We start from the raw sequence: 53,138 nt of genomic DNA on the forward strand, positions 1-53,138 counted from the left end.
AAACCCCAAAACACATGGCCAAATAAGCATTTTCTTTTTTGAATGGTCATACGCAGCATACAACAATGGCACATGGAATAAATCTCCAACTGATATATATTTATGAATATATATGAATATGTTTATATAAGGCTTGTATCTTATATAAGGCTTATATCTTATATAAGGGTAATGTATATTAAGGCTTACATGTTTACAATTTGACCGTGCACTCCCAGCCGATTACAGCTGTTTCGTCCTACTTGGGACTCGTCAGTCCGGCGTAGGTCAGTGACACGATCTTGGGTCTAATATCACGCTTATATCAGGCTTAAAGGAATATCAGGGAATATCGGCCTGATATATGGTGAAGTTATGTCTTAAGAGTTGCCCCTTTGGGCTCAAGCATTAGCCCGCTGTTGGGAAAGGAAAGTGCAACATGCATGAAGAGACAAAAAGTTGCTAATACGTTACTGTATTGATCTTATTGATCTTATGTATTGATCTTACAGGTAATAATGCGCCGATTGAGAGCTATATGGGAAGCTGGGCACAATCTGTGTGTAGTCCCTTCAGGATCCGCTTCACAAAATGTACGGGATAGTAGCTTTCACTTTTCTCAACCATGATGTCACACGGCGGGATTTTTTCCATAAATTCGATGTCGTAGAGCATCCAACCACCGCGGAAGCCATAGTCGGCGAAGACGCTGCACATCTAGAGAAAAATGCCGAAGATGTTATTAGGACGATCTCGTCTGCTCTTTACCTGACCCCGACCCAATCTGGTAGACTAAGTCACGGTTTTTATTCGCGTTACCACTTGGACTTCACGTCACAGGGCACCGAAATACCCCACGGACCCTTCGACAGGGCCGGTGAGAGTGGGCTGCAGCCGGGGATGGCGCCCGAGGGTCCGGGCAACTTCAGGGACCCGCACAACCCAAGGTCCGTCGTATTAATATAAAGATAAATACTTCTTATCCAGTTATTTATCTTAATCTTTAACTTCTTATCGAGTTATCTAGGCGTGAGGGGCAGGCCCGAGCATACCCATCTCCGGGGCCATAACTTCTCTCGCCGGCCGTGCCTCCAGATAGCAATACGTCTTGCAGCGTGCGTGAACCCAATGCATACACCACAAACCGCCATTTTTTTTTACTTCTAGATCCATCTGAAAAATGCCCCAGAACTCAAATAAGTGACCAATGAAACTCCTTCTCGGTGACTGAGTCTGCATTGCGCGCGCAGTGTTGCTCTTCTTGATTCCTATGGACGATAAAGCTGTTGACTATACGGAGGAGGAGTCGTTCATTTCCATTCTGGAGCATTTAGAACCTCTAATAGCGTCCTCGATAAACTTGCTCCAGAATTGCCCCGAAACCACAGTGGTGCGTGGCGCTCTACACTGGCGGTGCCCTGGGCGGAGGCATTATCGAACATGAAACTGCACTGCACTGGTGGATCTGATGGATACTAGCATGCGCCACCTAGAGATCTGTGCTCGTTGGGGCTCGTAGGCTGCGCGACCCGTAGCGAGAGGCACCTGGCGAGCGGCACCCATCGAATGCCATGCTGTCTGCTGCTACTTGCCCGGCTACACCTGGCTGCTTGCCGCTTCCGCCTTCCTCCGTGCTTCCAGCAATCGCGATGCTTCTTGGGATTGCACTCTGGCGCTCGGCCGATTTTCTTGGTGTGGGTTCGGGGCAACTCAGTGCTGCACTGAACGGGTGCACTCCTTTAGTCGAGGACGTTCAGTGCGCACCAGTGCAGTTTGTCGAGGATGGCAAGCCGCACCAGGTCGCACCGGGGCGCACCGGTGCAGTTTATCGAGGACGCTATAATATAACGCCTCTACAACGCAGCTGTGTTATATTAAGGGCATATGTGAGCACGGGTAAGTAGACCCGTTCCCACAGCCGCGCCATCCAAACGGACGTGCCAACCACAGCCGCGAATGCGCGGCGGCTGCACCCGCACCTCACTTTAGCCTGAACCCGCACTAACACTGAATTTCAGCCCACAAATAACAAAACTCGTACCAACTCAGAAGCATCGTCCTACGAGAATCGAACGGGAATCGAATCCACACGTCCTCTCTGCTTGCCTGTCGGGTGTGCTACAACTTTATTGGTTACCACGTTATTTGGTTTTTGTATCAGTATAGGGTTGTTCACAGGCAACACGCTTCACTATTTCATCCAATATCTGACATTTATGTACGCTTTGCTAACCAATTGCGATAATTTGTCAACTGTTCCTAAAATTGACGCGAATGAATGGCTCGATTCTTGTGCACTTTCACTATAGAATATCAGCTATTACAGGCTATATACTAGTTGGTTGAATAATTTCGCAAGTTGTTGGAATGGCCGCTTCTGCGTCGAACAATGACAGTGTGAAAGTGAAAATGTGGGAGGATAATAGAAACGACGAACAGCTAGTCTAGTCTTACCACGATACTGCGAGATAAGCAGAAGCAGCTTGCGTGCCGCTGAATGAGCTGATCTGATAGGAACGCGTCGCGTGCTAAGGTTGGTCCTCACTGATGCGTTTTGACGCACAGGCGTCCGTTCCGTTGGCCTGTATCTGTCAGTTACCATGACAACGAGCTAAAGGAGAGCTCCCACGCACGGACGTACAAGAGTTTGCAACGGCTCAACTTTTCAGCACAGTAGTGCGTTCGACGCAGCAAGAAGACCAATCAGAGCGGCGAACCTGACGCATGCGCAGTTTGTACTGGGTAGGCAAACTGCAGTGGCGGCCAACGGAGCAACGTTGTGTGTTTGTGTGTATGTGGTGCTGCCATGGGAATTGCAGTGCAATAAATGCAGCGAAATGGAGGTAATAAGACGATGCTAGATTATAAAAGGGCAGTGCAGCGTGAAAACGTGTGTTCTTGTCTCCTTCAATTTCTGCTGAAAGAGTAGCGCCGCCGATGAATACCCGCCACAAGAAATCCAGCGAAAGCATCGCTGAGCGTCACCGTTTCCGTATCTTCCGAGGCACCACAGCACGCAAACAAAACGCTTTTAAAATACGATGTTCAATCGTAGTGCCTTCGTCTGTACTGTAATGCACTGAACGCAGGTTGGTGCACTTCATTGACCACATGTGTCAACCACCGTCAACCGACGGACGTAGGTCCGTGTCAGTGAGAACATGTCAACGCATTGCGCTGCGTTGAGCACTGAGGATGCGTGCCAACGGAACGGATGCCTGCGCGTCACAACGCACCAGTGAGGACCAACCTCTACTCTTGACTTATGTTTGCTTGTCGAGTTTGCAAGCTATTTACGCGAAAATTGCAGGAGCTGCGTACAGTGGTATGTGAAATGAAACCTGTGGGTTAAAAAAGAGGACATAAAATCACTTTTAGCTATGTTTCGTGACGGAATTAACGAGCACGTTAACAAGAAGGTCGCTAAAGGTGAGTTTAGCCAGTGCGAGTATACATGGCACTATCGGGTAAACATAAACGAAGCCTCTGCCACAACTTCGGCTCCTTCCGCGACTAAGGACGCTCGGAACCAGCCGCCATACAGAATTGTATCTTTCGCTTTCCTGATTTGTTGAAAACGGGAGGCGTACGCGTTTTTGGTGGCAATTTGAATTGCCACAAAAAGGCGTATACGACCCTCTCTCTCCTCAAATCAGAAGCGATAACTGTATGAATCTTCACAGTGGTTTGTCGCAGAGCGTGTTTGCTGTGAAACCGCACACTCTTAAAAATGAACTTCACCGCATAGCACGCTCTTAGCTAACCATTATCTCGAATGATATCGCTATGTCAGGTCCCCCAAGGTCGCCATTTTCCCATGTATTTGTTCCTATCCCGATGCGTGCAATGCCGGAGGCCGCCCTTAGATACCCCATTGTTACCAGACGTTGACTTGCGTTTCATTGTAGCGCGCTAAAGATCCAGTTGAAGCACAAGCCAGGCCAGCCCAAGTCACCGGAGCAGAAATGGACGACTGCGCCTGCGGCGCCTGGTACGACAGGTACGCTATGTGATACACGCAGCCGTGCACTAGATCCTTCCGATCGCTCAACACGTTTAAAAACGGGACCAGAAAGTGAAACACGACACAGAAAATTGTTATACGCGTTTTATTTGGACATATAAAGACTAGATTCATTCGCAGGAACAACAAAAACATTTTGCCGCTAAACTTAGCGCGCTGAAGTGATCCGGAACGGCAACAGTGGGGTATGTAGTGGCGGCCTTCTTCGTTGCACGCTTTTCCGAGGTGAGTTTGGGGGACCTGCGCTATGTGCCCTGATTTGTTCAAAGTGGTAGACGTACGCCTTTTCTGTGACACTTATGCGGTTTATAATTGTCACAAAAATGGCGTACGCCTCCCGTTTTCAACAAATCACGGCAGATAACGATATCATTTGAGATGATGGTTGGCTAGGAGCGTGCTATGCGGTGAAGTTCATTTTTAAGAGTGCATGTCGTTTTGGTACCAAACCGGAAGCGGTGAAAACGGCATGTATATCCGCGCCACCCGCAAAGTGCGCGAGTGTGCACTTGAAACGAAACTTCGCCGCATAACACGCTCCTGCCCACCACATAATCCCGAAGGACATCGTTCCCTTCTCTTGTTCATTTTGTGTTTATTCCGTGTTAGCGCGGCGAAGCAACTGTGGCTATGAGCGGCGTACAGATATGGACAGATGGAGAGAGGACAGTAGGAAGGAGTGGGGGACGGGGGGGGGCAGGGGGCGTTCCCCTCTCTGTTCGGCTGAAAACGGAAAGCATACTGGAAAGCATACGCCTTTCTGCGACACTTATGTAATTACGTTAATTGTCACAAACAGGACTACGCCAAGAGCTTTCCACAAATGAGGTGAGATAACTAGAGAGCAGATTTTTCGGCACTAACAGGTAGCACTGTTCATCGCATAAATCGTTCTAGGCCAATCAACCTTCAGAATCATATCGTTACAGAGCGATATCATCCGCGATGATGATTGGCATACGGCGTGCTACGCGGTCAATGGCGGTTAGTGCCTAAAGTTCGACGCTCTCTAGAGTGATAACGATATCATTCGGTGCAACGGCTGGACTTCAGCGTGCTATTTGGTGAAGCCGTTTCGAAAGTGCATTTCCCCGTGCGATACAGTTATGTTATTGCATCCGTTTGACGGGGAGCGTTGAGCGTACACCTGTTTGTGACGGCTAACTTATATCGCCACTCAACCCATAATTCCTAAATTGCAACAAAAACTTTTACGGCTTCCCTTTCCACAAATCAGAAAAGTTAACGACATCACTGTGGATTGCGGTTGGTGCTGAGCCTGTTATGCAGTGAAGTTCTATTTTTGGAGGGTAGAAGTGATGAACGTATAGCACCGTGCTCAGGAAGCCATTAGTGAGTTTTAGTATATCGTACGCTATCGCGTTTGCGGACGTAAGGGACAGCGTTAGTGGTTCTGCGCACGCGCAGAACATAAAGAGAGCTTTGCGCATTACGCAGAACCACCACGCTATCCCTTACGTACGCAAAGGCGACAGCGTACGATATACTAAAACTCACTATTTTCTTTCGTGTTATTTGCAAGGGTACTCGTGTGCAACGTATTGGGGATGCTAATTAAGCTATCATGTCGTATATGCTTATGGAATTGTTCATTATCCGTTCGTGTTCCTTTAAAGAGCACCACTCTCGAAGGGCAGCGTACCTTCTTTTTCATGGTTATGTTGCTGTCGTAGCCAATAAGGGTCCCAGCTGCATGGTTCCATAAAGACTCTTGCACATTGTATCCGTCCAACGTTCCACTGTGTATATTGCTATTTTCACATATCTGCTGAAAGGAAACATACGGCATAGTCATCATAAATAGTCACCTTCAACACCTGCTACGGTAACTGGGATATCGTTTTAGCTATACTGGGATATCGTTTTGTGCACTTGGTGCTGGAGAAAGCATGTCGGGTACATGCGTTCGCGCTCTGTTGAGTGGTTGAGAATGGTGCGGCGCTTAATGCTGAACGTCAATAGCGGAACACAACGCATTTCGTGGACACGGCATCGAGTGCATCACAACTGCACTTGATCTTTCCTGTGCACATTTTTTTTTGCCCCACAGTCTGTCCAATGGCAACTGTCGCCGTTTGATCTCGTACAAATCCACTTAATACAAGCCCATGAGAAAAAAGCAGCAGCTGGCACATGAGTCACCTGTCGCAGTAAATTACAATATGGTTCACCTATCTGAAATCCTCATCAAGCATATCTCTCGCAGGCATGCGAGAACATTGAGAACTGTGCTTGATACTACTTCGTATTAAGGCTCAGACAGTGGTAACAGGCCTCACCCTCAAGTGCTCTTCACCTTCACGGTGGACTGGTGCTCGCATTGCAGTTTGGTGGACCGCCCCCAAATAGTCACACACAAAAGTTTAGGGAACATGCTCGGGCGCATTCCTTCCTCAGAGTGACAGGCTAGCAGGAAATGGGACCTTACGGACTTACACGCATGGGTCTAGGTAACACAGTCACATGTTTGCAAGTTCGTACGGTACCATTCGCTGCTATAGCCGTATCTGTCTGAGGAAGGAATGCTCCGGAGCGTATTCCGTAAACTTTTCTCCAGCACTGTACGTCTCTCACTAACCGAATGGAATAATCTACCAGAGCTGCTCGGATCCTTTACTGACATCCTCATTTTTCTCTCACGATTAACAGCGTGCTTACTTTCATTATGTAGTATGCTATGTACGAAGGATTATTGTTTGTCATTACAGTGCTCGGCTTGTCCGATCTTCTGTAGGATATATTTTATCTGTAAGTTTCATATTTGTACACTTCTTTGTCTCGAGCTTTTTTTTTTACTGATTACCACCCCCTTATGTAACGCCCTCATGGGGCATTTAAGGTAAATACATAAATGAAATCCAAGATTTGACCGACATGCCTGTGACGGATGGGTCAACATTCTGCCGGCCTTCCCAACCGCGGTACGCAAAACACAAAACAAAAGTCCGATGAACTTTGCTGAAATAGATGGCCGTGAAGTCTGTGACTCGAGAGCTGTATGGTTTAGTCTGGACTGGACCATCTTAGTGCGAGATCGTGCAATGGGCGGAGAATCGTAAGGGAGAAATGACTGGTGTTCGGAAAAGCGACGGTTGTGCGCAATGCGGGAACGTTCTACATCCACTCAGCAGAGCTTTATCCCACATCCTGTGCCATTAATGGTGAGAAGACTGAACAGCCCGGGACTGCCTCAGCAAAGCGTACACACTTAAAAATGAACTTCACCGCATAGCACGCTCCTAGCCAACCATCATCTCGAATGATATCGTTATCGGCCCTGATTTGTTGAAAACGGGAGGCGTACGCCTTTTTTGTGACAATTATTAACAGAATAAGTGTCACAAAAAAGGCGTACGCCTCCCGTTTTTAACAAATCAGGGCAGATAACGATATCATTCGAGATGATGGTTGGTTGGGAGCGTGCTATGCAGTGAGGTTCATTTCTAAGAGTGTAACGCAGGGTAGGCGTAATAAGTTAGAAAGGACCCTAGTAGAAACGCGAGCAAAGTGCACGATCGCTTCGTGCCCAGCGACTAAAATAACGGTATGGGCGAGTGGGAACCTTCAAACATGACAGCTCCAGAGCATTGGTTGTACGATGCTCACTGCGACGGTTACTGTAACTCACGTAGTCCGTAATGAAGCCCGGAGACGTCGTTGTGCAGAGTCCTGTAACGTTATTTCCCGTCCACAGTTTCTGAACGTTCAGAGGTCTGCAGACGCGCCCGGCGACGCTGAAGGAAAACATCACTGGTACTCCTGGGACGTTATCGAGAGCAGACCAGAACGCCAGTGTGTCCACCTGAAACAGAATGACCTTAGGCGGTGCTGCATCACTCGCCTACTATAAACTATGAACTCTACACAATATACTAGGGAACGCAATAGAGAGCATGATTTGAAGTGGTGTAGGTACAGCTCCCCCCAACTTCAACTTGAACGCCGTTTCGCTTGGCGGAGAAGGAGGAGAGACACCCTAGTGGATTCAGCTGAACTATTGGGAGAGCGCGTTTCGGGCTGTTCCACTCGCGTGTAGGGCTTGTTGCTCGAAGGCAGGCGTGCGTTGGTTTCTCAAGACGCCGTTATCGGGATGGCGATTGTTTGTGTTGCTTATGGGAGATGATATGCTGGATGATATCGGTAATATCGGCGATATTCGAGGCATGGCCGTGTTTACAACTAAGAATGATTGTATGCACCCGAATGGACTAGCAATGATGCTCATCAACTGGAGACGAAATAAACGAGGAAAAAACAACTTTTTTTGTGACTGTGATTGGAAAGTTTCATCTCCTTGTGTGGCGATGCTCTACACCATTGCTGATGGTAACATGGTGAAATAAGGATAGAAGTGCATCATATGTTTTATCCTCGTTTATTTCCTCTCGAGTTGATACATCATCATTCTGGTGCACACAATCATTCTTAGCTGTCAACGCGGCCATGCCTCGAATATCGCCGATATTACTGATATCATCCAGCGTACATCTCACATAAGCAAGAGAAACAATCGCCATCCCGATAACGGCGTCTTCAGAAAGCAAAGCCCGCCTGCCTCTGAGGCATTTGAGCAACAACCAAACACCCCTACACGCGAGTGGAACAGCCCGAAACGCGCTGTCCCAATAGTTCAGCTGAATCCCACTAGGGTGTCTCTCGTCCTTCTCCGCCACGCGAAGCGGCGTTCAAGTTAAGATTGCGGGGAACTGTACAAAAGCGTAGAGGTCTGCTTTTAAAGTCAGAAGATACATGTTTAGGTTGCAGCGGAAGGCCCTTAGAGGCTGAACAAGCACAGGGGTAGAACAGGACGCGCTCATTCACAATTCGTTATTGGCAACACAAATGCTACTTGGTGAGAGTGGTCCGAGTTCAGGAGAGCTCATTTTAGGTGCTCGGGGTGCTTAGGTGCTCGCCTTGAGGGCGAGCTCATAAGGTTTGTAGCGCTGTCATGTGTGCGCGTTGCATGTTCGAAGTCGTCGTACTGTCCAGGTTGCTCAAAAGTGCACTAAAATGCAAAAGCAACTTGCTCTCATATCGGAGTCCGTGTTGCAATTAGTATAATTAGTTGAGACAACGCTACCGTTTAGAAGAAAAACGCAATGAAAACAGCAACGAATGGGATCCCCAGGAAGCAAAGATTGGCGGCATCGAATGAGACAGCAGGACAAGCGCCCGCATGCATACCTATCGAGGGCTTGTGGATTTGGAACGGGTCCGACTGAGGGTTCCGTACGCACGGCGTGATGCGCACTGCTGCATTTTTCAATAGCGATTCACTGAATTGTAGCCCATCAACAGTCCTCGCGAACGTTTCACTGACATTTATCTTCACGTCCTTCGCACAGCGGCGCCAATCCGCTTCGCAACGCCCACTATTGTTGAATTCCAATGGCAGAGTCGGAGCAAGTGGCAGACTCGGCAATGGAGCGGCTTGATCTGGCCTAGAGCAAGTGATCCGAATATGCGACTGGAACACTTGCGCCCAACTTGGAGTTTAGCCCTGGCCAATCTCCCTTGGTCGATGGCGGCCAGAGACGGAGGAAGAAGGTGGTACTCATGTTCCATTATAACGCCATGTTTTGCAACATCAAGGTCCTTCTAATCTCCTAACGTTGCCATTGTAATGTCTCACTTATCGCTTCCTTCATGAAACAAAATCGCCAACGTACGACGCGAAAGACCAGTCACGGCGAAGACGCGTTGCGAAGCCGCCATGTTGGCAAAGAAGAGGCGGGAAATAGGAAGCACAAGCGAAAAGTGACACGTCACATACAGTTCCGGTTGAATCTGCCTATTTTGGCGGAGCAGTCTGGGTTGCTTCCTGGAGCGACCTTGGCTCGAATGCCGCTCCGAAGCTCCCATTGGAAGACTCCAGAACTGTTCCCAATCTGTCAATCGAACAGACTTGCTCTCGGCGGAGCGACAAAACTTGCTCCGGAGGCGCTCCGAATCTTCCATCGGAATTCAACATATGTCTTTCACCGGGACAGCTCCACGGCGTGGCACGCGCAGCATGGACTAAAAACACCGATGCACAGGTTGAAGCGCCGTTCACTGCTTAGCGCCGAAGCAAGAAAGAGTCCGGTATAATTTGGATTGTGGCTTCGTAACGAAATCAAAGTCTTCAATTATGATAGCAAGTGCGAAATTAACATAGCATGTAACATAACTTGAAGTGAACTTATTTTTGCATTTTAGTGCACTTTTAATAGCTTACACACCTGGTGAATGAACAGGGCGCGTGGCACTCGTGAAGATGGGAAGTTGACGTACGGCGCGAGCTTCACGTATTTTCGTACCACGTGCCCTTCTTAATGAGTGCCCCGCCCTTCGTTTTGTTCTTTAGGCGTGTAAGCGATTAAGCTCGCAGGATGTCTTACCAACCCAACACATAATTGGTGGCTTCAACAGGAGCAAGAGGTTAATCAATTGACACACAATGGACACCTTATCCCACGAAAGACAGAATTCTGACTTTAGCGGTTCAGTGAACTTACGAATGTCGGCTGCTCGCTGACTGCCGATGTATTCCAAACAGATGGTGTTGTGAAGGGGAGGACACTGCCGTACCTGCTGATTGAATCTTCTGCCCCGGCGTAGTACTTTCGATATGTGGTCACGAACACTACTGCATGGGGCTCTACTTCCCTGAGCAGGAAACACATTGGTATATCTCTGTACTTCGATGTGTCCTTGCCTACGCGGTGTCGTGAACAGTGCTGCGCCAGCTGCACTCCACACCATACATCACCACACGCTGCCAAAACAGAACTTCACCACATAGCACGCTCATAGCCAACCATAATTGGGAATGATATCATTCTGTGTACTAATTTGTTGAAAATGGGAGGAGGCGCCTATCTGGAACACATTATGCTTGTCCCAGATAGGCGCCTCCCCCATGTTTTGAACAAATCAGGACACAGAATGATATCATTCGGAATGATGGTTGGCTAGGAGCGTGCTATGTGGTGAAGTTCTGTTTTAACAGTGTACTTCACCATAGCACGCTGAAGGCCAACCATATGCGTTTTTGCGACAATGAAAATGGGAGGAGGCGCCTATCTGGGACACATTATGCTTGTCCCAGATAGGCGCCTCCCCCATGTTTTGAACAAATCAGGACACAGAATGATATCATTCGGAGTGATGGTTGGCTAGGAGCGTGCTATGTGGAGAAGTTCTGTTTTAACAGTGTACTTCTCCATAGCACGCTGAAGGCCAACCATATGCCTTTTTGCGACAATCGGGTTTAACGGTATAATTCCGCACAATGCACTCTCAGAATAGAACTTCACCGCATAGCAAGTTGTGTGCCAACCTCTGGTACGAATGATAGGGTTATAGCTTTTGATCTGAAGAGAGAGAGAGGGGCGTACGCCTTTTTGTAGCAATTATCATGTACCCAAATTGCGACATAGAAGCATACGCCACCCTAGCTCTACGAATCAGAAGCGGTAACCCTATCATTCGTGGCAATGGTTGCCGGACAACATGCTATGCAGCGAAGTTATGTTCCGAGAGTGTGGTTGACTTTCATCGTGTTACGCGGTGAAGTTCTGTTTTTGGAGTGTGCGGTGACAAGCAGCCACGCTAAGCGCTCGGTCACGCCGTCGTTGCGTTGACCGAGTAAACAAGGTGCTCATATGAGCAAATACCTCAGTATCTTGTTGAAGAAATGGTGCCTTTCATCTTCGTTCGATTCATTCCGCTGGAATCGCTGCTGCGATGATAGTGCATCTCGAGCAGATCCGTTCATGCTCTCAATGATGACGCCTAGAAAGATATAGCCAATGTCCGCGTCTTTTGTAAGAACGGCCTGCATGGCCTTTAGTTTCTGAAAAGAAAACGTGGCTTCTGATATGAAGTGAATTCGTGGCGTCTCACTTTCCTCAGTTACTGTCTACTGTGCTATGAATATGTAGCAGGTATTTTTCAGGACGAACCTCGGTATCCCGGGTCGGGATTTCGGGACTGGGATAAAACTGAGACGGCGCCGGCGCGCAGCCTTTGAGTAGTTACTCTGACTATTCCCGCGCGTGTTTCGTCTACACCTCGTCGGCGCTCTGTCACTAATCAAAACGTTCCTCCCTCTTAATCTGAGGCGCGTTTCAACTGTTTTTTGTTCTCCTCAAATAAATTGCATAATTTTATTCGCAGTCTCTTCACATGGCGCTCACCGATTTATTTCAATCTGGCACCAAAGATGAAAACAAACTCTGACATAAAAAAAACTAAAGGACTGAAGTATCAAGACCAAGGTGAGCCAGAAGAGGAGAATGCACCTGGGTTGTCAATGTTGAAGACAAACAGGCTTTGGAAACTTCAGATGGTTTATTTGTCAAGGGAGTGGTCCAGGTTGTTTTCAATGAGAGCTTTGTGGCCACATCTGGTATACCTAGCAGTTTTCAGCAATTAGCCACGCCCCCTCAACTTAACGTCCAAGTCCATCTTTGGCGCGCAAGACGTAAAACCGTACGCTGATTGAATCGCCTGTCTTCTGCGGCAAGTCGGCAAGCACACTTCGTTTGTCTGCTCATCGTAAAAACTAACACCATGCAGGGAGACATTTTTGGACTTCATGATTCAATGCTCACCTTCAAAAACTTGATAACGATGTGAGTGTTGGACTCTTCCTCGCGACTCACTCTCACATCAAGGGCTGCGTAGCTGCGAACTTTGGACTTCCAGTTTCCTTCCACGACATGTTTTCCCTCTGGGGTTTGAAGGTCGTTCAACGACTGTTGTCGAAACCTAAATTTGATATGATAGATATGGTCAGGAGGCAAATATCTTACAATATCTATTCTCCTCCTGTGTGCACTCTATGAACAGAACTTCGCCGCACAGAACCCTCAGAACCAACCTCATTTTATAAGGGTATCGGCCTCTTTCATGATTTCTTGAAGACGGGAAGCGTACGCTCGCCTGTGACACTCATGCAGTTATGTTAAGTGGGACTCGACGACACAATCACCACAAAGGTTGTGGCATATCCGTAATCTTTGGGATGTCAGGAACATGTGTACGAAATATCTAGGTCCAAAACTGCGCAGATTTTACTCAAACGAATTTATTACGAAGCGAGCGCTTCGCCTCTGTGAAGCGAGAGGGCGCTGAAAGCAACACACTGCTGACATCATCCGGCACCCGGCAAGGGAGAGGGAATGCAGGCTTGGAAGCAGACGACAATGCTGGGTGACGTCACGGTATCCTCCTGCCTCCTCCGGACGAACCGCCGTAGTATGGAGCTCTGTTTTCTGCTCTTCGCATTTCGGTTTCGGTTTCCTATTGTAATCATTTACGAATTAATTACTCGCGCAAAATGAATGTGAATGTTGTAGTCGGTATCGAGGGGGCTTTTCGCGTTCGATATGATGCTCACCTAATTTTTTTGAATCCTTACGAAGTCTCCCTTTAAAGTGCACAAATTTTTCAGATGTATAGATGAGCCAATATGAATAGTTAATAGTTAATAGGTGATCGAAGGGTGAAGCGTGCTCTAACACTCTAAAAATAGAACTTCACCACACGACACGTTTCTCGTGAAACATAGGAAGTTCTCTCTCTCCCCATCTCCTGATCTTTTGAATTTAGGAGGCGTTCGCCTTTTTCTGATGTTTTGCATACGCGTCAGTCACAAGAAAGCGTACGCCGTGTTATCGGTTTGAGGTTTTCTGAATTGGTGAACTGATTTTATCTTGAATGATTTCCTCAGCCAGTGGAGAGCTATCCAGTGCCAGTGGAAGCTCCCGTTGCGAGACGCCTTATACGTGCAGGTAGCATGTTCAGACAACGCCGCGCGTTCCTCCGTTTTCATCAAATCAGGAAACAAGGCGATAACATTCTGAATTACCGTTGACCCCGGGGGTGTTGTGCGGGGAAGTTCTGCGTATAGACGGATTACGACGTCTGGGCTGACACTCACTCAGCTGTCACATCAATGCCAAATGCTGTAGAGGTCGAGGAAGCTGCTTTTATGCGTAGATGATGCACTAAGAAATCGTCTTCGCGAAACGGTAGGCCGGGCCTCGTGTTCACGTAGCTCTTCTCAGTCGTGTAGAAGATGAAGTCGCACAATCCATCGGTGAAGTCGTGTATCTTTGAAGGATCATTTGTAGAACACGCCAGTACGTTCGCCTTCAACTGAGCTGCTGAAAGAAACTGGTCGATGTGAACTCGCGAAATGCCCTAAAAAATGACGAACATTATGAAGTACAGTTAACTCTCGATTGATGAACCCCCGACTTGCGAATGCTCTCAGCTAATGAATGAGGCCTCCTGGGACCATGCACCTCCCCTCGTTTTTGCCCGGTCGGTTTATAATTCTGGGGGGGGGGGGGGACCTTAATGACCCCAACCCCTTTTACTTGGATTTGTGAACGGGATAAGCACAGTCACAGTCATTGAGGTCTATAACAGGTCAACAAAGCACAAACTGGGGGAACCCGGGTGTCTCACTGTCAAAGGGCAAAACAGGAGGAGGTGAATAGTTTATCAGACGAGCACACTTGATGTATAGTAAGACACACGTCACTGTACTTCAAAACGAACGTGTTTCAGATTTAAAAAGTGCCAAGCGGCGATGTAATCACGCACTTTCTTATGCTCGCCTCATTTTTTGTACAGCCAAGGTAAGTTCCGCGCGTGGTCACAGCTCTTGCAGCCTTTGGCCAAGCCATTCCAATGCGTCCGCGAACGGTTCGAAGCTTCCTAACCCCTTTCGCACACGTTTGTTTATCGTTAGAAGACAAGCACCAGCGTTCCCCCAAAAGGGGGACTAAACCCCCCGAGGCGCACAGGTCCACAGATGCGTATGCGTAGATTCCGAATCGTTCACGAACGGGCCGTTCCTTAAAGGGACAGTCGCATTCTCCGAGGTCAATTTCGAAACTAATGCGAATTCTAATTCCTTGCCGACCACTGAAGTGGGCGCGAAAATACCATTTCGATCCGCGGCGTACTTTTCGCGCAATCCGATGAAAAAGAAACGGGAATCCTTGCGCCCTCGCTCTCTAAGGGTGCGTTCCAAAACAAACCCTCGAGTCGAGTAGGTCACATGACCGAGTTGTACCATGTGACCACAGAGTACGCGCCCGGTCGAGTAGCTTTGGGAACGCATGGGGGACACCGACCGAGTTAAGATGGAGGCCGGTGTCATCACCGCTCTCATCTCGCGCGCGTCAGATTTATTTTACAGAGACGACGATAACGACGACTGGGAATGTATTGTGAGCTGTTTACGGGAGTCACCATCCCCCATCAGACATAGTTGCACTCTGTCTTGTCGGCCCAGTGGGCATTTGGCTTTTTCAGCACTTCGTGTATGTATAGTTACTTGTTGCAGTTACATTCAGACATTCCTTGTCTGGTACTATTTCTTCCAAGACACTGCAGAATTATTCTTAAGCCCCTCTATTGGAGAATGAAAGGGAAAAGCAACTGACATTGTCGTGATTTATTTGTTAATTTTTTGTGGGATGGGAGTTTTCACGTACCATTAGCTACCCCAAATGCATATAGTGGATACATCCCGCTGCATTTCGTAGTCAAAAAAAAAAAAAAAAGAGAAATGGTAACACCATGACGACAGAAGATGAAAAATACAAAAGGTGGAAGCTGCTGGTTGGAATCCTGGAACTGAGGTAGTGGTGCGGACGTGGTTTGGGTCACGGAAATGTCCGTGGCGTCGGAGTCGAATGTGAGCTGAACGGCTGAAACAAAACATCCCAGGCAGCACAATGTACTGAAAGTCAAGTGCAATAGGGGTGGAGGGGTAGGTGGAAGGCCTTGAACAGACTCGTGAAACTAAATAAAGTTGATAAGACACGTACCGTCCACCCCCATTGCACTCGACTTTCAGTACATCGTGCTGCTTGGGATGTAATCAGAGCGCGATGAAGCGGTTCTGATAGCACACGTATCGCGGAGCGCGCAAACGCCTCATGCTTCATTTATCTTGAAAGAAGTCTGAGCTTGGGCGAAAAGACGGGAAATTCGCGACAGAGTTCTGTCGTGTTGTCCCTTCCTTCCACAGCTCAGAATTTAGCCAAGTTCCACCCAAGCATTTATCCACCAGCTAGCCTGCGCCTATGGTAGTACATATTTTATCTGAAACCTGTTCACACGAACGTACCGACAAACCATCTTACAACTGTGAAGGTAAAGGAAGAAAAGTAAAATTTCATTTAAAATCCCATTTCCAACACACGCACACAAAAGTAATAATAATAATAATGCTGGACAGTAATAGCCCTTGCTCCTAATATAGTTTTGAACGTTTCACATAGAGCTCCACCTTTACAAGGACCACGTGACTACAAGGCAGTGAAACATTGCAGGGCAGCTGTTAGTGAACACATGCTAAATAGATAATGGAAAAGCAACGTACATGGAGACAAAATAGAAAAGCGCACCAGCGAGACTCATTTTGTCCTAGGAAATGTATCCGGCTCATATGTGTTTGGGTGTTCGCCTGGTCCTCAAAAACCATGTCGCACAATCCGCATAGGAAGAGTGTTGCCATTTCGGTGTCCAGTTGTGTATTGATAACCCGTCGTGGAGGTCGAGGCTTTTTGACAACCACACGTTCAGCTGGTTTCGATGGCGCGCTTTCGCGGAAAACAGCAGACGACAAAAGCATGACGTCATTACTCGGGCGAACCTTCACTGACCGGCCTTCGGAGGAGAGTTGAATCGAGTTAACTCTCTCCTTACTCTACCTTGTTTTGGAACGCGGGTAGTGACGTCATCGAGTTACTCGACCCGGTTTTGGAACGGCGCTTCGGGTAGAGCGCTACTCCCGAGTTGACTCGAGTAGGTTTTGGAACGTACCCCGAAAGTGGGAGCAAACGTCACCCGGATAAGGCCAATCAGCGCGCGCTCTGGGCAAATGCGAGCCGCGCGTCTGTTTGGCGATCGCGAAGCGAAGGGAGCAAACATGGAGTCGGAAAACGAGAGTGATGTTTCTCTGTCTGGGGGAGATTCTGACGAACATGTTAGCGGTAGCGGCGACGAGTTAATGCTGGATGATGACCCATACTCTACGGACCCAATGCCACTGGAACTTGCCGACCATCCACGAGATGTGGCTGCGGCTAACCCGCGGGATGACATTTTTAGGTGAAGTATCTCTTTGCATGGTTGCCGTCGGATGTGCAAAACAGTTTAGAATGTTGAAATTGGCAGGTTTCTGTGTGGAGTCCGCGATCCACAGGAGCCTGACGAGAGCATGTGTTGCCATTCTGTTGCCAGGGTGGTAGAAATGTGCAACGGTGCCGCCGTGCAGTGCATTGCACAACACCCATTACTCATGGACATCTGCCTCCGTAGAGAGCTTCTAGACTCAATTCTGCCGCTATGATCAACATTGTAGGCGACTCAATCCCCAGGACCACAGGTAAGCCTGCTGCAGTGCTCTCCCGTTTGCTATATGATTACGACCGTAATGAACTTTTCAGTTTAAATGACCCCCCCCCATCAAGGTTCGGAAGGGTAAACTCGGGTATTGTTGGTTATGCAAATTGTCGCACCTAAAGTGGACAAGGACTGTATACAAAAGGGCGACTATTCTCAGCAGCTTTTTGGCCTACACAAGTTTGTCCCTTATAAATCGTAAGCGTGGACGACAGCCGTAGAACAATCCAGAGAATCCTGGTCCAACAATTCCATTAGGAAAAGTGAAGCAACACAGCCGCCTCAGCTAGTCTCGACATGCTTTCAATTATGCCAGTTAGCCATGGCCTGATTGTCAACACAAATCCCTGATTGATTGGCAGATATCCAGTGGGAATTTTAAACTCTGAAGGAAGGTCTTACAAGTCTGAAAACATAAGCATTTGAGGTGCCAATGAAGGGGGGAAGCATGTTACTGAAGCATGTAAGAGTAACGTATTTTGGGAGAAATTGGATTTTGCCGAAATTGGAGGGAAGCTGGTTTGGGAGGGAGTTAGCAGTTGGAATCAGGCTCATCCTGAAAGAGGCGAACATTTTTTTGTTGTACTATGTTGCACATCTGCCAACCTTCCACATTCAAAATGCGGGAGACCCTGGAACTAAGGAAGGAATGCGCTCACCCAAATAAAGTCGACCGCTTTTTATGTCATTCTAATGTTTTTTCAAAATCATTCTTTTGTCGCACCGTCCTAGAATGGAATGACCTTCCGAGCAACATCGCTACAATAACACAAACTCAAGAATTTCGTAATGCCATCTCTGTTCTGTTCTCATAGTTATTATTCGGTTACCTTTCTACGTGTTTTGCTTGCATACAGTACCTCTTAACATACTATTAACGTATATCACATGATCCATTTTTCATTGTAGCTTATGATGTTGTTGTTTCTTCATGCATAAACTTCGTTGTATATCATATTATTATCTCACATTACCGTCGCGTTGTATTTTCACTATTTTTCTGTACTAAATGTGATTTACATATACTCGTGATGCTGTTTATTATTGTAACCCACTCCCCCATGTAGTGTCCTCAAGGGACGTTTGAGGTATTCTGAAATAAATAAATAAATGCACAGGCTTTGAACTCCAAGGTTGGGATAGTGTCTGTTCTGGCCATTGTCTTCCCAACACTGCGGGAGATTTGGCAGGTGTGCAAATGCCCACAAGGTATGATGCTAAACAAAAAGAAATGTCATGTGGAATTGTCTTTTCCAGCTGCCTGAGGTTGACGGCATACTCGTCATTCACAAGATGGCATGGATGCGTTGTCCAAGCAATCAGGAGGGAGTTCCCGTCTACGTCTTATCAAGGCTATCAGTGTTAGGACCATCGAAACAAGGGTGTCTTGACAAGAGAGACAAGCTGGTGCATACTGATGGCTGGAACTGGAGACATGTAGTGGCAAGATGAAAATTTTGCTGAGATAGGCATACTTTGTGCAAGTGAGCCCTTGGTCATCCCCCTTGCCTCCCATCAGAGGTTTTCGACAACACCACACACCTATAGTATTCTCGAAAACCTCTGATGGGAGGCAAGGGGGATGACGAAGGGCTCACTTGCACGAAGTGTGCCGATGTCAGCAAAATTTTCGTCTTGCAGCAATTTTCGTCTTTTCGTCATTGCAGGGGGGGATGTTTTGTCTTGTCACTCTGTGTCTCTGGTTGCAGTCAACAGACTGTCTACCCGTCTGTACAGCAAAAGCTACTACACGTGGCGGTATTAGCTCTGGCATCAAATCCAGACCGCACTGCACTAAGTTAGTGCCGACGTGTGAATATTTCGAACTCTGTGCAGATTGTCAGTGCGGTGTAGTGACGGGAATAAAGAATGACCCTATAATTGTATCAATTTATTGTACAGTGGAGTATGACGGAGTGGGAATAACAAAATAGCTTAGGTTTATTTGCCTCCTATTATGTATGGCAGGCAAATAAACCTAAGCTATTTTATTATGTTGTGCTGTGATTCTAAATTAATGTGGTGTGAAGTCTGGATGGTTACAGGTATGCTGCCACAGGAATGTTAGGAGGGTTCATGTTGGCAGATCCATATCTGGTGTACTAATATGCTATGCAAGCGTGTGTCCTTTGTTTTCCTCTTCCTGGAATCAGGAAATAACAACCCCCTTGTAAGGCACCGTGAAGTGGGTCTCCAGCACTTGCTTCAGCCATGACCTCCGCATCTGAAATATGACCTTGAGTGTTAACACTGAAAATAATACGTTGAGGGCCTAGCGGGTACAATAACAAACATAAAAATGACTATGCAAATAAATCTTCCCCTCTGCGGTCCCTGTTTCACTGGCACGGTTATTTTCCTGTCGACAATACGTTATGAACGCTGGCAGCCACATCACACAAGATTCCTTTCACAGGATTCGACAATTTTCAGGGCTCGTACATATCCATTATGTTGTGGGACGTGCAAAAAGATTTGCGATATTTTCGTGGCTTGACAAAACATACCAAATCCAGTTGATTCCGTTGACGTGCTTGCTGCCGCCTGAAATAGGGCCAGAAATTAGCAACAAGGCTGCAGTAGAATACTGATGCAACGTGAAGTGTCTCGGACGTAGCCAAACACAGATTGCGATGTTCCCACATCCCTGAATTCTGCCATCAGGCTTACACTATGCACTGTAGAAACATCCACTAGCTGCAATAACATTAGAATAACGCTGTCATGTGGGAGTGTTACGTTACTCGTGCATAATACAGGCGACAATTAGCACTGCAACAACACACCAATCTTTTTTCTCGAGAGTACGCGTACTATTGCGTCAGGATTTTGCAATCATTGTAATAATTTGTGTAGGCGGTGTGACTGTGACGTTACAATCAGCGGCGAGGCCAGGTGTTCGCGATGATGTTTACTGTGACAACTGATATTTTTCATCGCAGCGTAGCTGTGACCACGCAGGATTGTCACTTACCTCCGTTACTGGTTCCTGCCCTTGTTCCTGATCGAATATGGCAGGCACGGCGTCAATCTTCAGCAGTTTCCGTTTCTGCCGTAGCCCGAGCCGAACTTGCAATGCATCTTCATCAAAATAGGCGTCGTCGGCGAAATGACAGGAACAGACGCGTGAAACATTCAATCCTTGGGCCACACCACAGTAGTGGCTGGCGATCGCTGCCTCCCACTTTCGTTTCGTCTCGCCATTGCGAGGTTGGCGAAATGTAAGCTCGGGATTCAGTCTTTGTGCACCCCGGCACGTAGCACCGGTTTCCTGGCTGTGAAATCGCACGTCAACGGCACGAAATCCTTGGGCACACGCTGTGGTTCAAAGTACTTCAAAGCACACGCGACAAGACAAGGAAAAGGGTCAGACGCACGCTCAGACACACACAGAACTCCGGCGGGAAGGAGCGCCTCCTGATGGTTGGTTTATCCGGGTGACGTCATCCAGTGTCGGCGCCTTGCGGGGATTGCCGTGCGCGCCGGAAGCGCGAACATTTAAAAATCGTTTCTGGGTCAACCAAGTGGATTTGTGCGGAGAAAATTTGCCGGCGTACATTATGAACGACGGGGAACATGACCATAACAGTTCCGGAACACGCTTCCGGATGCGACTGTCCCTTTAAAGAAACGACTGACAAAAACTCCCTAAGAACTGTTCCGTGGACCCCGTTCTTGGCGCAAGAAACTTATTCTGAAGACAGGGTTGCCACCATGGAGGTAAGAAACTAAGAAGATGCCCTAAGCACTTCTCCCAATGCAATACGGGCGTGCTGCATGGCTTTGTGGTTAGTTGCCCACGCACGTGACCTATAAACGTCACGGCAACACGTCATAAAACATGGCGTCCTCCATGCCCGCGGCGTATCTTACCTGAATACAGAGACGAGGAGCGACCGAATAACTTAGTGCCGCTTTCATATAACCTCTTTGGAGTTATTAGTTATCACACCCGTTGAAACACAAAATAGACAATCTCAGTGTGGATGCAATGGATCATTAAATTACTAGAAGACGTACGTACGCCATTGTGACATTGCCGGACTTCCCTTCTGTTTTGCTGAACTTATGCTGCGACTTATCACGCGGCAAAAGTTGAAACACCTCGTAACCTTCAAAGTGTTGTGCAAATGGACTCCTTGAAGGTCAGAGGTTTGCTCAAGATGAGGTTTGCTAAACTTTCTTGCCTCCGCGCAGACCGCCATTAACACCGAAACATATGGGGATCACGTTACCGGGCAACTAGATGGGCGTGGCATTGCCAGGAGTGATCGCTAGGGGAGTCCCACGGCCCTCCTTGTTTATAGCCCTCTCCTTAGTTCCTAACCTACCGGTAACTTTGACGGCCAGAAGTGGCAACCATGGATTGCCACTTCTGGCCGTCAAAGTTACCGGTTGAGCGAGTGAGGTAGAAGGGAGGAAGGAAAAGAGGAGGAAATCGAAGATGGGGCGAGGGAAATAGAGAGGTTGGGAGAGGGTGAAGTAAACTCTTCATGAGCGACATCGCACATTTAGCAGTGTGCCACATGAGCATACAGTGTTCGTGCTCCCGCTGCGTCTCTGCGTGGTTGAATGTGCATAGAAAAGAGGTTGCGGAAACGGAACTAGAAAACGTCAAAGATGGCGTCCTGAAATCCAGCAACTTCGACGGAATTTCCCCATGAAATTCCTTCTGCTACAAAATACCGGCGAAACGCTGCCGTTATTGCCTTTCGACCGGTGACAGAAGCAAATAACCGCCCACGTAGCAACCCTCTTCTGAACCCTTACTGGGTAAGACACTTCATTTGCACACATTAAATTGCTCTGAAATTGCAGGTTCCTCTGTACTGCCATATAAGCATTACAGCACTGTCCACCCTGGACGCCATATTCACGCTATTCGTAGAGTCTGATGACACTCCTAATTGCCTCAGGCACTGACCTGTATCAGCGTCGTCGGGCCCTTGCATGGCATGACGTGTAGTGGAAGGTGTGTGTCTTATTTCCTCGTCCAACTTATTTTCCGGAGGAATGACACCGAGGCTATCTTCCTTTCGATCCACTTCGGCTGAGTTGTCACCTGCACTGCCCTTCCAGGATGGATGCAGTCGAGAATGAACTGCGATTGAAATGAGAGAGAAGTGACAGTTTAAACCTTTCGCAGTGCTGTTAGAATGGCTTGACGGATTTGAGTATTGAGTAGGTATACCGCTACCAGTGGCGTAGGTTCTTGTGGGGCTCGATACGCAAACTCGGCCCATCAACCCCGCTGACCCTAGGTACGCCCCCTGCCCCCACACGCATACTTGTGCACACAGCGAGATCACAGGTGAAAATATATAATATTTAAAAGTTTAACAGTGCGTTGACAAATGGGTTGTCACGACCGGTGAGGCCGCAACAGGAGATTTGAAGCAGGTTTAAAAGCTCATAATTCCAAAACTACTCAGGTATGCTGCATAGATGGACTCCGGTAACTGCAAGAGCTGTTTCGCGGTCGCCACACCGGAACCCTCCTCCCGCCCCGTTACCGTTACTAAAAACGGCGTAACATGCAGAAACTCCGCAGAAATGCACACATCCAAACGTTTATGAGGACAACCTAGTTTTTTCTGACTGTCACAAGTTTTCTACACCTCCGTTTTTCTTTTATTCCGTGTTAGCGCCGCGAAGCAACACACTTGTGGACAGGTGGAGAGAGGACAGCAGGAAGGACTGGTGGACAGAAGGATTAGTATGAGACCTGGGCCGACTTCATCGATAATTTTGCCGAGCTTTTTCCCCCACGAAAATGTACTGAAAAACCTCATTCAGCACAGCCGGTGGTATAAGATTCGAACCCACCACCTCCCGGGCTAAAACACCACCATTGGAGCTTATCACCACAGTGCTTACCACTAACGAGCGGATGATTTTATCCACTTATATTGGATCCAGCCATATATGCCGCTGGTCTTTCGGGCTTCCTTATGTTCACTCGGTTGCATTTGTACGTTTCTCAGCAGCAGTTGTGCATAGCACAAAAGCATTCAGAGAACACGTCCTTGTGCCTCCTTCCCTTTCTCGTGGTTTTGCCGTTTGAAATAGGTGCCGCTTGTGCCCCTACGGCGTTTCAGGTTTCTCACTTAAAGTGGCGAAGTTGTGTTACGTCGGTGGACGTGTGCAATGTGCGCGCGACGTAAAAGCGCACAGTTTTTTTTAGTGAATGTGTGAAAACACAGGATTTAAAGTGACAGTCCGGACCTCCGGAGGGTATTCGGATTGTGACTGCATTCGATTGTGCTCCACAGGTGTATCATCTGCGTAAAATTTAGATGCTCAAAGCTTCCCCGTGAAAATGAATTAAATCGTACGGGTAACCCATATCCGGTTTCGGTTTCTCCGTGATGTCAGCACCGTTCCAGACGTCACGTTTGTTCACGAGTCACCATTCTACAAGACGACACAACAATCGGCGCATCCAAAGAGAACGGCGATCGCCACGGGCGGTGCGGAGGATGAAATGTTTTCTTCTGACCGTGACGACGGGTTGTATTACATCAGTTTACTTGCTGTACGAATGAGCCTTTATAGCCGACCCGTTGCCGGATGCCGGTAAAGGTATTCCCGGACGTAGCGGCCCTTTGTTGAGGTGCAAAGAGAGATTTCAGGTGAAACTTAACCCAGCTGGGAGTGGCGATTTGGTTTAATGACTTGTTATTCCGAGCTTTGTACAGGTGACATATGTTATGCAGGGGCTGGTGCTGTAATTCCGAGAGACGCGCCTGACAAATGTTTATGCTGCGTCTTTTGTCTCTTCAAAAGACATCGGAACTGCACCGAGCTTCCATCCAGGAAGGTGATGGCTATCCGCATCCGTTTCAGGGGTTCGGTGTTGGCAAACCCGAAAAACGACACGCACGTTGTGTTTTGTTTCTTGTTCCCACAATGCACTAAGCAACACCTACGTCTCACCATCGCTCAACAGCACCGTCATATATGCAATAACCAGCCACTGTTAATACAGAGCAGGAATGCGATGCGTATTGAAAGTACGGGAACCAGGAACGGCGACGCGTAAAGTACAACACAAAGCTCGCTGAGAGGAGCCGAGCAGACTGCAGACGCCGCAGAGACCGAAGAGAACTCTCGTGACGTAACGACTGTTCGAGGTGCGGCTTTTAGACGAGAGCAAAAGGAGTAACTTTAAAATTGCATGAAAATTATCGGAGCCGAATGTAAACGAAATATTTTGTGTGGTAGCTCATATAGGGAATCATCTGATAATGACTATTTACTTAACGTCTGGGGTCCAGACTGTCCCTTTAAATAAAAGGCATGATGTTATCCGTTTGCCCCGGTAGTGCTATGTTATTTTCCAGTGTGGTTTTCTTTGTGGAACCTGGTCTACACACACAGAAATAACCGTTCGAGGAAAACATTTTAAAGTGCTACGGCTTGGCAGTATTTTTCGTCCGTAAAGGTAGGAATGCCTTGTTCAAACAGTAGGAATGCCTTGTAGAAATGCCCACTTGAAACGTAGGATACCCGGAGCTCCTTAGTATTCTTTCGTTCTCGAAGATAGGAGAGGTGGTTCAGAGAAAGTGTCTTGGGGGCAACTATGTAGAACTCTCGAAGAACGGTTACTTTTCACATTGAAAGGTTCTTCAAAAGTAGGATGCCTGGCGATCCCTTTCCGTTTTTGCGTTGTCTAAGATAGGAAAGGTAGTCTAGAGAAATGATCTTGGGGGAGCCATGAAGAACTCTCGAAGAACGGTTATTTTTCACCTTTAGAGGTTCTTGGAAAGTTGGATCCCTTGAGATACTTAGCCATTCTTTCGTTCTCGAAGACAGGAAAGGTGGTTCTGAGAAAGGTTCTTGAGGGAAACCATGAAGAACTATCGAAGAACAGTTATTTTTCTGTGTGTACACTACCCACAGGAAGCTTCGAAACGACGGAAATCATGAAAGCATCAGAGGAAAGCGAAAAAACTATCACTACTATGCGGCTTCGGCATAAAATAGAGACCGTGGTACAGGCTACGGTGCCGGAATGGATACCGCGCCCTGGTAACCTTAGTTAAAGAGCTGGGGGTTACACTAATGCATCTTTAAGAATAAATCCTTTAAGATAATCTCTTTCATAATACATTGTTTTGAAATAAACCGCATAAAATTCCCAGATAGGGAATCAGCCGCACAAAAGTCCCCGTCCAAAAAACAATCGCGAACAATCAAGAATTTACAATGAAAATATATCATTGCAAAATATATCGTTAAAAATAAACTTTAAAAATATATCCTTAAAAATAAACTGTTTCAAAATGTATCCTATAGTCGAATGCGACAGCGGAATAATACTTATGTATCTCAACGCAGAGGATAGCGGTACGATTTAGCTTACGTTGGTGGTTTTGCCGTTGTTAGCACTCACCCCCTACATAGTGGTCTTAGTACATTTTTTTCTGTGTATGTGTTGTTGCTACGTTTTCTTTGCTAGTGCAGAAAGGCTGTGCATTATATGCATCTCTCGCGTTATTTCGACAAAGCATCGATAAGAAGTGTGACAATGTTAAGTGCCCATTCGTTCGTGCATGTGTCCTGAGTTCGCTTTACTCGGACGTTCAAGTCGAGGGGAGTATCCCGTTTGAAACTCTTTTTAAAAATAACATTTCAAAATAAACGCGTAAGTAGCCACGGTTAATAATAAATCTCCCAGAATATATGCTTAATGATCAACGCACAAAAATAATCGCTCAAATATACCCGTGTAAATAAAAACGCTAAGGAATCCCAGGTTAAGAACATGTCGTTGAAAATAAATCGTTTCAGAATCCCCCTAAAATCAACGATACGGTTGCTACTACGGGTGTATCCCGTTTGAAACCATTAAAAATAATCTTTCAAAAATAAAAGCGTAAGTACCCACTGTTTAAAATATATCTCCCAGAATATACGCTTAAAAATAAACGCACAAAAATAATCGCCGAAATATCCCCGTTTAAATATAAACGCTAAGGAATCCACTGTTAAGAATATATCGTTAAAAATAAATGTTTCAGAATCCCCCCAAATCCACCCTACAGTTGCTAGAGTCATGTGGTATGGCCCGATCAAGGTGAACTGCAAGCAAGGGGCTTAACCTAACCTCACAGGATCAAACTAGCCTAAACTATCCCAAACGCGTTGATTTCTAAGCGTATATCCTGGGAGATTTATTTTTAACGGTGATTGCTTATAAGCGTTTATTTTTGAAAGATTAGTTGCTTACAAACGTTCGCAATATGAGCGTTACTCTACCGCGAGGGTATTATTCTGCTGCTGTTCTAGCAGAATAACGGCAATCGTCCATCTGCAACAAGATTGTTGCATCGGCAACCCGGATGTTCACATTGCATGTGCAGGGTATACCGTGTCATTCACTCACATAAGGCAAGCACCATCAGGGTGACGCAAACTGTCCCAAGCAGCCAGAAGCAGGTGAGGGCGAGAAATGCTGCTCTTCGTTTTCTGAAAAATTACGAAGAAACATGACTGTGAAACCAATTGCTATTTTTTGCGAGCCGTTAATAGCGTTGACCTGCCGCCAAACACACCCCTTGGAAGTCACCTGACGTCACTTGCACCATTTGCTCATTCCAAGTCAGTCTGCCAATGGGGAAGACGACCTGCTCCTGACGTCATGTCTAGTTTCTACACCGCGCCCGCCGTGATCGTGTCGCAGCAATCGCCTTCTTGTCGTTGTGTTTAGTTCATATCTTCGTTATTCTAACCAATGTTTGGTTGATACTCCACATGGTGAATCTATTAGGACCCGCGAATGCGTTAATTATGCATGCGGAGCTTTCGAGTACTCATTCATGGTCCCTTTAGTATTATTGCATATCAAAGGTCACTGACATAAGGTGGAGGTAGGAGAGTTACACGGGTACCTATAGGAAAAACGTGTGGGTCCTTGGTGCAACTCAATATATGAACATGTCAAACAGTTTCTCGGTGAATTGCATGCAAAATGTGTTTATACTCTGCAGCGTTTGTAGCTTCACACAAGAAAATCGGATTCACTGTTATTCAGGAAACTTTGACTTGCATTATGGGAATGGGAAATTCATTGCTAGCTCTATGTTTATTAACTTTTGTAATATTTCTAATGGAACCTGAGCACAACAATGCATTTTTGTGCAAGGGGGAAGGGAAAAAAAAACAGAGAAAAAATTGCTTTTATGTGGATGCCTCAGTGCTGTGGTGACGAGGTTTTCACGAACGCAGCAAGCAGAGATATAACTTTCGAGAGAGTTTCGCAAGCGCAATATAACTTTCGAATTGTCACCAAGCACCACACCGCATTTTTTTTTACCACAAGGTTCCTTTCGTCTTTGAAGGAGAGCATAGCCATCATAGGTGAAGATAAAACACCTGGTGTAGAAACACTTACATTAGCTCAGCTAGAAGAAGAAAAAAAAAAAAGGATTACAAGCACACCTTCATGATTATACGCTCACTACTGCGCCCTAAAATTCAACACTATCACAGAAAAACTTAACGGCTTAGAGACAGCTGGGAAATGTTTGAACGCTCTTCGCACTGGTACTGAGAAACGTTGCTACACGCAGTTTCTGTATTGCTGCCACTGTCGTGACACTCCTAAACGATAACGAGTGTCCCGCGTCATTTAGCTGCAATACATTCCAACACCAGTTACCACATCAGCGCCACCTCTCCGTGACGGGAATTGCTATGTGGGACAGACACTTATGACGCACTAAGTGACGTCACAAAGTGACGTTCGGGTTGCTCTCAATGTTGCTGCTCTTTTGTGTGTAATATAACTTGACTTGAAGCGAACCTGGCTGCAGAGTCGACGAAAAATCGTCACATGTGCACACAGGCCTCGGAGCCTCTGCGTCTTTCGCACTTGGCAGGATGTTGGCTTTGAAATGCACTGAAGACGCACCTGCACATTATTCGTACTCATCATTTAGTCGTGCCTGTAACTTATCATAAAATAAAGATTAAAATTTTGAACGTATGGGACTATATTTGTTTTGTCGACAGTTCACGTACTTTTTCTTCCAGCTGACCTGGTATCACCTGCAAGAATAATTTTGCATCATATGGAAGAGTATGAATCTCAAGAAGTCTGCAAGAACACTACTAATGAACAGTCCTCAACACTCTCAAAACAGAAGTGTCACGAGGCAACCGTTGCACAGGATGGCACCGTAGCGTGGCACACGCCTCTCTATGACAATTAACGCAATAACAAGTGGATAAATAAAAGGGGGCGTACCCACGCATTTACAACAAACCACGAAAGAAAATGAAATTCGGAATCGTGGTCGGTTAGGAGCGTGTGATGCGGTGAAGACGTGTTATACCGTGTATTCACACGAGCGACATCCTCACAGAATATTCTAGTGGAAGAAAAAGCGAAAACACTCCTCACAGAGCCGACGTTCCGTCCCGTGTTATGTTGAGTATTCACACGATGCGGAATACCGGGAGTGGCGTAGTGCACACTTAGCAGACGACATCGTCAGCGTTTCATGTCGTCTGCTACGGAATATCTTGTGGCCAATTCGCAGGATACTCCCCATGGTTAGCAGTGTACGTGAACACACAGCATTGAGCGGTTGCGCTCACATGACAGCAGAAAGCCAAAACATTTTTCGCGTCTTCCGTTGGAGTATTCCTGGGAATGTGGCTCGTGTGAATACACGGTTAAAGAAACTTTCGCATCCGGTCCGGATTCGACCATGCGATGGTCCGGTCCGGACTATCCTCCGGATGATCCGGAAACATGCGTATGAGACATGTACAGTGATGTTGGGCTCCGCTTCACAGCCTTCCAGTACCGTATCATTCAGTGCATGACATACAGTCAAGTCCTGGCGAGGGGAGATATCCTGTGAATGATATGCTACGCAGAGTGCGCGCAAGGACCGATCGGAGACGAATATTATATGTTGTCATTCGCCCATGACATCCCCCCCCCACCCCCAGGGGGCAATTCTCTGACGGATGCGAAACCTCTGTACTACAAGTGAAAAGCCCCCAGCAAATACACCGACCTTCGCTTACCAGTGAGAGTTCTGACGCGGCCATGCCGCGTGGAACACGATGTCACGCTCCTGGTTGTACGAACACGTTGAAGCGATGCTGACCTAAAAGTGCCGTTTCACAATCCTACCACAGATTCTCCGCTATATGCAAAGCTCCCGCCGGCCAGCCCTTTGGTCTCCAAAAGCCGGCCTTGGCTTGTCTGGGTGACGTTTTCTCCTCAGAGGGGGGATTCGGGCGTACTCTCAACATCCGGCGTCTGCCCTTGTGAAATTTACAAAAACTACTTCACTAATTCGCGTCGGATATTCGGCGTTATTGTCGGTGATCAAGAACGAGTAAAACGGATATAGTTTCGGAATCGACCGGAATGGATGCGACAGTCTCTTTAAGAGAGTAGGCCCTCAGCATAACAGAAATCACGAAAACAGCCAACTATGCTGCTGACATGCAAACACACTTGCTGTATTCAGCACCACATAAACTCACTTACTATTCGTGTTAGTCGAATGCCATATATGTTCGGCGGTGTGATAGGCTTTCCCAACTCTATTTGAACGTACAAATAAAACGATGTCCTTTACAACGACAAAGGGAGGGTAGCCACCCTAGTAGCACAAAACGTTTTGTAAACGTCGAGGAAAGGTATAGCCACAGCCACATTTTCATCTAGGAGACGTCTTCAATCTGATCTACATAACATCATCTATCCCAGGATAAGTTGACGCTTTCCCGAGTCTTGAAGATCTGTTTGTGGCCGTCTTGAAGACGTTCAAAAAAACGGAGATTGCTATGTGGGACAGACACTTATGACGCACTAAGTGACGTCACAAAGTGACGTTCGGGTTGCTCTCAATGTTGCTGAAGAAAATTCAGAGAGAAAATTCAGCCCTGTGGATGACCTAAAGGTGAGTGCGGATGACACTGACAGTATCGGATACGTACACGGCCACACTCTTAAAAACGAACTTTGTAGCTACTGCAAAGCTACTAGAACAAGAACTAGGCGGGGTTCACGTTAGCAGAGCGTTTAGTGACCAGCTCTCCGGGAACAGCTGAGGAACAGCTGCTGATCAGCTGTGGGCCAGCTGACGAATGAATCAGCAGGTCACGAGCCTCGCTCCGTCATAGCTCGGTCGTCGTCGTCGTCTACATCAACCTTCACCGCATAGCACGCTCATAGCCAACCATAATCTCGAATGATATCGTTATCTGCCCTGATTTGTTCAAAATGGGAGGCACTTATGCTGTTCATAAGGCGTACGCCTCCCGTTTTCAACGAACCAGGGTAGATAACGATATCTTTTAAGATGATGGTTGGCTAGGAGCGTGCTATGCGGTGTAGCTCATTTCTAAGAGTGCATGTATTAGATCAGGGATCTCATCCGCAACCGCGACATCTGGAATTTGTGAATCTGCATCCACATTCGTACGGATATCCGCGGTAATTCCGTTCGTAGAAAAAATCTGCACGAAGAAAATGTTATATTACAAACGTTTTTTTACTCATTAGCATGTAAACCGCTGAAGAATGTCACGTAATCCACATTCTATATACAGAACTTCACCACATAGCACCATCTGCGCCAAGCATTTCCACGAATCATAGCGTTGCCGCTTCGGATTCGAAAAGGGAAGGGGTACGCCTTTTTGTGCCAATTATCACACATCCAAATTTACACATAAAGGCGTACGCTCCCCAGCCCTTCGAATCAGAAGTGATAACGCTATCATGTGCTATCTTCCTCATTGTCGATGCTGACGATATGCTACAGTGGCAATGGTTGGCGCACAGCGTGCTAAGCGGTGAAGTGATGTTTTTAGTGTGCACAGCAGCTCAATAACGACAGTAGCTTTTCCACTCTCGCCATTTACTGTTGACTTAGGACCTTCCCTGTATATATTTGTGTAACTTCTACAAACGTTTTCCACCTGAAGAAATGTTGACTACTACATGAAAGCTTGTGAATATTAAAGGCGGCTCTTTACCGTTGGATTTCCTGCATATCATTATTGTTCTGGACGCTGGCTGATTTCTTCACTTCCCTCTGTTACTGACAGCAATAAAAGTAATGGCACACTTTGAAAGCATTTTGGATTTACGGCGTTTTCTTCATTTCGGCTGCACCTAGGGGACGTCTGCAGACACACGAATGCTTTAGTGTTAAAATGCGCGGGTTTTTATCCGGAGGGAGTTTAAAATGTTATATTTTTGCCCGCAAACCAGGTTGACGCACGGATCCGAGATTATAACCGTTCCAACCTCTATCGATGCCCCCCGCCTTATCCTCACGCTCAACTGTATCAGCCCTTGATTGATTCCCACGGATACAAGTGACAAGACGGAAAATGGATCATGAACCTTTGCGCGGACGCGTCGGCGATTCAGCATCACACGAACAGATCGGGTCACGGTTGGGGGATTTCTTCCCTGTGCCATCCTTTGGTGCCCCACTTGTGGAGGCAACCGGAGGCTCTGAAAAGGATTCACGGCCACAGTATGTCATCACAAATTGGACTATTGGGCACAGTTTGCAATTGCGAGCGGTACTTACTGAACAGTTGCCATATCTTCTTCGCGACACCTGTAATTCCATTATCACACAATTCAAAAGCAGAACGTCACTACGCGACACTATCGTAGCCAACCTAAGAACTATACCCTTGTTACCCTTGATTTGATAACATAGCCGGGATTCACAAGCCTACAATTTTCGGAACAAGGACAAGATAGTTCAAGACCGACAAGTGAGTACAGAGAAAGACGTCATTCCTAGAAGACGTTTGGCCAGGAGAGCGTTATGCAGTTCCGGTTTTAGAATGCACGCAACAAATGATGACAAATTGTCCTTGTGGCGAAGCTCTTGTGAGGTGCTATGTAGTGAAGTTCTGTTTTAACAGTGTATGCCCCCCATTTTCACCAAATTAAGGGAGAGAATATTATCATTCGGGTTGATGATTGGCTAATTGGCTAGGAGCGTGCTATGCGGTGAAGGTGAAGCTCATTTTGTGTGGCATTTACGCCACAAAAATGGCGTAGCCCCCCCTCCCCCCGTTTTCAGCAAATCAGGAGAAAGAACGATGTAACACGCGATGATGATTGGCTAGGAGAATGCTATGCGGTGAAGTTCAATTCGAAGAGTGTAGGCACGCCCAGGAGGAGAGCACTCAACGTTACGGCACTTTTCGTTTTTTTTTTTTTATTTCGTTTAATTTTTAAACGGGATAGCATTCGTTTACCGCACTTTTCGGGACTCGCTCTCGGCCTCGTCGCGTTGCGTCCATAGGTCGGCATTTTGCTAAGAATTCATTCAACATCACATCATGGTCAGTTTTCCGCAAAGCCCATCACATCACATCACCGTCATAAACCATCACATCACGAGCCCGTAACTCAACTTCAATCTCAGAATTCATGACTTCATAACCCATCATTCAACTTCAACTTCAGAATTCATCACATCATAACCCATCATTCAACTTCAACTTCAGAACCCATCACATCACATCACATCATTCAACTTCAACTTCAGAATCCATCACATCATAACCCATCATTCAACTTCAGAACCCATCATCAGAATTCAACTTCAGATCCCATCGCGGTTTTGAAGTTGAATTCCTATGATGGGTTCTGAAGTCAGTGACGGATTTTGAAGTTGAAGTCTGTGATGGGGTTTTGAAGTTGAATTCCTATGATGGGTTCTGAAGTCGGTGATGGATTTTGAAGTTGAACTGCAAGAAAGGCCTACGTGGGGTGTGCCCGGCTGCAGGATTACGACGCTAGCGTCCTGCTCGCCTGTGTTTGCGTGGGTTTCCTGGTAGTGGCAGCAAAAGCGTAAGCGAAGGAGGGATATGCTGCTTGGAGGGTGCGGTCAGCCTGCACTCGGTTGGACTTGGAAGCAGGGTTTACCAATGAAGGAGGAAAGGGAGGCATGCCACGTTTGACCTCCTCTGTCGCATGTGAACTGCGGAAGGTGTATTGCTTGCGCGGTAGGGTTGTTGCACAATATTGCGCCCGTTGTTGACAGATAAGTGAGCGCATAGCACATTGCGCGTTTATGTGGCTTCGGGTGACCGCTGATGGGGTTTTGAAGTTGAATACCAACGAAGGCCTACGTTGGTGCGCCCGGCTGCTCGCTGCTGGAGGATTACGACGTTGGCATCTTCCTCGCCCCTGTTAGCGTGGATTTCCTGGTAGTGGCGGCGAAAGCGTAAGCGGAGGAGGGGTATGCTGTTTGGAGGATGCGGTCGCCTTGCTCTGGGTTGGGCTTGGAAGCAGGGTGCACCAAGAAAGGAGGAAAGGGAGGGATGCAACGTTTGACCTCCGCTGTCGCATGTGAACGGCGGCGGGAGGTATGTTGCTTACGCGGTAGGGTTGTTGCACAATGTTGCGCCCGTTGTTGACAGCTAAGTGAACGCATAGCACATTGCAGGTTCATGTGGCTTCGTACGATACCCTTGCCTGCCGGCGCATTGAACGTTCATATGAGTTCGTACGATCGCTGTGTCTGCCGGTACATTGCACGATCATGTGGCCTCGTACGTCTGGCTTTTCCGCCATGCCATTTTTCACTCGTGACGCGGAGGTATTAGCTTCGGCATCGGAATACATTGTGGCCAGCCACTCAGTATTACATGAGTTCTTGTGACATGATGCTTACTGACACTGGAAATAGCCGTCATGAACGAATTCAGCGACTTGTAATCACCTTCGCTGGACATATGTTTTTACTCTAATTCTTTCATGCAATACACCACTGCAGTGGGTCATCCGGAATCCCAAGCAGGGGGCGTGGTCATTATTACCGCTACTTGATAACAGCTTTACACGTATAATTACCGACATGTCATTACAGCTGAAACGGCAAGCCCCCTTTTTTGCAGGGGGTGTCGCCAAACTTTTTTCTTTGGGGTGGGGGTGTCACAGGGATGTATCATGGTCTGGATAAATCACTGACACCAAAAACTGAGAATCTGTCCTCGGAAAAGTGTAACCCATTGTATTCTTTTTCCTCCGAGGAGGGTATACACGGACAAACACTAAGTGAATTCTTAACGACCGAGGCGTTTGGACACATGTAATGCATACAGAATGTGAGGCGCAAATTGAAGTGAAGACTGCAAGGAGCCCGGAAGACCACCAACTTACAGTCCGTGAAACAGTTTCTTTTCCTCTCTCACAATCTCTAAATAAATATGTGTCGACACAGTTTACAACAATACCCACTCTTACCTGTTTTTATTTGATGTTTGAAACAACCTCTCATCATAATCACTTGACTGTATAGTGTTAGTCACTTTTGAGGTAACTTCGCAAAAGTATCATGAGCAAAGTTAGAAATTTCTATTTCGCTTCACGTCCAAGCAAGCAGAACGCACAATGCGGGCTCCTTTCTTTTTATTTTGCTACTGAAAAATCCGACGACAGTGACCCGCCTCTTGCACGTGCGCGGCGCCAGCAGCCTGTCTGCTCCGCCTTGTTGCAGCGCGATGTACTGGATGCTGGATGTACGCAAACGCAATTCCGACGTGCTTCTGAGTTAGGTCGCAGCAGAGCGTTCGTTTGGAGTGCATTTCCTTACGGGGAAGGTGATTAGGCCACTGGCAAGGTTCTATGAAATGTGCGCGGAAAATGGGAACTCGCAGAACTTGGAATTCCAATTCTCACTTTGTGCCCAATTGACAAGGTATATTCGGAACTCCGCTCCCAACTTAATTTCGGCATGGTAGCAAGAACTTTGATCATTTCTCACTTAATTTCATTTTGATAACTTGAAGGTTGTAACTTCATTAAATATTTAGCTTAATGACGTAACTCGTAACTAGCAACTTTTGGGTGGTAATTAACTTCCCCGCCTCTGCTAAAATGTACTTTATTGGCGATGAATATCTAAGAGATAGCAGCTGCGTGCTCTGATGGAACACTTGTGTCCGGTGGATGCTACATGCATGCCGAACACATAATTCCCCAAAATATGACCTATGCACCTCAGATAAATAAGAGACCTATAGTGACCTCTGTGTATTACATTTAAAATAAAAGACTCCACAAAAACAATGCCAGCCCGACCTTGTCCTATTTGGATCCCAATCACACAAAGGAAAAATAAGTAATCTAAGAAGACACAAAATAAGCCTAATAAATCACACTTCGTCAGCACGACAGCAATCTACTGTTGTCTAGTAAAACGCGCGTACGCGACCGAAGGCGGATGCTCAAATCCAAACCCATCCAACATACATATATACGCACATTATAGCTGTAGGCGAGCAAATGAGTCAAACTGAACAACCGCAACGTGCAGACCGCGCGACCGCAGAACGCCAAATCGCATCTCGATCTAATCTACCGCTCACATTCGCAACATACAGTTGCCTCCGGCTACTTGACATTGCCCTCCGCGCCCCACTACGCCAGAGAGTAACGCGTTCCAAACACCTTCCCTCCCTGCGACCGCCGATACACAACAAGGGGGGGGGGGAGGAAGTCCACCAGGCATCTGCAGTGTCAGGCCCATACGCCCACACCAGACACGAAACGCGAAGCGTTTATGTTCGCTCGGTGCACTCCATTACACATTTGCCATTCATCCGCACGCGTTCGCACAAGTAACAGTCACGACACGTGAACGTCATACATCGACTAAACATTGTCGGCTTCAAAACCTATTATGAGGACTTCGAAACCTATCCGTCATCTTCAAAATCCATCGCGCAGACTTCAGCTTCAAAACCCATCCCGCTGACTTCCCCTTAAAAACCATCGCGCTGACTTCAAAACCCAACACACAGACTTCGACTTCCAAACCCACACACGCTGACTTCAACTTCAAAACCAATCACGCTTACTTCGACTTCAAATCCCACCACACTGACTTCAACTTCAAAACCCATCACGCGGACTTCAACTTCAAATCCCACCACACTGACTTCAACTTCAAAACCCATCACGCGGACTTCAACTTCAAAACCCATGACGCGGACTTCAACTTCAAATCCAACCACACTGACTTCAACTTCAAAACCCATCACGCGGACGTCAACTTCAAATCCCATCACACAGACTTCAACTTCAAAACCCATCACGCGGACTTCAACTTCACATCACATCATAGCCCTTCATTCAACTTCAACTTCACTTCACATCATGCCGTTCATTCAACTTCAACTTCACATCACATCATGCCCTTCATTCAACATCACATCATTCTCTATGAGGTGATGGTGAATGAAGTCGGTGAAGGCCATCATGAATGAATTCGCCGACCTATGGTTGCGTCACGCTGCTTGGAGACGGACAGGATGACCACTCTCCCCCTCGTTTGTTTCTTTACTGCGGCGCCGGGGGTTCAGGAGGAGGAGGAGGAGTGTCGTTGGGAGGAACCGAGAGGTCTGCCTGCCTGATTAGGCGGCATGTTTCTCGGGAAGGGAAAGGTGGTGGAGAGGAAAGGATGAAGTGGAAGACCGAGCGGAATCCGCTCGGGGGAAGATAGCTGCGTCCATGGGCCGACTTCAGGGGAACTGTGCCGGCATACGCCTATTACACATCTGAGGGAAACCCAGGAAAAACCCCAGACGGCACAGCCGGCCTGCGGATTCGAACCGCGGACCTCCCAGTCTCCAAGCGCACGCGTTACCGCTGCGCCACCGGAGCTGGTCGCCGGGGGTTCAATAGGGAGATTTACAAGGATTAGAAGGAGTAGAAGAGATTTGGCAGAACGGAAGGTCTCGTTGATAACGATTCCGAAAACATGATAAGCCAAGCAGAAGTGGCTGAGATGACGTTGCTTATTTTGGTTTTGACAGCTTGCTTTGCTACCCAATGTGTGCCTCTTTTTGATGTCGTGTTAGCGCCACGAAGCAACTCTGGCCATGAGCGGCATACAGAGGCGGACAGACGGAGAGGGGAGAGCAGGAAGGTGTGGGCGACAGGGGGGGGGGACGATGGTGTGCGTCCTGGACCGACTTCAGGGGCAGCTCTGCCGACGTTCGTCGGGAAAATCTGACGGAGAATCATGGCAAACCTTAGACAGCACCGCAGCTGGTAAGATTCGAACCCAGCCCTTCCTAATCTTCCGCATGACCTTGGAAACCACGAACGAGCGAACGCCAGCTTGGGTGGCACGCACATTGAGACACATATTTCTGGTTAGAGCATAAACAAAAAACGCCATTCTCTTTCAAACGGGACATCGTCGATGTCACCTGTTAGGGGGTGGTGGTTTGGGGTTTCAACACACCAGAAATCGCGTACTTTTGTGTTGCATCTGGAAGGAAACAAGGGTTAAATCCTCTGAACCCTTCTAAAGTCCCCACAGAACCCATCCAGAAATATGTTTTCTGGCTGCGCCACTCGGGGCAGTGAATTCAAGATGACACATGCCTAGCGCAAACTAACCACGGTATGGTTTAAGCACATTCCTTGATGCCTCTCCAACGTCTTCCACAGCACGTATGAAACAGAGCCAATTTAGCCTCACTGAATATTTTTCTCCAATAGCGATGGCTCAGTATAGAACGTAGGAACGTACACTCTTAAAAATGAACTTCACCACATAGCACGCTCCTAGCCAACCATCACCCCGAATGACAACGTTCTCGCTCTAGATTTGTTGAAAACGGGAGGAGGAGCCTATTTTGTGGCCATTATGCACGGCACTAAATAGGCTCCTCCTCCTATTTTCAACAAATCAGGGGCGAGAACGTTGTCATTGGGGATGATGGTTGGCTAGGAGCGTGCTATGTGGTGAAGTTCATTTCTAAGAGTCTAGGAATAACCCAGCTGCGCAGTACCGTGGTTCTCAGGTGCCGGCGATGACTTTTCAAGCGTCGCTTTTCGTTGGCGATTGGGCGACTCTCTTCCGTCGGTCCCCTCTGTAGGCGTTTCCGCTGGCACTACAAGGCACAAGGGTGCCGTGAGTTGTCACAAGAAGCATGTAAAAATGCTGTAAGCACGTGCAGATATCACCTCACCGAATAGCTGCCACATTTTGTTGACGGAACCTACAAAGAAAGAGCGCATGTGTGCTCAGTGCCCGGGGCCATAGTATGTCTACGGTATGTCATAGTATGTCCATGGTAATGTCACCATAGTAATGTCTATGACAAATGCTATATATGCTTGCCTTGTCGCAGATTTATTTAGGAGCTCTTGCCAAGATGAGCAGTTACAAAAGAAGTGTGCGATTATAACGGGCTATATATGGTCGCAAAACGTCGCACAAATTTCACCTCTCTTGTTTCATCGATGGCACTGACCACATTATCCTCATGAAAGTCCCATTACCTGAGGCTGATGGTGATGGTGACAGCCTCAGTATATTTCTGATCTCACATTTCATCAACCTTGTTACGTTCTACGTGCCAAACACTGCAGGAAACTATTATATATAGTGCCATCATTCCCGGTACGAAGAGAGAGCAGGGCGTAAATATTGCTGTGACACTTCACATATATGGAATTCCTTTGGAAAGAGAGAGAGAGAGAGAAAAAGAAGCGGAAGAGAAAGAAAACAAAAACTGTACTCCTCCCATTTTCAACAAATCACGAAAGGAGTGCGACATCATTCTGATTGGCTGTTGATTCCGAACATGTGTACGCGGTGGAATTCTGCTTTTAGGGTGTATGGAACGAAGAAACGGCGCTGCTTACATGGTTCGCACGTCAAACATTTTCGCGTTTGCTGGAGACTGAAAGATCTGCTTTCCTCCCCCCTCCCTCTGACGTCTATTCTGTCTCATGCCAACTTCTATATGTGCCGTTAGCTCATAGTTTGGAAAAACAGCTATATTTCACCTGTGATTGCGTCTTCGGTATTCGAGCAGTCTCAAGCACGTGCGACGCAGACTTCTTCTTTCGTCCACTTCCTGGCCTTGATCCACCAAGGGAGAGGGACTAGGGCTCGATGTAGCCATCCTTTCTAATTATGCCCGATAAGGAGGTTCGACATGTGTATACTTATTGGTAAAATAGACCTATCCCTTTTACAAACAAATAACGTCAGATGGTACAACAGCGCCGCCAACTTCGTAGAGTGGAACTGCTACAGCAAAAAATCAATAAGTCACAAGAAAACCACGTTAAAATGTTGCTTCTCATAGTGTAAGTTTTTTTGTTGTAATTATTTACATCTTATTAGTTGTATATGCCTCGTTCTTCTCCATCCTACCGGTTTCCCTATCTTTTCGGTAGCCCATTCTAAAGATGGCTTCCGGCCTTTTCCATTTTCTGGAGCCTGAAGGACACCAGTCTCTCTAGGAGTGCATGTCGTGTCTCAATGCAAAGCAAGCGCAAACTAAGTCGTAATAACACATCCCATTCCGCACAGCATTATGACATTGACTCTCAGACGATTCAACTCTTGGGATGAACGATGCGAACGTAAACTTAGCTTTTGCGCTTTGCGCGAGCTTGCTTCTTATTGGAAATTGCGACGCCACGTTAGCTTTCCGGCTCTGCGTTATTCTTGCGGAGAAACAGCGTGAGCATTCTGAACGTGGCATGAGTTATATTGCGATAGCATATACTTTTATTAGGAGCAAAAAGTAGTTCCTCTGTTTTTGATCTTCCATTACTTTTAAGCATCCACTTCTATAGCCGCAATGGCGCTGCAACCGGCTAATGCAATCCAGCAGCATTACACATGACGGAAACGCTATTTTATAAACACTGTGCGGACAGACTCGTTGCGTGTGACATAGCGTTTAAGCTTTTTATTTGCGTTTCCAACAAACGAGGCTCTAAAACTCCCTTTTATGTGATGCAGGATGCCAGGAAACCACCTCCACTTTCCCATATGAACTGCTCTGTACATAATAGCAACGATACTACTAATAATAACGATAATAATAATAATAATAATAATAATAATAATAATAATAATAATAATAATAATAAAACATCTGGCAGATATGATGCAAGTTACGGTGGCATCAAATCAACGACAGCCACAGATTTGTTTATTTGAGCTCGCTTGTCGCTACGTGCATGGTTCGCCCTGTCGATTGTAGTCTGCAGCAAGATTTTATTCCGTACGTAAACTTCCTAGGACGGCATATAATGGCGCTGTTCACCTCCACATACACACGCAATACTGTGCCTGCTGGTACTGCGTGCGACGAGAAGCCGGTACGCGCTCGACACAACTCTTCACATGCAATAGCATGTCAACCGACAGCCGCGCCACCGCTTCACTTTTTCAACAGGGGTGACATGGGTGACATAAATCCGCCATCTTTGTAATTACCCTCGAGCGGGTGCTCTTTGCAAAACCGCCACCTTGTCCTGGTCGTCATAGAAAACGTCATTTTGAGGTCATGTGACTTTGTTTACATGTCGTTTTGCCGCTTATACCGACATATTCCCGTTGTCATAAAGCCAAGAGACGAACGTATTTTTGCGAGCGTAAACTATGGCAGTATTCATCCGCAACGTGATAGCCGGTCGTCATCATACCTTTGGAACTTGTCAACAGTACGAGGCCTCATGCGCAAAACTGCGCGTTTTACTGTGATATTATCGAAAAAAAAAAAGAAATTACCGTGGTCAGAAGACATCCAAAACGTCGCAAGAAACAGTTTACAAACATTGTTTACAAACGGTTTGGACGCCGATCACGGACGCCGCCATCTTTATGGTCACGTGTGCCTTGACGTTTGCTGTATATTTGCAGGATTCATCCACGAAGCGGTCATTATACCGCTTTATGAAGCTGTCTCCTTGCTTTAAATGTTATTTCTGTCTTATTAATACTGGAGTACACAAGATATTTAAAAACTAAAGCATATCAGGAAGAGCGACGATAGCCCCTTCACAAGAAAAGCAAAAATGACGGAAAGCTGAGCGGTAGTGAAAAACTGATCCGCTCCGTGCTTTCCCTTGCATGTCGTTGTGCTTGGGTATATGCATGCGTAACGTTGCTTGATTAACGTTTCACAGCATTATGTACAGAAAGCGCTTGTCTTTAACTTGTTCTCATTGTACCCATAGGGTTAAATTGTCGTAAACGGCGTGGGTTACTCTTCGCACGATCTACATGCAATTGCTACAGCGAACCATAATCTTAGCCATCGAAATATTTACTGCTCGTGACCCCAATATCATGCGTTGTCGGAAGCAATATTGGTAATTTTCTGGCTTGTTTAGCGTTGCTGAACGTGGAGAAAAGCCATGAGTAAGCTGCCGAAAAACGCGGCACTGGGCTATGTACCGCACCCTTAACAATGTGGTGACCAGGGGTAGCTAGGATAAATTAGACAAATTTGACAGATTTCACATTCAATACACATCTCTATAATTCAAGACAGTCCAAATAAACACAGAACATGACCAGCCTAGACGGACCAGGAATACGAAAAGTGTGTGGTGGACTAAAGGAACATGCTCTCCGAGGCCGCATTGTTCCACTGTCAAGGTGTAGGGTTGACATGGTGGGAGTGCTCCCGTCCAGCATTTTAAGGGTAAAGGAAAACATATGTGGCCAATGATCCACAGGCCGAAACATGCATTTGTGTAAAGTAAAGTGGCCCCTCCGCAGCAACAAGTCCAGTAGTGGACTGCTGTCGGGACATGTGTCTCCCATTACGTTCACTTAAAAGAGGGACCCAAGTAAAAAGGGTATCGACGGGATGGTTGGGAGGCCCGTCCTTATTGTTCCTACACCTGCGGAACACATGTTTGTCGTTAAGGGCCGGAAGAACGTAAATTGAACATGGGAGTTGGAAACTTAAAAGGGAAGCGACGAACCCAAAGAAAGGCATAGTAAATATGGTGAAAAACAACCGAGAGTATAAAACCCAAGGGAGGACAAAGACTGGGGCAGTCAGACCGAAATGTGAACCAAAAACGGACGCGCCAGCTCCAACTCCGAAGTTTATCCGCGAATCAGTGTCTTGAAATTGTGAAGTGAGGTGAAGTGTCTCATTGACAGTCAGCAGGAACTCCAACCCGAGCAACTCATCCATCCAAATCATCAACGACTGCCATCAACGAAATCATCGCCATCATCACTCGTCAATCAGATCAGGCATTTTATTCCCACTCCCCATCGTACTCGAACTGTTGTGAAATTAATCATTGTAGTTGTGTTTGAAATCACTGCCCGAGCTGTTGATAGTTAGTGTTATTAGTAACCATTAGTTAAGCATTAGTTGTTCTATGCTGGTACCTGGACTTTGTTTTGGTATGTGTCCCATTGAGTGTATGTCGCTGCCGGTCACATATTTTTTGTCCGGACCAGTGATTGAGGTACCGCGCGCAACGAACCTCTGGCGATTGCACACCTGGTTTCCGTGACAAATACCGATGCCGAAAAGGCTTTATGGGTAACACTTCTTGAAATTGCACCTTCGTTCATGCATTATGCAAAACGCTTATGCTGGATGCGGCTGTGTTGCCATCCAGTTTGGCTGTGGCTATATGTACCTTCTATCCACCACATCCTTCGCCACTGTGGGGTCAGGTCTATACCTACTAAGAAAAAAAAAAATCAAATGGATACAAAAGGAAATTGATTTCTTTTAATATTTCCCAGGCAGCACACAATACTGGACGCATATTGGCTAGGTATTTGCGGTATTGGTCCAATATGGGACCAGTTTTGCCAGGATTTCCCCCATATTGGATGAAAATTGGCAACATGGGCCCCATATTGCCAAGTTTCATCCAATATGGGGAAAATGTCGGCAATGTGGGCCCTATATTGCCCGTGTGCACCCCATCTTGACTGAAAATGCAGAAAATGGGACGAACCGTATTGGCACTTGTACCAAGTGCTCAAGCAACATACCAAGATTGAATGTTGAAGCGTGTGAAATTCCCTACTAATACGTCGTGCATCCAACAACTTCCCAGAGATGATACACATTGTTCGAAACAGTCAATGTATCTGGCAATCCCACTGTAACATGCACTCAACTCAACAACTGAACTTCCCACTTGCTGCAAACAGCCGCCATCTTGCTTCGCGATGCCAATCAGTCGAACCGACTGAGAGCGTGGTCGTTTGAGCGAAATCACACGTCCTACAACTAATACGCATGCGCAACACTCGGATCGGACATCCGGGCTAAAATGTCGCTGCTTTTTCTAATGACATGGAAGGGGCAGGTCAAGTAAAAGACACAATGTTTGATAGGAAGGGATGTCTGTTCTAGTGATGGGCGATAGTCGTCCAAAGGCTATCGATTGTACTATCGATAGTTGAGCCGACCACTCATTTGACTATCGATATTTTTCTTGGAAACTATCGATAGTTTTAACTATCGATAGTAACTTGCAAAAGTTGGACGCTGGGCGTGCAAGCGGCGAACATGGGCACACATCGTGATCGTTTTTGTTGTGTACGTATATAACTGCCATGATTCACGGGATTCATTCACACGATTAGAATGAGGTGAAATGAACAATGTATTTTCTACCAGTCTTTGATAGAGATAAAGACAAACAGAAATGGTTTACTTGCCCTTTCCTTCTGTCGAAAAACGCGAAGACATGCCATCAGCCCTGCGCAGCCGCTATTCCGCTGAAGGTGTTCTCGGAACTGTACGTTGCCAGTGACGTAATTTATAAGGCTCTCCAAATATGTAATTCGTGCTTCATGTAACATCAGGTCAATACAGTGCTCAGGCCCGCCACATAAAGGCGCCACAGACTATGAAAACGAAATGAAATATGTCGGGTGATATATAGATATATCGAGCGTCTTTATTGAAGTCACGGATCAGACTTATGCACATGGTGAAAAGAATTTAAAAAATCGCACAATTGGATGTGAAGATACATATGAAGAATGTTTTTCATGCATCACACGTTCTTCCACTCTTGAAGAGACAAACCCCCCATCAGTATCAGCTTTTCAACGCGCTTTGCGTTTAGTCGATTCCGCTTCACTGTCAGTGTGTTTCCCGCGTTTGAGAATACCCTTTCTGAAGGAACTGATGTGCCCACAATACACAGGTACTTCTCCGACAACAAGTGAAGACTTGGGAAGTTGTCTCTATTTCTTTTCCAATATGCCAACGGGTCCTCCGTGCGTTCGATGACCGGGGTTTGTAGGTACTGTCTGACGGAGACGAGGAGTCCCCCGAGAGTGTCCTCCTGCGTCGTCATATTTTTGCTTACTAGGTTGTCATGGAAGGACCAGATGTCATCGGGAGTTGCAAGGTTTACTGGTAAAGGTCACTGTGCGCGTTCACTCTCAACAGTCGGCATCTCCGCCTCTGCGTTCAATGCGCTGAGGGCCCTTGCACAAGCCAAACTGTTTTCAAAGTGTAGTCTTTTAAAGCGAGGGTCGAGCAAGGTGGCAATGGCTACGAGCCTGTTTGATTCCACATTCCCAAACCTCTTGTCGAAGCTTCTGATGAGGACGTCTTTTAGTTCCGAACAAGTGTCCGTTGTTACGACGCACCGCTCAATGGCGTTCTTCATGCACCGGAGGAGAGGAATCACCTTGCTTACCGTCACGTATGCCTCTGCCGAAATTTCTCTGGTCACAACTTCAAGGGGCTTGAGAAGCAAAACCATTTCACTGATTTCGTCAACCTTCTTTTTTGGAAGAATAGACGGTCCATTGAGGTTCATCAGTACTTGCACAATACAGTTGTGCAATTCCATGTATCGTACTATCATGTAGTACGTAGAATTCCATCTGGTACTCACTTCTTGCAGCGGTTTCAGCACATCCGAGTCCGCTACGCCGTTCTTCCTCTGTTCTGAGCGCAGCAGATCCATAGCCTTCACGCTTTGTTTGAGGAAAGTTACTATGGATTTCACTTCGTTGATTAGAGATGACGCATTCGTGCACGCATGAAGTGATTCGCTTGCCATTAAGTTCAATATATGCGCGAAGCAGTGGAGGTGCCTTCCCTTCCCAAACAAATTCTCCGCAGCTTTTACTATATTTGCCGCTCCATCGGTGATGCAGGACACCACCTTGTCATTGGAAATGCCCCACTCACTCAGAATACTTTCAAGCACGCTCTTGATGTTATCTGCGGTGTGCGCCTCCGCCAGGCCTCTCACTGCAAGAGTCCTGCTCTCAAGCTTCCCTTCGAGAATGAAGTGGGCTGTCAGTCCAATGTACGACCTTGTATTTAGGGTGTCAGTCCAGATGTCACTTGTCAGAGTGATATATTTAGCACTATCTAACTTTGTCTTCAAATACAGCATCACGGATTGGAATTTGCTGTCACGTAGCTTCGTGATAGTCCGTCGTGAAGGCAGGCAGTAGCGCGGGTTCAATTCCCTCACAAAGGCCTTGAATCCTTCACCACTGACGGTGTCTAATGGCATGCAGTCTCGAACAATCATGAATAATAGAGTGTTCGTGATACGCATTGTGGCCGGACCAGTGGAAGACATAGCACAAATCTGGTTGAAATACTCACTGATGTTTGGCTGTCGTTCAGGTGCTGCTACACTGTCCTCAATATTCAATGTGGATACAGCACCGGGCGCTGGACCGGACCGAGAAGATGTAGATGCTCCAGCGTTTACACTTTCATCAATTGTCACCTCTGAAGCTTCCTGCGTCGTTGTCAGTGCTATGTAATGGCGATGGTGAGTTCTCTTCAGGTGGTCCCACAGGTTAGATGTATTGCCAGCCGAGGAAAACTGCTTTAAGCATATTTTGCACTTCGCCGTTGTGCCACCCACTTTATCGAAATGAGTCCAAATTTCGCTTCGTTGACGTTTCTTGGAGGGAGGCATCTTACGGGTGCACCAACAAACGCACGGGAAGCTATGGTGTAACCAGGTGACTCTCGCGCGTCAAGTCAGTTCGATGCTCACTTTCACGTTTACTCTGTCACTCCCTTATTCGCAACCCGAAACTACAAAAAAAAAAAGGAAAAGAAAGAAAGAGAGAAAGAAGAAGAAAAAAGAAGCCCAGCCTCCCAGAGACTCACTCGGTAAGCTGATTATACACGTTTATTGCACTGCTTTCAGATTCGGCCTTTGCATACACTTGGCAACAAATAAAAAAAAGAAAGAAAGAAGAAAAACAAAGCCTGTTTACCCTTTCTATTGCACTGGTGTCTTTAGGTTGGAAACAACATCAGACGGAGATTGATATCAAGCTGACTCATATGATATTACTGCACGCGGGATAATGTATGGGGAAATATCTTGGGAGGTCGTGCTGCTATAACTTTTATTGATAGTGCTTTACCTATCTAAACACCTTCATCTTCTTTTTTTTAGCGTATATAATGCGAGGCTGAAGAATCAACGCCCAACTTCAAGCCAAACTTTACAGGCACTGAAAATATTGCACACACTTAATCCATAACGAAACTCTGATTTTGGGGGACACAAACTATACAGACACAAATGCCACAGATAAAACTTTTGTCCAGGACTTTTTTAGAACAAAGTTTTAGCTGTGGTTAAGATATGTGTCGTTTATGTGACCCTTCAATCTCAGGGGTTCGTTATGGATGTTCGCCGCCACCAGCTCGCCTGTTTCCTTACCGTTCTATATAATATATCTTTCTTATAGTGGAGCTCTTAGTCTGGGAACTAGCAGAAAATTTTCCGTGTTTCGAGTATAAGAAACAAGGGCAATAAATGGGCAAAACGGAATACCGGAGCAAACAGGGCAAATATGGATTCTTGTCCTGATCATTTCAATGTTTCCTTTTATGCCCTTGTAGTCAGGTATTGGTGGCACTCTCCAGCAGTTATGTTTTTATTTTCAGCAGTGGTGACGTCTCTTAGACTTTTTCTCCACAGCCAGAAACTCGTAATTGGTAACTTTTTGAATGCGAAAAGTTGCAATCAATTATGGATAAGATTTGTGAAGGAAGCAGCGCCGAGAAGGCTCGAACTGAAGTGAAAGCCGAAAGGGGTAACAGTGGCTTGTGTGAAAATATATCACTATGTCACTCACAGATATACCCTGTGGTGACGGAGCCACGGGACAGGAAAAACATGACTTAGCAATAAAGCTTATTTGAAACTGCATGTAAAGATGTTGAATTGGATACGGTTGTCTGCGGGAGCATTATGCACGAGCGGTTTTGCAGCTTTGCCTCCCTACTATTACATGCTATCGATAGTATATTGCATGTGTGCGCGCTGACTGCAACAGCGGAGTGAGCTGGCACTTCTCACAACGGCAATTTACAACGTTGCTTTTCTGAGCAGAAAGCTTCTCTTTTCTTTAAAGGAATAGCAATTCGGCCTACGCCGAACTAACCTTTCCTCCTTTTTTTCAATAAACATATCCCCCTTTCAAAAGCGTATTTTTATTGCAGCAGAACAAATATCAACCTAAATGCGATTTACGAAAGATGAAATATCCTATTGGACGGAAACATCTCCTTGAGTCTGAGGAGCAACGAGGAGGGAAAACTACACAGGACGGACACAGGACAAGAACCAACAACGACGTCTTGTCCCGTGTCCGTCCTGTGTAGTTTTCCCTCCTCGTTGCTCCTCAGACCTACTCTACTTATGTTCAATGAAATATCCCTTGCGCTAAAGTTGACACTTGAAGCAAAATTATTTCTTTGATTTTGTCAATCCTCCTTATTATCGATAGTTCCACGACGGTCTTTCGAACTGTCGAAACTACGAAATTTGGGTCTTAATGGTTCCAGACTTTTAAAAACCTCCATAATGGCCTGGAAGTGCGGTAAGCAACAACAATAGTTGATGCACGCTTGAATGGTGCCGTGGCTCAAACTATAGTTTAAAAGTGCAAACTATGCGTGTTGCATACAAACTTACACCAATGTCGAGAGAAAAAAAGTATCAATAATGTGTAGGACTAAAGTGCATCGGTCGACTTGCACTGATACGTCCCAAATTTTAAGCGATTATTTTTCTATCCTACAGTGTCAAATTCTGAGTGAAAAAATATCGACAATTTGCGAAGGAACCGCAATGGTGAATTGCATTTGTAAATTTCGCATTTTCAGGGTCTCTTTTTTAAAAACAATCCCCTTCAAACATTTTATTCGTCTTAAATTTATGGCGAGAAAACTAAGGTGTACGTGAGAGCAACAGCAAAATACAGCGCGGTTGGGTCGGTTTAGATTGGCTTACGTGCGAGCTCGACGAGGTTTTAACTGCAGCGCCACCTATATTTGATAACGGTCGCGAAACTATCGATAGTCCAAAAACTATCGCGATAGTATCGAAATCAAGATTCACTCGATAGTTCAACAATCGATAGTCAAATACTATCGATAGTATCGAATGATTCGATAGTATCGCCCATCACTAGTCTGTTCTGTAATGTTGGGTGCTTTCAAGTTACTGCAGGCAGTGTAAGTTGCTGAGGCGTATGACCGCCACTGTCACGAAAGTGCTTTGCTCCGTTGTACTCTAGGAGCGGGTTGGAAGTTGCCGAGTCATATATACTAGTGCAATCCCAACCTTTGTTTTTAGTAACGTGATGCAACGTGGATCAATTTAAAAAGATGACATAAATATTATTAACTTTAGTGGTGGATACAGGTGGATATTACACTGGATAATGCCTTATTATTGCCTGGATTAATCGTTGCCGTTATCACACAAAAATTGGCGCAATATGGGCAATCTGGGCTTGCCAATATAGGCAGCCAATATTGGTCCGATAGGGAGCCAGGTTGCACTTTTCATGTGGACCAATATTGGCAGCTCATATGGGACCAGTATTGGCCAAACTGGCAGCCCACATTGGTCCAATATTGGGCTAATACGATTCCCTACAATTACGATTACTTCAGGTGATACTTACGCCTTTCCCGTCGGACATTCACAACAATTTTCATTTTTGCCGATTTTATTATGCAAACAGCAGTGCAATCGTTCCCGTAGCGCTTGCGTTCAAGCGTATACTGCATATTTTTGTCTAGAATGCTCTGTTTGTATGTGTCACATTCAAACTGGTGTCTACACATATTATTCTAAAAATGTGTGTGACACTTGGAAGGCAGCTGAAGGTGCTGACCACAAGAAAGCAAGGCAATCGGTTCTAATGTTGATCGACTACGTAATTGCCAGTAGTAATGAATGACCACGACTATCCGGAAACGCTACAAGGCTTCTGGACGCCATTAATTAGCAATTAGAGCTAATTGCATGGGACCCCCCACATTAATCAGCATCATCCAATGAGTCATCACACTAATTGGGGAGCGTCTAACTAGTGTCCAGACCACCCTGTGCGTTTCTGGATAAACGTGGTCATAAAAAATAAAAATTGATTGAGATAGAGTGGAGAGAAGGAGTTTAGTTGAAGATCAACGACGCCATCTTGAAGAAAGCGGTCCGAAACGGCCGCTGACCGTCGCTGGGCGACGGAGCACAGAGGGAGGTTGCAAAGCATCACAGCTATGACCACAAGTTCCAGACATCCTGTGACGTCAGCTGTGACGTCATCATGACATGTCTGGGCAGGTTAGGACAGCTCTGGACATGCAAGAAGAAAAACACTCGTAATACAGAGGCTGGAAAAGCAAGAGTAAATATGCAACCATCAATAGCTAACAAGAAAATAGAACTAGTTACACAACAAATGATCCCACCACAACAGGAGCGCAGAACGATGCGACTGCTCCATCCGAAAGGCAGGCAGAAACTGACTCGTAATGCTTTTTTGTCCTGTATAAAGCCCCGCAGCTGCACCCCCTAGCGGTTACTTTCTCAACTAATCTCCCAACAAAATTATTAAGAATCACACCAGCGCTACTCCCGTTCCCAAGGCAGAAGAAGATAGAAAATGGTGGGGATGCCCGGACAACAGCAACCAGCACCCGACGTGCACTGGCACGAAAATCGCAAACAAAGCGGGAACAAAGTTGGCGAAAGCATTAGTTACACAACAAATCAGCTCACCACAGCAGGAGCGCAGACCGATGCGACTGCTCTCCGCGACAGCCAGCGAGAAACTGACTGGGACGCCGCTCTGCGGCCGCTACGCATGCGCGCTCCTAGCGCCCTCTGGGGCGACCACCTCCGAGAGGCTAAGAGAGAAGAGCATTCCTGCACCCCCTTCTGGCCGTTCTCATTGGTCGTGACGCCATCCTATTGTCTCAGGGCTACACTACCTTTTTTTTTCACTAATGCTCCTTTGGGACAACAGCAACCAGCACCCGACGTGCACTGGCACGAAAATCGCAAACAAAGCGGGAACAAAGTTGGTGAAAGCATTAGTTACACAACAAATCAGCTCACCACAGCAGGAGCGCAGACCGATGCGACTGCTCTCCGCGACAGCCAGCGAGAAACTGACTGGGACGCTGCTCCGCGGCCGCTACGCATGCGCGCTCATAGCGCCCTCTGGGGCGTCCACCTCCGAGTGGCTAAGAGAGAAGAGCATTCCTGCACCCCCTGCTGGCCGTTCTCATTGGTCGTGACGTCATCCTATTGTCTCAGGGCTACCCTGTTTTTTTCCACTAATGCTCCTCTAGACAAGGTCAATCTGCAGTGAAGCCACGATATGATGTCATCATGCACCTGCGTGGCTCAAGGACGCGTGTGCTCTAGACAGGGGACCTATTATTTATTGAATCATTATCCCAAGATTATTTCCTTTATTCTTCTATAACGATTGAATAGGAAACTATTGCAGAAGAGCACCATGCATGAAAGCTGATCGTAGGAATTCCAAAGTCTTACTAAATGAGACTTGCAAAAGAACAAAATATCCTAACACGTAACTCCATCAACGGCAAATAAGAGGACTAGGCACTCAACAAATCAACGCAGAGTATGGGTAACCAGGAGCGCAGAACTCAGGGCAGCACTATCGTCAAGACAACAATGTTCCTTGTCAAAAAAGAAAAAAATACAAAGCACCAACAAAGGAAAGCATGCATGTCGGGGCATGTCAGAACACGTCGGGACAAATTGCACGACTGCTGGGCAACAGAGGAAAACAAACACTTGAACAGAGGAAAAAGACACTCACCATCATTTTTCACATTCACAGCATTCCCCCATTGTAAATCCGCTCGTCACAAAATCCACCTGCATCATCGAACACTATACACCAGTGACGAACCACACATCCACACCCCATCAGAGGCAGACAGAACCCCAGCGAAACTAAGCTCGTCCACTGACGGCCAACGCAATTGCTAGGAGCAGAATTGACGTGAGTAGTAGGTACTGGACTCTCATGGTGCACAACGCCCAACTGTCCTGAACACGATTTAATTAGCAATTAGAGCTAATTGGGACCCCCCACATTAATCAGCACCCTCCAGGGAGCCACCACACTAATTGGGGAAAGTCTAACTCGTGTCCAGACCAGCTGAGCGTTGTGCACCATGAGAGTCCATAAAAAAGAAAAATAATAGGCAGAAAATAAAATAAAAAGATGGAAATAGAGTGGAGAGAAACAATTTATTCGAAAATCAACGATGCCGCGGCGAAGAAGCCGCTCCGCAACACCCGAGTGACCAGCACCCGCCATGTTGGTAGTTTGCACCCAGCAGTTGCAGAGATCGACGACAGGTGGCCACTTAGTTGCAAGGCATCACACCAGATGGCGCCACCATCATAGCTCTAGACGAGAAAGACAGAACAAGATACTAGCGGCAGGTAAAAATGACAGCACTGCCAAGCAAGTCTAGGCATGCGAGAGAAAAGGTCTAACCGCTACTGCTAAACAGTACACATCGGGGAAATAGGCTTACGGGGACGATCGCTTAGGCCTAACCCCAACACTACGCAGCTAACACAAGGCGGGAACCACACATCGCTACACATGCGAGAAAAGGCTTAACACGAGCGCGGTCACCGCTAAACACGGCAAACATACGAGGAAAGAGGCTTACGGGGGCGATCGCTTAGGCCTATCCTCAACACTACGCAGCTAACACAAGGCGGGAACCACACATCGCTAAACATGCGTCAACAGGCTTGGACACCGCAAAACAAGTCTAAACATGCGAGAAAAGGCTTAACACGAGCGCGGTCACCGCTAAACACGGCAAACATACGAGAAAAGGAGCGCGTCAAATCACTCACCTTTTCCCCCGCGGCAACTTCCAGGCAGAAACTGAGCGAGCGCGGAGAACATACGTCTGCTCTCTACGAGATCCAGCCAGAAAGTGAGCGAGCGCGCGGAGCGCACGTCCGTCTTCCGCGACGGTCCGAGAGAAACTGAGAGAGGCGACGCGCAGCGGACGCTATGGATGCGCGCGCGCCCTCTGCTCCACACGTCCGCGCATGCGCGCGCGCGCGCTCCTAGCGCCCCCTGCGCCGGCCGCGGGTGTTTTCGGTTTCGGCTCTCTGCTGCTGCGCGCGCGCTCCTAGCGGCGACGGGTGGCTTTTCAGTTTCGCTTTCATTCTCCGTTCTTTGCGCGCGCGCGTTTATCTGTATAAAGGCAGCGCGCACCGCGCTCGCGTCATCACTACGTGAAGATGTTCAGCTACCACTCTTTACAAAATTGTTCCTGCACCCACGCTTCTTGGAAAGAAGTGGAGAAGGAATGTTTCAACGGCGAAAGTCCCCGCAACGAGCTCGTCATCACTGCTTTTCGCTACGTGATAGACATGGTAGGCTTTGGCAATATTGGAGAGATCTCGCCGGGGCCACTGCAGGAGATGGTGCGTCGGATCTACGCCCGTTACAAGAACGTCTGCATAACGGTTCCAGACGGACCCCTGGGACTAATGTGCGAATTTGTGAGCTTGGCCAACGCAGAATTCAACTACATCGCTGCAGACATCGTG

At 46.8% G+C, this 53,138-nt stretch overlaps 3 protein-coding genes and 1 long non-coding RNA gene across 6 annotated transcripts; all 4 read right to left on the reverse strand.

The window, feature by feature from the left end:
• Nucleotides 1-444: 444 nt before the first annotated feature.
• On the reverse strand, nucleotides 445-26,949 carry LOC135390037 (uncharacterized). Of its 3 annotated transcripts, none has more exons than XM_064620056.1 (9): nucleotides 26,829-26,949; nucleotides 22,365-22,541; nucleotides 13,953-14,178; nucleotides 12,622-12,778; nucleotides 11,683-11,861; nucleotides 10,522-10,672; nucleotides 7,653-7,826; nucleotides 5,667-5,792; nucleotides 445-696 (listed from the first exon to the last, which is right to left on the reverse strand). In XM_064620056.1, exons 1-9 carry the CDS (start codon nucleotides 26,842-26,844, stop codon nucleotides 514-516), a joined length of 1,389 nt encoding a protein of 462 aa, XP_064476126.1. In that variant the 5' UTR covers nucleotides 26,845-26,949; the 3' UTR covers nucleotides 445-513. The 3 variants fall into 3 exon arrangements, with proteins under 3 accessions (XP_064476126.1, XP_064476127.1, XP_064476128.1); XM_064620057.1 differs by having other exon boundaries at nucleotides 13,953-14,175; nucleotides 26,829-26,948; XM_064620058.1 differs by having other exon boundaries at nucleotides 5,667-5,789; nucleotides 26,829-26,948.
• Nucleotides 26,844-44,573, reverse strand: LOC135389206 (uncharacterized). Its single transcript, XM_064619271.1, has 9 exons — nucleotides 44,485-44,573; nucleotides 39,261-39,336; nucleotides 38,438-38,467; nucleotides 38,258-38,359; nucleotides 32,017-32,046; nucleotides 31,824-31,937; nucleotides 28,466-28,492; nucleotides 28,232-28,355; nucleotides 26,844-26,911 (listed from the first exon to the last, which is right to left on the reverse strand). The coding sequence occupies exons 1-9, from the start codon at nucleotides 44,571-44,573 to the stop codon at nucleotides 26,844-26,846; spliced, it is 660 nt and encodes a 219-aa protein (XP_064475341.1).
• A 69-nt stretch (nucleotides 44,574-44,642) lies between these two features.
• Nucleotides 44,643-46,172, reverse strand: LOC135389207 (E3 SUMO-protein ligase ZBED1-like). The gene has a single exon (XM_064619272.1). The coding sequence runs from the start codon at nucleotides 46,170-46,172 to the stop codon at nucleotides 44,643-44,645; it is 1,530 nt and encodes a 509-aa protein (XP_064475342.1).
• Nucleotides 46,173-51,784: 5,612 nt separating this feature from the next.
• On the reverse strand, nucleotides 51,785-52,598 carry LOC135390038 (uncharacterized). The gene is made up of 2 exons (XR_010421672.1): nucleotides 52,431-52,598; nucleotides 51,785-51,965 (listed from the first exon to the last, which is right to left on the reverse strand). It is a non-coding gene; the product is annotated as an uncharacterized LOC135390038 (long non-coding RNA).
• Nucleotides 52,599-53,138: the final 540 nt, after the last annotated feature.

Source organism: Ornithodoros turicata, chromosome 3 (assembly GCF_037126465.1).
Source record: "Ornithodoros turicata isolate Travis chromosome 3, ASM3712646v1, whole genome shotgun sequence".
Lineage (NCBI taxonomy): Eukaryota > Metazoa > Arthropoda > Arachnida > Ixodida > Argasidae > Ornithodoros > Ornithodoros turicata.

What these genes read in the sequence shown, in the direction of transcription:
- LOC135390037 (XM_064620056.1), bottom strand. An exon ending in TCGTTATCAAGTTTTTGAAG is followed by an intron (nt 11,862 to 12,621) that starts GTGAGCATTGAA and finishes TTTTCTTTTCAG; the next exon opens with AAACTAAAGGCCATGCAGGC. An exon ending in TTCTTCAACAAGATACTGAG is followed by an intron (nt 10,673 to 11,682) that starts GTATTTGCTCAT and finishes TTTCCTGCTCAG; the next exon opens with GGAAGTAGAGCCCCATGCAG.
- LOC135389206 (XM_064619271.1), bottom strand. Translation starts at nt 44,573, where the DNA reads ATGACGACGCAGGAGGACACTCTCGGGGGACTCCTCGTCTCCGTCAGA. An exon ending in GCCGACGCGTCCGCGCAAAG is followed by an intron (nt 28,493 to 31,823) that starts GTTCATGATCCA and finishes TTATTCTTGCAG; the next exon opens with GTGATACCAGGTCAGCTGGA. An exon ending in CAGGTCAGCTGGAAGAAAAA is followed by an intron (nt 28,356 to 28,465) that starts GTACGTGAACTG and finishes AATAATGTGCAG; the next exon opens with GTGCGTCTTCAGTGCATTTC.
- LOC135389207 (XM_064619272.1), bottom strand. Translation starts at nt 46,172, where the DNA reads ATGCCTCCCTCCAAGAAACGTCAACGAAGCGAAATTTGGACTCATTTC.